The 60,948-nt window shown below is 41.0% G+C and overlaps 1 protein-coding gene across 1 annotated transcript; it reads left to right on the top strand.

The window, feature by feature from the left end:
* Positions 1–14,156: 14,156 nt before the first annotated feature.
* Positions 14,157–38,276, top strand: LOC311035857 (uncharacterized protein C14orf132). The gene is made up of 2 exons (XM_084044321.1): positions 14,157–14,275; positions 38,001–38,276. Exons 1-2 carry the CDS (start codon positions 14,249–14,251, stop codon positions 38,235–38,237), a joined length of 264 nt encoding a protein of 87 aa, XP_083900447.1. The 5' UTR covers positions 14,157–14,248; the 3' UTR covers positions 38,238–38,276.
* Positions 38,277–60,948: the final 22,672 nt, after the last annotated feature.

Genomic DNA, 60,948 nt, shown 5'->3' with positions numbered 1-60,948 from the left:
ATTAATTGTAAAGGCATTTCATTACCCTGTGAATTGTTTGTACATCTTAACTAACTAAATACATTTGTACACTCTCAAAGATACTAAAGGCTAAATTAACACATAGTATTTTACTCTGTGTATAATGATTCAGCAACTGTGTATAATGATTTAGCAAGATTGAGAAAAGTCAGAGTAATGCATAATTGAATCCCATGGCAACCAAGGCAATTGCTTTAACTTAATAAAAGCATATTTGCCAGAGTTGAGATGTTAATAAATGATAATATAAAAACAAATCAAAAACTGACTAATTTCAATGATACTGAGTGAGTGAACTGACAATTAATATTTGACACTAAATAGACTCTGTAATAGCTGCCCTAAATTCCCTAAATGACAGTTATAATATGGCAATGACATAAAATAAGACCTTTTGGAGTCCTTGATTTCAATGCTTCTGCTCATTAGATTCTACAGACAAAACCAGAGCAGACCATTAATCCATTACCAGGGTCTAGAATGTATGACCTTCTGGGAATGAGTGACTAATATATTGTGTCTTCTCTTCTTGTATGCATTCATAATTCATCCCCTTTAATTAGTGGGCTCCGAGCACACTCATGTTATGTTTGATTTGTATTCTTTATTATGACCACTTTGCATCTCAAACTATTCCCCCATACTTTGAGCGTGACACTTTAAAATGTTCAGCTTTTAAAGTTCTATAAAGGGATTTACGCACACACGCAGAGACAGACACAGACACAGACACACACACACACACACACACACACACACACACACACACACACACACACACACACACACACACACACACACACACACACACACACACACACACACACACACACCATTTACTCTAAGAGCTTACCAGCCGAGGTACTGTATACATTTAAATGTCAGTGGCAGTGATCACTGAGGTCAGTAACTCCAGTGGGTGACATTAGCTCCCCCATCTTCACTCACCTCACTGCTCCTAAATGTAAGCATGGGGTTGAGTGTGTGTGTGTGTGTGTGTGTGTGTGTGTGTGTGTGTGTGTGTGTGTGTGTGTGTGTGTGTGTGTGTGTGTGTGTGTGTGTGTGTGTGTGTGTGTGTGTGTGTGTGTTCAAGTCTGTGTCCCTGTGTGCGAACATACAGGGTTGATGACCTTTTCAGTGTGCTGTCATTTAATAAAGACTGACAGCCTTTTAGAGAACACTTACCATTCATCTGGACTACTAGATTAGGCCTTCCAGCTAGACTACACACTGATCAAATCATTGTCCCCAGCCAGTACCAGTACCAGCACAACACAAAATCAATATTTCAGTAACGAGGATTCCTATTTTAGGAATTATTCTGGCAAAAACATGCCCAAATCCTCTACTGTCCATATATATAAAAAGAACAAAACATGAAATTGAGATTTAGAAAAAACTGTTCAAACTATTTTTTTCAGAGGAAGTACATTTGGCTGTCGGAAGGAGACATGTAGGAAGTGTTTTACATGAGTCAAGCCCCACCACACACACACACACACACACACACACACACACACACACACACACACACACACACACACACACACACACACACACACACACACACACACACACACACACACACACACACACACACACACACACACACACACACACACACACACACACACACACACACACACACACACACCACAGGTTCACCAAGAGTGCTCGGCCACACTCATTTGGTGACACGTTTTATGCACCACTGCGGCAAACACGAGAAATGCATACCGGAAACAGGGCAGCGGGGATAAAAGCAAGCATACCGGTATCGGGCACACGCAACCACTCTGTTCATCTGTGGCAGTCTCTCATCCACCCAGCCTCATGTTCCTCATATTAAATATGAAGCAATTACACTGCTACTCAATCTTGCACACGAGGAGCTAAAAAAGGTTCTGCTCCCTTTCACCGGGGTTTCCGCCCTCTGGGAAAAAACTCCAACAACAGATCATGGGTGGATTTGGACATACATAGAGGTGTGTGTGTGTGTGTGGGGAGGGGGGGGCTCCTCTCAGAGAGGCATTATGTTGATACTAGTAAGAATTGATGAATGTTTAACCACTTAAGCCCTATACAGTATACTTTGTCGTAAGATGAATAGCAAAAATAGCCTATATACTGTAAAACCTCACAAAGCATTGCATTGTTAAGTGTTGTGGGCTTGGACATCTGCTCTTTTTGAAAAATTTGGAAATGATAAAAAATAAAAAGCCTATAATCATCATGACATTCCCAAAAATGTGGATGCCAGGTTGAAAGTCGTTAAAATGAATACATTAGCGGACTAGAATATATTTGCATGTAGATGAGATCACGATCCTGACATACAGATTCGTAATTGGCCTCTGAACATCATCACCAAACTATAATTCATTCATCCGTTTTGTTACGATGGAAACAATACTACAGTGACTGTCAAACTGATACCATAAATCACATCAGTCCTCATAGGAGGGATCATAGAGGAAAACAATATTCTCTGCCTCTATAGTTCCATACGCTACCATAGAGACCCCTTAAATTGTTGATAAATGTTTGAACATGCCCACTGTTGCAGGGTTTTTAATTACAGGTTAAACAGCAAAACCTCTGGCCCCTAGATGTCACCAGAAGAAAAATCTCTATCTTGTCACATACAGTAGGTAAGCACCCACACATATTGTACAGTAGACTGACACAATTGTCCTTCAAGAGGTTTTATGCAGATAAATAAAACATATACACATACAGTTTACCCGCTATAATAAACCAAGGCTAAGGGTGACATGCATTACCACACACCCCAAGAGCTCAGGAGGGCAGAGCCTTAATGTGAATTGCAACTGTTTATGTCAGTAACTGAATAGGACTTTAGAGGGGCATGCAAAAAGCAAGTGGAAATCCGCATTGGAAACTCTAAAATCCTGTTCAGATGTAGGTGTGTGATGAACATGTGCTGTACATCCTCTTGTAGTTGAAAATAGCTAGTGTGGTGCTGACTGCAGTGCACCTGCCGGGGGGCCTTTTACAAGTCTGTTCCCAGGGGCCCATTTTCTCATAATCCGCCCATGTGCTCAGCAAGGGCACTGGAACATGGGGACAATTTATTTATTCATCTTCCTCCTCAAGTAAATCATTATGCAAATTCCCCTTGAACAATGAACAATACAACAATACAACACTGCAAACCCGCACAGCCTGGGGAGGGTGTAGAAAACCTAATGCCTCTTCTGATACACATGGAGTTGCCAGCCACTTCTTTTCACCTGACAGTGAGGAGTTTTACCAGGAGGGCATAATGCTCTGCTCCCTACTGAACAGGCACCCCCTTGTATAGGAGTCGCTAGTGCAGTGACAAAGAACACAAACAGCTTCCCACCTGCGAACACAGCCAATTGTGTTCGTTGGAGCGCCCAGACAAGCCAGATACACTGTGGTGAAATCGTACCCCAGTTTCCACGGTGGCGGGTTATAACAACATGTGAAGAATTTAAGAATGCTTCGTGTTTTAATTGTTGCTATTTAACCGTCTATTCTACTGTAAGCCCTATATACTTTGTCATATGACAAAAATCGATTGTGCATTGATGCATTGTGAGGTTGTCGATCAAATTTTCCCAAAATAGGGATGCCATGGTTAATGATGCTAAAAGCTATATGAGATGCACATGCCAAAAAAAACATGGACTCCCTTGGACTTCAGTCAGGGTGTTTTATCTGAATTCCTCACCTTAAAATGTATTCGGAAATCAATTGAAATGTCGAAGACAAATGAAAATTGGATTGTCCATCTTTCTTTTCTTTTTTTCTTTTTACAATAATTGACGGACATCTTGGATTGATGCCACAACTAGGATTTCTTGTTCTGGTGACTTCAATGGTCAGTGAAGAAAATAAATCTGTTACAATTACTTTGACTTGTCCAAAATGAGCTAGTTTGCCTGGACTAATAGATGGTAAATGATAAAATGATGAAATTACTCCACCATGGTGGAAACAGAACCAAAATCGGAAACAGAACCAAAATCAGAGATGGGTTAAAGGTGGGTCCATGGAGAAATCAACAGAAAAACACAAACTAAGTCTTATGGCATTAACTACCAGACATTCACGCACACGCACACACACACGCAGAGCTTTTGTTGTCAGATTTCATTTTCCTGGTCCTAGTCCCAAACGATGACATGTCAGATCATGAAGAATTGTACTTAACCAGTTCTAGCATGCCATTTATGAAAGCTTTGACAAAAGTTTCACAGTGACCTACAAATTGGTTTGTGAGTGGGCGCCTCACCTGTCATCTCTCCCCTGCAAATGTTCCCTAGATGCCTTGTGACATTCTGTATAGCCCATCATTGCTTGCTGCAAAAGCCATAACCTAGCCTAATGCCTCTCCTATACGTGCCATGCACACAGACATGGCTTTGTTGGGAGTCAGCAGTCGGAATATGCGATCCAAGTAGGAAGAGGAGTGGATGTTGAGAACAGAAGTGAAAGGTGAGGTCATCTGCTGCTGGTGACGGCAGGGGATCGCAGATGCATGTTGGCAGTTACATGTTATGACTCCAAGAGATGGGCGCTGTTTATGGTTTATGCCAAGCAGTGAGTAAAGCCAAATCTGACGTGCTGCTTAGGACCTCCAGGGTGTCAACAGACAGGCAAAGCTATTTCCATTAACTCGCAAGGGGATTTCTGTGACCCCAAGGGATAAACTCTCCCTGTCTCTCTGCAGTGACCCATGACTTGTAGCAAGATGATGAGGCAAGCACAAACTGGCCCTGCTTTGATCAGGGCCTTAGAATTTCATTCAGACACTCACCATCCACTCACTGTGTGTGTGTGTGTGTGTGTGTGTGTGTGTGTGTGTGTGTGTGTGTGTGTGTGTGTGTGTGTGTGTGTGTGTGTGTATTGTAATTTACTAGAAGTTCGGGCCGCTACGCGGCCCGAACGTCTAGCGTGACGCGTCGTTCACTTTGCAGTGCCACCTTACAGGCACCTCACAGTGTGAGAGAGAGTTTTGTGCTCTCCTAAATCCACGGAAGGCTTTGAAAGTACCCACTTCAGAAAGAGGTGACGTGCATCACCTCTCCAATGACCAAAACCCACTATGGAAGCCGTCGAACTGGTGCGATCTGACGGCATCCTAGAATTTATAGGTAGGATGTGATGTCATGCGTGATGTCATGCTGTTTGTGTCCATATTCGGGGCGACCGTCTCAGCGTGATGTCAGATTACGTCACACTGGCCACATACAACGTTCGTACATACTGACAACCGACATGGCGCAGGATTCAAATTGTATAGACTAGCGTGACGCGTCGTTCACTTTGCAGTGCCACCTTACAGGCACCTCACAGTGTGAGAGAGAGTTTTGTGCTCTCCTAAACTTATCACTATGGAAGCCGTCGAAGCCGTCGAACTGGTGCGATCTGACGGCATCCTAGAATTTATAGGTAGGATGTGATGTCATGCTGTCACACTGGCGTGATGTGGCGTGATGTCAGATTACGTCACACTGGCCACATACAACGTTCGTACATACTGACAACCGACATGGCGCAGGATTCAAATTGTATATATACTAGACGTTCGGGCCGCGTAGTATATATATACAGTATAGGTAGATGTTCATTGCTGAATGGAGAGAAACACTGATTGTGACTTCCCAAATGCTAATTATTTGCAAGTAAAGGGTTCAATTTATCAATCTATTGCAAATTACAGAAAATGCTAACAATGAGTTTTGCCTCAATGCGATCGTGAAAAGCATTTTGACAGAGTAGTTCAGTGACAAAATTGTTTCACTGGTGTTCATCTAACTTTTGAATTAAACTATTCAAAAATTCTACATACCTCAAAAAGTATCCTAACTCTTCCCTGCATCCGATGCTGTGCAGATTCCCACCTATAAAGACAGAATAGGATATGCTTAGATTTCAAATATAAACATAATCAATAAGGAAGCAGACATGAGATTACACCTTGAGGGCCCAACACTGAGATGCAGCAGTGTCAAAATGAATACATACAAAACACTTTTTTTACATAACAAATACATTTTGCGTAAAAGAAGGACTTCTATGTTAGGGAGAAAGATAAAACGTGAAGTATAAGTAACATTATTGAATATGTAATTTTTAAGTGAGAATGGAAAATTGAATCTATGATTCAACTTCTCATGTATATGAAAGGCCCTAATTCTAAGTGAACATTTTCAGGCATCGCAACATCCTTCATTGAGCTTGTTGTTGTATGTCGGAGTGGAGTGAATCTCAAGGCATTGTGCGCTTATATCTACAATTTTCAGTACACATCACAGCACAAAACCAACCAAGAATAAATCAGCAATTAGTCCTCCTGTCCAGAGGAAACTGTGCAATGGTGTGACCGTGTGAAATGTGTTGACATCAATTAGGCGTGATTATGATCACTGAGTAGTCCACTGCTAAATGTAATATTTGTTTTTATATACACAAATCAATGCCCATTGCAAAACTGTTTGTAATATTTGGATGACTGTAAAGGATATATCTGCTTGATGTTTCTCAGTGTAAAACCTCATGGGGAAAGGTATTGTTCTAACATAATTATCACCAAAGCTGTATGTATGATGTGTCGTCAACACGTACAGCAGAATGCGTACAGCGGATAAGAAGGGAATGCGTATGGATGCACACACAGAAATACGTTCAGAGATTGTAAAAAATAAATAAATTAGAGAGTGTGATTCTTGTAATATACTTATTTCTTAGAGGTGACAATGTCTTGGACGAAAATGACTCAGTTTGCATGCTCCACTAGACATACTTATTCTGTGCTGGAGATGAAAGAATACACAATGTCATGGTCGCTTCTGTATGGAGTTAGAGATGGTGTTACTTGTTTTTCTATAAAACAATGTTTTATTTCTATGGCTTAGTATTGACTAATGGAATAGTATTGTCATAATAATCATACGTAGCTTGCAAGCATGAGTGGTTCACACATCATATGCACGCGCGCCACTATGGGTTATGTAACTCTGACGTGTCAGGCAGCTGACCAATTTGCCAGCTGATTTAAGCTCACCTCATTTTACTGTTGATCCTCTTGCTGTCACATACCACTGCACATTGGAACGGTACAGTATGTGCTTCTTTGCGCCCACCGCCAACCCTGTTCTACCGGCAGGCTCCATTTCCCCAGTGGGATTTGTTTTACCTGGGTGGAGGTACGTGGTACATCTCCCTGATCTTAACCACTTACACGCTATATACTTTTTTGACCGGGGTCCACCAGGGCTCTTATATTCGCCCTCCTTTTTTCCCCTCTAGACGAAATCTCTTAGCCTAAAATAGCTGATCTACAAGCCTGAGACACATTGTGGCATTGTAGATTTATTTTTTACTGAATCTACGCATATTTTAGCAGAATGTTCGCCTATTACGACATGGCCAGAATAGGGATGCTATGGTTCAAGTGGTTAAATGGCTGGAGTACAATTTAGCAGAGCCTAATGCCCAAATCAAACATAATATTCACACCTGGATTTACATTATATGAATCAAATGTTTTACAATCTATACAGTGAGATTATCTGACTGAATTAAATTAAAGGTATTCTATATAAGGTATAATCTGTGAAGCTGAACTTTTTTAGTATAAAACTTTCTTTTAACCCATCTGCATGGTAAAGTATGACAACGAACAAAATACAGTAACTAGCACATCTGCAGTGGTTGGAGGTGGTTTATCTCCGCTTCTATTGAGAAATTTGCACGCTGGTGGTATTGCCTGAAACTCAAAGCGTAATATCTCCTCACATGTTCCATCTTACATCAGTGGTAAACAATCCCGGAAAGCGGTTGAATCCCGGAAAGAGCATACATCTTAAGCATTGCAACTTTATCACTAAATGTGTCATATGAAATAATATTTAACGGTCACATGCCATGCTACCAATTATATTGAAGATAAAAGCTTACAGTATCTTATCCCTTGCTTGTTGCAGAATGACCTTGAACGATACCATATTGTTATCCATAAGGTTTATGTCACACAGTGTACAACGCAGTAAAAGAAATTGAACCACAAATGGATTTCTAATCTAAAAACAACAGCATTCTCTGTTAGATTTGATCAGCGAGATAAATAACGCATCGTCCTTGGGTGCATGCGATGGCAACACGGCCCTTGACCTGTGGGGTGTTGTGACTCTTGGCTAATAGCACTCATGACAACAGCATCCTGTAGGTCACAGCAACAAGGCAATCCCAGGAGTAAAGCATCTCACACACACACACACACACACACACACACACACACACACACACACACACACACACACACACACACACACACACACACACACACACACACACACACACACACACACGAAACTCAACTGAGTGTGAAATCAAGAATGCATTAGGAGCAACACAATCTGGTGTGAAGCAGTCAACAAATTGAAGACTGCCTATCCTGCCTGTCAGTCACATACTGTACAGCAAGATTGATCATAGCTACTGAAGACAGTATGAGTGTACACTACAAATAAACAATATTTTGTATATAATATAAGGTTTTGCTTTGTCAAATATGTGTATGTGATAATGTAAAAGCTACTTGTGAGATGAAATGGAGCTGCTTTGTGTGCGAGACAAATTTTGAAGACATTTGACATCAAGTGTACAGTACAAAGAAACGTCATCTCATTTCATTCATTTGAGTAGTATTAAATTACATCTACAAACGGTGCCCCTCAAATGTCTGTGAAAACCACAAACTCCAGCACACTAAATAAAATATACACATACTGTACAGTATCATACTTTCCTCAGAGAAGAAAGAAATACGATGGACCACATGACATGTGTCTTTGCCCTCCATTTGCTGCTGAAAGACAAACATCTACAAAGTTTCACACATTGGCGCAACAGTGTGGTGTGCCGTCCCATTCAGACAGTGTGTGTGTGTGTGTGTGTGTGTGTGTGTGTGTGTAGACTGCACGCACGCGCAAGCACGCAAGCGCACACGCACACACACACACCTCGTGGACATAAACTGTGCATTTTCATTCACACAACAGCTCATGCATCTGGTGCCAGTACTCTCTATCACATCTGACTGGCCAATAACAGCTGCAATCACAAAAACAAAGCCACTGGAGAGATAGCAATTTTGGCTGTAATAAAAGAGAGATATCTTCATTTAGCTGGACCAGATGTGGCCTGCAGGTACACAGAGAAGCTGCATTCTCTCTATTCACTGTTGTTGCTTAAAGGGACACTATGCCGTTCATGGTTATCATAGTCTATAGCAGGGATTCTCAAACTTTTTCAGCTCACAAAAAGGAGAAATTGTGGAAAGCAAGTACTGTATTTCTTAAGAAGTCTTACATAGTCATAGTCAGGTTTTGAGAAGAAAAAAAGAGAGAAGAGGAAAAAAGAAAAGAAAACTTAATTGTCTTAACCACTAAGTAACACATAGTGAAAAGAGAACCCATTTATCAGCTTAAATTGTATTTCAAGTCCAATGTTTTGACTTTTTTTCTTTCATCGCATCCAGTTTCACTTCCTGTATGATCCTGTATGTGTTCTCTCTCCTGATTGGATGAAATGAGTATCCTAACCTGAAAACGTATGTTCTGTTTACTAAAGAGCTTGAGAGGTGGGGAGACCCCTGTTACTGAACAAACTCTCTGAAGCAATAATTATTGATTACTATCAGAAGAGCCATTTAGCACTTATTTGAAAAAAAAATAATATATATATATCACTTACACAGCACCTCTAAATTGCTAAATTGGGATAATCGAACATAAATATCAAACTCAAAAGGAAATGCAGTCTGTACAGAAGCAGGGATAAAACATCATCCCCACTGCCAATACAAATGAATGACCAGAGGGGGGGATAATCAAAAGCAGAGGCATGGATTCCCCCCCCCCCCCCCCCCCCCCCGCGCAAATCAAACCCGGTTAGTCATAAAACAGACAGTACACTGAGAAAGAGATCACAGCCCATCAATTTCTAAATGTTGACTGAAGTTGACTGAATGTCTGTATCATGAACTCACAGAGGACTCACATGAGATGTAATGCAATGTAAGACTGTATCCTTGCATATTACCCATGCTATGGTCAAACATAAAGTGTATGTGATGCATTTCTATATCAGCCGAGCATTAATTATGAATTACCTGCCTTGTTGGCTATGCAGCTACAGTAACTAACACATACTGCATAGTGAGTACATGAAGTTGAGAAAACGGCTTACAGCACAGGTGTGTGTGATTACATGTGAGCATTGATATGGCTTTAGGTGCAGATGTGCTGCACACAGTATGCCTGTAGGCATATGTGGGCCCCATCTCCCCATATGCCAGATAAGGTGTGGGTTTGTTCTCATTAAATCCACCCTGTGTATGTATTACTATTTTGATTGATTAGGCTTATGTTTTCAACATCAGTAATGGTATTCATAGGTTCCTACCCACACAGCTGACACAGTCAAAATAACGCTCAACAAAAGTCATCCAAGATTACAGATGTTAAAGAGAGAATGACATGGACTTGGCCACCCAGGCCTTCAAACACTGTGTGTGTGTGTGTGTGTGTGTGTGTGTGTGTGTGTGTGTGTGTGTGTGTGTGTGTGTGTGTGCGTGCGTGCGTGCGTGCGTGCGTGCGTGCGTGCGTGCGTGCGTGCGTGCGTGCGTGCGTGCGTGCGTGCGTGCGTGCGTGCGTGCGTGCGTGCGTGCGTGCGTGCGTGCCAGACGAATCTGCCAGTAGTCTGGCCATGCCAGGCTACACTTTTACAGTCTTACTGTAGGTCCAAATTTACCTGCCTCCTGCACCTCACTTCAGATGCGTTACTACAGTAGAAACATGCATGTTATTTGTAAAACAGGCACACCAGCCCAGAAACACAATTTGCTTGTATTTTTTTTTTTTAAACAAAAAAATGAATAAATGCAGCAAGAGGAAGTGCAGGGAATACAGCAATAATCAAAACTAAAAGGCGCTAGGGAGTGTGTTCTACAATAAATGTGAGCTAAATGTACAAATGTGGAGACTTTTATGTATGCAGATCTGTCCCTCAGAGTTCAATTAAAACTCTGGATTTGACTGTGTGTAGTAGTAGGTAGCATCATTATTCCCGCCAATTACCATCACCACACCATCATAACATGGCATGGCAGTTTGACACACAAAGTACTTGTTTTTATGGCACAGTACTGCAGAGACCAAGCTGTATAGAAGAGGGTCTGTGTATCTGTCTGTCCGCAGGTAATCTCGGAAACACTATACGTATCAGCGCCAACTTTCTTCTACACACTGCCAGCAGGCCAAAGAAGTAAATCCCATATGTTAACCAAACATTAACCAAATATGGAGATGACTAACATTATGGATGACTGACATCATGTTGCTGATGTCAGAGTACTGTCAGAGTACTGGGAGGGAAGCCCAGTGGAATGCCAACAGCAATAATAAGCCAGGCTAAGTGTACAGTGGGGACAAAAAAGGAGATGGTAAATCAAATCCTATAATATAAAAAGGAAACCTGTCATTCAGTCACTCATAACCTGTTTGTTCTGCAGGGTTCTCCTCAGTGGCTTGAGCAATTGATCTGAACTTGCACACGGGCATTGATCATTAGCATATGCACACAACCACAACGCCTTTTTTTCACTTTCCCAAAATGAAAGCTGTTTATTGGCGTTTCTGTGTAATGACTGGAGATCGGCAGTTCTGTCCTGTCGCCATGGTTACAGCCCTGCAAGCTATGGGATGATCATCTCTAGCCACTGGCTATACACTGCCAGTCTGCCACACAGACAGAACGCTGGAACACACCCCACGCTGCACACTTATACAGGACTTTCATTAAGGGCCCGCGTCCACTCCACACACACTGCGTTTTATGAGCAGGACGGCGCTTTGGATATCATCTTCAGGCCACTAGCACGTAGATTGACACATGCAATGTTCGAATCCAGGTTGTTATTACTGTAGCACACATAGCTTAGCTCAAACAGCTTAAACATCAACTTCTCATGGTTATGGGTGGCAACGATTCCACGTTGGGTCGTATATGACCGGGTTGTCACACACACACACACACACACACACACACACACACCGGTCACACCTGGGGTCCGCGGACCCCTGAAGCATTCACCTGGGGTCTGCGACGACCTGCCTCACGGCTGCGGAGAAAAACTTCTCTCTGTGAGTGGAGCTGCACCGTGTGTGGGTGTGAGTGTGTGTGTGTGTGTGTGTGTGTGTGTGTGTGTGTGTGTGTGTGTGTGTGTGTGTGTGTGTTGTCGGTCGGAGCTAGGCAGACATCGAGTCATAGGAACACACACCTTGCCCATACATAACTCAAAGTCTACACGTGAGGAAGGCTTGACGCCGAAACGCATCTGTGTATGTTGTCCGTGCATCCATGAATTAAAAGTACCAGAAGGACTTCAGAGTGCTGGCTATTATTTTCTTACTGTGAATCTTCGTGGGTCATGCACCCAGCAAACTGCATTATACACAGACTGAGTGCGCTTGTTTTTGTTTTCTATAACTCAAAGTCTGCAAATACTTTGAGTGCGCACATCCCCGGGTATGGACTAGTTTAACACTGAATGATGGGTTCTTCCTGAACCCTGTTGTGGGCAAGGATGTAAGGATCGGTCGGTCGGTGCTTTTGTATTATGAGTAAAAGATTCAACATAATTGTTATAATAGTACTGTATGTCTGTCTTGACTGTTTCTGATAAACTTGACGCTTATACTTACAACAATATCATAAAAACCTGCTCAAAGTACTCTTTAAGGACCACACAACACACAACAAGCTTAAAGCATCAAGACACCCAAAAGCTTTCTCCCTCAAAAACTGCTAACCATTGTTGGGAGGAAAGTGGAGGGCAGTGGCAAAGAAATCCTACCCACTGATGGATTGTATGTTGTGTGCTCAGCAAAAAAACATAGGCATGGAGGAGGATAACAGCAAAATTGCTGATCTGGAAGAGCTGTCTCCTCTCCTCCGTGACAGAAATCACCAGAACCCACCAAAAAACATGGGATCCGTTTTTTGTTATTAACATAAGCCTCCAACTGTTGTTATTGTTTGTCCTCCGAATTCCAATCTATGACACATTCCTTAACCCCTAACCATAACAACCCAACCCTCTACCGTTATGAATTGTACCTCTTACTCCTATTCATTTGAATTAATGTAATAAATAGATCGAAAGTAGCCTATAATGTGTCAAAAAAAGCAACTTTTGCCACGCTTAATATGTTCCATATATTCTTAGAAAAGCTTATTGGTTCAACAGAATTTAAAAAGAAAAGAAAGGGAATTCTTTATAAATCATAAAACATGTACAGCAGTTTACCTTGATTCAGATCCTACATTACATGTCTAGCTTACAAGATATAGGCACTAATGGAATGTTGAAGCAAACTATTATATTTTGTGTGAGTGAGTGAGTGAGTGAGTGAGTGAGTGAGTGAGTGAGTGAGTGAGTGTGTGTGTGTGTGTGTGTGTGTGTGTGTGTGTGTGTGTGTGTGTGTGTGTGTGTGTGTGTGTGTGTGTGTGTGTGTGTGTGTGTGTGTGTGTGTGTGTGTGTGTGTGTGTGTGTGTGTGTGTGTGTGTTTGTGTGTGTGTGTGTGTGTGTGTGTGTGTGTGTGTGTGTGTGTGTGTGTGAGGGAGAAAGAGAAAAAAGATAGACTGACTGACTTCTCGCTCGTCCTGCATAGTCTGTGTGTGTGTGTGTGTGTGTGTGTGTGTGTGTGTGTGTGTGTGTGTGTGTGTGTGTGTGTGTGTGTGTGTGTGTGTGTGTGTGTGTGTGTGTGTGTGTGTGTGTGTGTGTGTGTGTGTGTGTGAGAGAGAGAGAGAGAGAGAGAGAGAGAGAGAGAGAGAGAGAGAGAGAGAGAGAGAGAGACAGACACTGACTTACTTCTCGCTGGTCCATAATGTGTTGTGCATGGTAACTGTACCAGAGCATCCCTCTCGCTCTCCTCTGCTGACTTGTGTCATATCTCTGTCTGCTTCGCTGTGTGGAAACACCGCACAGCCTCCGGTTCTTCAACATGTTCCTCCTTACTTAAAGTCGGTCCGAACTTGGGGGGGAAAAAATAAACAAAAACAGCTGGGGTGCCAAAACGAACGCAAATGCTTTTTGGGGAATGAGATAAAAAACATTCACCCACAATTACATCTTTCCCGGGTGCCTTGGTTTGAACGAAGCAACAGTATGGATCTGTCATTCATGGCTGCGCAGGTAAGCGAGATTATTTTTCAATCAAGACGAGCTTATTTGAACTTTTTTGCCCATTTAAACCCGAGGGCGTGGCACGTCAACAAGTTCCTGTTGTTGAGACCATCTGTTGTCTGACCAGCTGACATCAATCGTTTTAATTACGGGTTGTTATGTGATCTTTCTGTTTCATTGACAACCGCTTTCTAGGTTGTCTACTACTTTTACAACTTACTGTCTATCATTTTACTACAGCTGGTGACCTTTTACGCGCCATGGCACGCGCAGTGCGATTGAGCGCGATGTTATTTTGACTGATGGATAGGTGGGCACTAGGGACATCTGGGCACCTCGATGTAAAATTGGCTATTTTGTCAAAAATGTTTTTAAAAAAAATATATAGATAGATTTGAAAAATGGTCTTAAGTAAAGTATTGTATAAATTATGTGAACATGCACAGTAAATCATTATCAGACTTCATTGTATCCTTCAACTTCTTGTTAATGCCCCAAAAATGACTGGATATACAGGTTTTGTAGCACTTTAGCATTTGTAGAAATATTAGACCTTAATTGTCGAATGTTTAAGCATGTTCTAATCATGTATACTTTACTTTACACATTCCCCCCCCCTAAATATTAATTATTTTTTAACATTTGGGGAAAATGGCCAATTCATTTTGACATTCTACAGTATTATATGAGGTGTTTATTTTATTTTTTTATTTTTTGTCAGAAAGTAGGTTATTTCTTAAATAGAATGAGAAAAACAGATGATTTACATGTAACATTGTTTTTAACAGCACGTTGAAATTCATTTTCTATAATATTAACATTGATTTAATATTTTCTGACCAACACTTTGTTGTGCATACTGTATTTGTTCCATAATTCAAATGTTCTACTAGTGATGGATATTATCAATATTACTGACCATTTAAAGTTTTGGATTTGTCATACATACCTCTGTTATATGGGTATTATTAAAAACAACAACAACAGCTGTGTCTTTGGAAGAAGCATGTTGCATTTGGGAGCAAATATTTTGTTCTTTTATATCCCTGAATGCTTCTTGCTAGGCTAGAGGTATTGGCTAGAGGTGGCTTTTGGGCAACATGTGCATGCACCCTTCAGTTTATGGCCTGTTATGTACTGTAGTGCCATCCAGCTCATCCTCTGCCATCTGTGTACTTATGACATTTTCCAAGCTCCAAGGTAGAACCATTTAGAAGCCAGACTGAGTTTCAAGCTCCAGCTTGACCTGTTTTTCAATTGCCTAGTTACAGTCTGCATGTGTGCACGGAAATAAGGCAAGTTAGGCAACATCATCTATAGTGATTTAAGAAGTGTATATTATGTATGTGGTTATTTCAAGCTATGTTAAAAAGAGGTAATTAATTAAAAGAGTTAAATTGCTCCAAATTAATTTTACTCTAAATGGGGCAGTGCTCAGCTTATTCATTGTAGAGAGAGTTCAAAGCAGACATTCACTTGCTGAAGAGAACCAGTGTTTCACTGTTGGCTACTGAACTCTTCACCTGGATAATTTAAGAGGTGCTGTGTGTGCAGGAGGGTGTGACATTTATTAAGTTCCCTTTAGTAAAATTTCACCGGTTGGGCAGGGATTCAACCCTGCTCCAATTTGGGTTCTCTTGCCACTTTACGACGTTGACATTACGATTGTCTCTTGTTCCACTAAAATTCCTTTTCACATTTGTAGGATATTCACATGGCTGCCTTCACCTCATGAATTTAATACCTTCACAAAAGTGGAGCCTAATTTAAAATAAGTTAGATTAATTTCAGAGCTCCTGAGTCACCCTATAATAACCGCTGTGAAGAAAGTCAGGCAAAAGTCCCTGGAGTCTTGAAGATTTACTTTACAGTGGGTGTTTCAATGTCCATCCATCTCAGTGTTGCTCTGCCGCCTGCAAACCACTGGACCTTCGCCATCACTTTGTCTCTAAAATATGACAGATAACACCATAACTTTTTTTTTTGATACGGCCAACTTGTATAGTTATAGTCAGAGACGTGTTTCTCTGTACTGTAGAATAAACAATGGATAAAGGGAAGACAATGCTGTCCTTTGAGTTAAGGGAACAGATAAAATGTAAGAAATAGGCAAATCAATACCTGAATTCATTGACAGAATTAGGCATCTTGAAGGGAACAATTCAGTTTTGGTTCTTCACCCCGCAAGACAAAAGATTCAGAGAATGCCATTTTACAGAATGCCCAAATAGTTGCTGTGCTGTTAACTTGGCCTGGTTCTTTCACTGTCGTCATTCATTCCTTTCCTGTTGTTGAGACAGTTTTGTTTAATAGAAAGGCAAAGTAGCTAAATAGATCTAACAATGTGAGCTTTTGTGTCTCCTGAATGATTTGCATATGGCAGCGATGCCTCACTGGTTACAAATGAAAAGTGCATACTTCATTAGTTCGAAAGAGGCGTCCTCAAGCATTACGAAACATGGATTAATAGGTGGGAATCACAATGCAGCTGTTGAATATTAAGTTGAGAGCAATGAGGCACTTTCTGTTGTCTCCAAAGTGACAACATTGAAATGTTATATTAGAGTTTCCCCTATCTGAAGCCTTACATCAGTCACCAGTGATTGATCTAGCTAATGTCTTGGGTCAGAAGTCTATGCAGAGTTAATGTTTTAAGTGTTAACCACCTAAACTCTATAGGGCATCGCAGTTGCGGCCACTTCCGGGTTCCACTGCAAAACTCAATGCATTTTTCCCATTGACTTTTCCAAAAATATTTATATCAATTAATTTAAGCCTAGAATCAAGCTATCCAGGCTCCCAGTGAATCATGACCATTAAACGTTTTTTTCTGTGATTTCTTTTTATTTTATATTTAATTATATGATATTCTATATTTAATAAATACCCTTTGTTTTGCCGTTTTCATTTTTTTTTCACAGAATCAAATGTTTTATGGTCATGATTCACTGGGAGCCTGGATAGCTTGATTCTAGGCTTAAATTAATTGATATAAATATTTTTGGAAAAGTCAATGGGAAAAATGCATTGAGTATTTTGCAGTGGCACCAGGAAGTGGGCGGGAACTGCGATACCCTATAAATGTAGTTGACTGGCGACCCCAGGGGTCTATGGTCCACTCTTTTTTCTCTCTTCACCAAACCTCTGCCAAAAATAGCAAATCTATAGAAGCGCACAGTGCTTTGCAATGCATTGCGATCTGCTATTTTCGCCAAATGTTCACCCCATAATAGTTATATGTGGTGAGACAGGGCTCCAGGCTTATCCTGGTTCTGTTCGCCAGTCTGAGCCATGCTTCAATTGACAGATCTGTCACATAGAGCAGCATCCCCCTAAAGGCCCTGTCTATCCAGGACTGCAACCGGCCTCGCCCTATTCCTCATCTTTGCTGACTGTCCAGTGGGGGACACTGTCAAATATACACACGCACGCACGCACGCACGCACGCACGCACAAACGCACGCACGCACGCACGCACGCACGCACGCACGCACGCACGCACACACACACACACACACACACACACACACACACACACACACACACACACACACACACACACACACACACACACACACACACACACACACACACACACACACACACTTGCATAGTCAGCACTCAATGCACTCAAATAAGAAAGAAACACGAAACAGGTATGCTTTAGCATTCATATCACTGAGGCCTTGGTATATGTACTGTACCTCACCACACCAGGACAAAGAATGAGGTTTAGGGGTTAGTTCCAATGTTGAAAGCACTGTTGATTTTGACAGAACATTTTTGAATACAATTCCATTTAGTTTTAGTCATTTCATTGAAGATTATAGTCGACTAAATCTACAGTTGATTTAGTCGACTAAAATGCATTTTGGCAGCGCCTTGATGGCATCGTAATGGCTGATTTTACTCTTGGTTGCATGCTGAAAATAGCCGATCTACAAGCTCACAACGTGTCGCGCTGCGACGCGTTGTGAGCTTGTAGATCGGCTATTTTCAGACCGCAACCAAGCATAAAATGACTTGTCTTTTAGTTCTACTGGATCTCTTCTCCACTGGTCCCTCCCTAATATTTTAGTGTAGTTTTTATTTGTTGACGAAATTGTCAATATATTTAGTCTTAGTTTTAGTCATCACAGATTAGTTTTTATTTGTTTTTTATTTAGTTTTCATCAATGAAAAAAGGTAGTCGACGAATATCTTTCGTCATAGTTTTAGTCGACGAAATCAACACTGATTCAAAGGCATGGTGTTTATTTGTGGTTTACTTAGGATTTATTGTTCTGGTTTTGGTCACTGGAGCATCCATCGCTTTCTTCTCTTCTTAAGATTTTCATCTGTCTCCTTTAAGAGAACAGCCAATGGAAGGAACGAAGACGGGATCGAGGAAGTGGTTGACTATGATAGTGGTGTATTACAGTAACAGTATATCCCCACCATATCATTCTGAGGTGTGTCAAATAGTGTTTGCTATCGGAATTATTGTATTACAGTTCACACATCTCACATCCACCTCCCCATTATTTGCCTAGTACATATTCAAACTCTCAGACAATATAAAAGACCTGGAATAGTTCCAATTTCATACCTCCTTCCTTCCATCCTTGACAAAGGAAAGGGTATGACAGATAAGCAACATGAGACCTGGGAAAGACGTCTGCAATGAACAAAAGACAATGGTTGGAGATGCATTAACTGTAAGAGAGCAAGATTGCTTTTGCATATAAGCCCCTAGTAAAATGAGTAGATAAGAAAATGAAAGTTCAACAGTTCACAGACCCCATTATTTTCCTATTAAACATGCTTTAAAAATGGCAGGAACCACTAGTCCATTTATCTGGCCAATGCTCATTCTCAGTTCCATACCAGCTAAATGGCATTACATAATCACATTATCTCGATGCACATTCTTCATGCCGAGATTGACTGTCTTTACTCTTTTTTATAAAGCTGCTGGTCTTATTTAAAGGGTGTAATAATGGCACTCCAGTCTTTTCATCTATAAGTGTCATGGAGTTCATGTCCCCTCTGGTGTTTTGAGTGCTTTCGAAGCAGTTGCTTTCATATGTCAGATACTAAGTATCTTTTTCATAGTTTTGAGAAGAACAAAAAACAGCCTAAAGCAGACCAGAGTGTGCAATAAGCACACTCTGGTAAATTAGGTGCGTCTGTAAATCAATATGAAATGATCAATTCTATGTGATCCAGTTGCTATCTTTCACTGCTGTCTATGAAGTGCCTATTGCAGATCACTTTTATGAGGAAATTCAAGTGATCACATAACCATGTGCGTGCGTGCGTGCGTGCGTGCGTGCGTGAGAGGTTGCATGGATTGCTACCATACACACCACATACATGTACATGCATGTCACAATGTGAGTCATTTCACAATTTCATGAATGGGCACTTTTCATGCAAATGTTTAATATTGGCCTGCATGAAACCTTTACCAGATCAGTCAATGCCAAGTAATAGATGCTGTTTACAAGGAAGGAAGAATGAAAGCCTCTTGATAAACCCCAGCATCCATATTCTGGGGGAAACATTAGTCAAAAATAGCCAATCTGTTACTTTGCGATTGGCTATTTTTGGCGAAGAGATTTGGAAGTACCGAAGCAGTCCAAGTAAAGAGCCAACTAAGGTCCAGTTTACTAAGTCTAGAGGATTTAAGTGGTTAAATATGTCTCCATTGATTAATAGATGGGTTTCACTGCAGGGGTAGAAGAAAGGTTAGCCTCTTCACAACAGGGGCTCTTCAAGGTTTGCTCTCCTTGGAAAGATGCACCTTATAGAGAAGAAGAACATGGAGACACAGACACAGACAATAGAGCATTATGTGATTTAGTGAACCTTATAACCTTATCCTCTTCATAGTCGAAATGTGTTTTATTCAAACATATTACATACTACTATACTATATACTATATATATATATATATATATGTATATATATGTATATATATATATATATATATATATATATATATATATATATATATATATATATATATATATATATATATATATATATATATATATACATATACATTTATTTTTATTTTTATACTAGTGATGGAATTTTCCATGTAGGTGCAATTTCATAATCTCCCTTCCAGTTGATAATTGGGTCAAAATAACCTGATTACAGTACTTATTTGCAAGCTCTCACATAGCCTTTCAGTGACTACATGTGCCCTATGGATGGAGGCATTATCTCTCTTTAAGATACCATTAGATATAGAAATGCCTCACCTTAGAACAAAAGTGATCTTTCAGAAAAGTTGCATTTCTATTGGCATAATTGGCTACTTTATGTTCTAAGAGGTTATGCAGTATGGATGGACCGGGAATAGCCAGATCAAAGCTTAACAGAGCTGCAAGATACCCGCTTTCGAGCTACTTCCTATCGGTTATTTGCTGATGTGCTTTCATTGCTTTGGCAATTATGAGTAGCTTAGTGTTTACCAGCTGTCAATGATTGTAGGGCTATAATGGCAATCACAGGAGTTGGTCATAATAATGAGATGACAGCCAGTTTAGCTACGGTATTTCCTCTCAAAGTGTGGAATCATTATCTGCTCTATGCTAGCAATCAAGTATAACCATATAATTAGGTGTGTCTGTATTTTTGACACAGATCACTCTTGCTGCAGGGGTCAAGGAGAGCCTTGCATCTAAGTTCTAGTGGAAGAGGGTTGCCATGACTAACCCGATTGATGCCAATATCGTTCGTTACAACATATTTGCTTTGCAGTCAACAACATCTTCCAGTTATTTTCACCTGCGAGTGAGTGATTGCATATTGAATCAAAGTCCCAGAGAGAGGGAAGACAGATTTAATGGGCTGTGACAGGGAAGAACGAAGTAATAACATCAGTTCTCCTGATAGGCTCCCAAACCACCTCACCACATGATGCATCTCATATTACTGTACCTCTGATATTCAGCATTTATAAATAATGCATTGATCCATGCTGAGAAAGTTTTGGTGCAGCTTTTTAATTTGCATTACTTGAGATATTATTCTTGGCATAACTGTGATGCTGATGAATATTAGACATTTTGCACTTATTATTGCACTTCCAACATTGCCTTTGGCCATCTTGGAGATGACTTATGCAAAGCAAATAATGGTGAATGTTAGACGCAAATCAAGACGCAGTGATGAAATATAATTGCTATATGTCAAATATGATGACAGCTCTTCTGATCATTGCTGTAACTTATTGTAAACATTACAATGTGCCATTTCTGAAATTGCCAGTATATAATTAAAGGACAACATAAGTGAACACGGTTGTATACAGTTTAGCTACAACCCCTGCAAACCGCTTGACGGAATTTCTTGCATGCTGTCAGTAGGCCAAGGAAGTAACTCAAGTAACCCATTCTTCCCCACAAATGATTTATATTTATCTTTTAAATATGTAACTTTTAAAAACATAGTTGCAGTCACAGGAATTTGAATCAGGCTCAAATATGGACATGAGAGATCAGGTCACAGTACTGGCGTCATTGATGACTGACGTCATAGACTGGCCACATGATATTATTAGACCCTGTCTTGTTTTCATATTCGAAAAGCTAATAAGCCTATAGAAAAATATTAGTACCAGGAGCACAAGAGAAGGTTTGGATTTTGAACTTACTGTAGTCTTTGACCTTGGGTTTGTTCAGGAAAGCTACACTATAGCTTGAAGCAGACGATAAGAGAAATTTAAGTATTTCTCTTTCTTTCTGTCTCTTACTACTCCTTTCCATTGCAAAGGGGCTGAATATCTAATCATTTATTTGTCATCTACTCTCTGTGCAAGAGTTGTTGTTGCCGGAAGTCAAGCGTGAACACCCTGCCTTCAATACAGGAGTTCAGGATAGTGTTTGAAGCTATGAGTAGCAGCAATATACACTATCTTTGCAATCTGGAGCAATTTGCTGGCCATGGCTAAACCATAATGTCTTTATCTTGGATTATGTAGTAAGCTTCTTTTTAAGTTTGGTACAGTATGGCAGTCTGATTGTCCACATGTTGTGAATCAGTCTGGTGATAACAGGTTCCTGATTGACAGTTTCCAATTTTTCCTGCCAGTGTGCTCTACAAAACGCGAATCACTTCCCTCACCTCTGTTCGACTCTCACATCTGATGAAATCTGTACGCTGAAAGCATTTTCTGTTGTTTGGGATAGGATTTATAGCGCCTATTTGGATGATATTAGTATATGTAATTCTGACAGGGACTACTTTTCCATAATGCAAAACATTTTATATGCCAAAGAAATATCTTAAATGTTCATAGTTGGTGTCGATACATATGCAAATACATTTCCATGCTTTGTTGGTTAGCACACGATTATATTAGTTTACCTATTCTGTGATGATGATATGGGTGAGTATCTCCCATTCATTTTATTTAAAAGATTCACAGGAATTTGTTCTATAGTAAAGCTTGGAGCCTGTATGATAATGTTGCATTGAACTCCTTCCATCGTCTGGTCCCTGCACAATGTGCACCATGTTGGCAAAGCACATTTATCTCGCTCTCTGGCTAGTTTCCATTACAATTCATCTAAATGTTTTCACCTGATTTCTCTCTCTATCCCTTCCCCCATTCTCTCTCTCTCTCTCTCTCTCTCTCTCTGTCTCTCTCTCTCTCTCTCTCTCTCTCTCTCTCTCTCTCTCTCTCTCTCTCTCTCTCTCTCACACAATCTCTCACACAATGTTTTGTTGGTCTCTTGTCACTGTTCCACCCTTGAGCTATTTATAGAGAAGTGAAGCGGTGAAACAATATGTTAGCTTATGAGTTTTTCATCACGTTTTCTTTCTTTTTTTCTTTTGAACATTGAAATACAATATTGAATTGCAGGTCTGCAGGAAGCGTGCTGAGCTTCTACAACCTGCAGTGTGACAATGCAACATGATCACAACACTGTGGCATGCAATATGCATGGTGGTGGTACATATTCGTTGTACTGTCTGATGGCTGTCTTGCATTCACAGGGTGTTTTGCTGTAAGACACACTTGTACACATGATGAAACAACGGTCATGTAATTACCATACCAACTGTTTGTTCCTCTGTAAATGAATGGGTCGATCATTGACCAATCTCACTTGTGTTTTAAGTTATCTTACTGCTACACATGCAAACCATCTTAGATTGTGAGAAACGGTGTGTCACACAATGAAATCAATTCATTGAGTGAGTGATTCATGGACAGAATAGCCAGTATAAAAAAACTATACAAAACAAAACAACAATAAGCACCGTCTTCAAAGCAATTGAAGACTGTGCAAGAGAGTATACAGTACACTGTATTTGTATCTGTGAGAATGATATAATTTACATTTTATGATCACAATGCATACTATACACATGCCACTTCAACACACACACACACACACACACACACACACACACACACACACACACACACACACACACACACACACACACACACACACACACACACACACACACACACACACACACACACACACACACACACACACACACACACACACACTTCACACTTGTGGATATATACCCTCATTATATGTCCAGGAACAAGGGCAGGTAGAGTCAAGCACAACTCATCAATGGTTAGCCTATACTGTACACTCCCTGCTTCTCAAAGAAGCCATGCTACTGCAAGAACTGTAAATAGGTCAACATGCAGTAGAACACCCATGATAAATTCATGGCACCCATAGGAGGAATGCATAACCATTCATAAATGTTGATGTCAATCTACAGCATTATAGCTAGACCACTATATGCGAGGACAGAATAATTTCATTTAACAGTGGTTGTGGTGTTACGCTGGTGGCAAGTTAATGCACTGTGTGGAGCCATTTAGAGTGAACACATCACGCCTCAAACCAAAACCTGTATCTTCATCACCCAGCAGGTGGTGAGGAACATTTTCACAGTCAGCAACTTCCTGTTATCATCGTCCCCCCCACATTTATTTGCTCACAGTGTGTTGTTGTAAACATGTTGCATCAATAAATCTGTTTGACAGATAAGATACAGTACATCACAGTGAAACAGAGTGGGTTCGACATAAAATGCAACATAAAAGAGTGAGAGGGAGACCATTTCAGAAGAGGTTTTCTTGTGCTATTGTTATTAAAAGCAGGTCTGACATTTAACAAAGACCAGTCTTTCATTTTGATGAGTTTCCAGAATTAATTTGAAAACGCATTCAGAAGCCAAAGTCATTCAGCACTCGCTCTTTGAAGCGTTGTGTAGTCGAGGTGGGTACAATAATTAGATGTCAGGGCAATTATACCACAGAGGAAAAGAACAATGGAAGAGATTTTAAAGTTTTGATTAACCAACATAAAAACACTGATAACAGCTCTAGACAGTTGAAAAGTGTTTTTTTGGGGGGGGGTTTGCTTGGTTATGTCTAGCCATTTTGAAAGGATTATTTTTTGTCTTTTCTCTAGCTCAACTGAAAACCTCATCGCTATAGTAATTTGCTTTGTGTATTTTGCTAATTACATTTGTCTGCACCAAGCAAAAACAGCAAACATCTAATAACATTTCCACACAGATGCTGGTGCATCTTTGTTTCTGTGTGAATGCAGTTGCACACACTGTACAGTAGATGTACTATCTGTGCAAGTGAGCTACAGATACATTTCTTCCGTCTGTCTATCTGCTCTGAATAGCTGTTGCTGCCTTTCAGTCCCATCCCCCAACAGAGTGGCTTTAAAGTAGATATCATGCGATGGGAGCTCTGTAGAGCAATTTGGCTCTTTTGATAACATACATGACTGAGGCAGGATAGTATGGGAAGAGCCACAGATGAGTGGTTCTATATGTGGGTTTTGTTTACCCCCGGGGGTCTTTGGGGGGTTCCAGGGAGCCCCCCCCCCTGCTAAATGACTGATATTGATTATTGATATTGATATTGAACAAAATAATAGATCAGGGTCCCAGAGATAAAGATTGTGTCAAATGGGTGTCTGTGTCCTAGCTAGTGCATATCAAACTGGTTGTCCTTCAAATCAAAAAGTTTGAGAATCAGTGCCATATAATTACCATGATGGACATCCTTTCATTAGATGGTTTCTATCTATATAAGATACAAGATGATGATACTTTCTCTTATGGTTGTGCCACTGAAACGAAACCCCTTAAGTGATACACAGTTCATTTTCAAAATCCTTTTCCCCCCCACCCTGCTAATGTCTGACACTGCCTAGAAAGTAATCTTCTGTTCAATTCATCGCTGAACTTGCCTTTCCTGGCTTTGCTATGGGTTGGCTCCAAGCCCCCAGAGCCACGCTAGAACAGTGTAGCGGCCATCACCTGGTGGTCAAATCTGGGATTGCAATACTTCCGCATTTAAAACGCCACTGTGCATGCTTCTACCATTTGACACCCTAGTGCGCCTGGTAGGTGCTCAAGACTTCCGTATTTGGACAACCAAATTTGGTGCCCAAATGCGCAAGTAGAGCGTTCCTCCGGGTGCTTCAAACGCCAGTGAGCAACTTTCATTGAAATGAATAGCTGGGGACAGGGCAGTCCGCCCTCTAGATATATTATAACTATGGTTGGCTCCCACAGTGTCAGTTTGCTTGCCTTTAGTTCCGGGTGCCTGATGCAGTGCCCTGCCAGCCTCATCCTTCTCTCTCTGACTTTGTCTGTGACCCGTGGTAGGTCCCCGTAGAGGACCACATTTCTGATGTGGTCCGTCCATGTGACACCTAGTGCCATTCGTAGCATTCATTTTTGTACAGTGAGGGTCCATGTCTCAGCCCCATACAGCAGTACTGACTCCACTGTAGCTATGAACAGCTCCCTCTTTAGGTCTTCTCCCATGTCTGATTTCCACATTCTCCTCATCCCATGCAGGGTATTCCAGGCAAGAACCCTCCGGACCTTCGGGTCCTGTTCTGTTGAAGCAGTCCAGGCCCTAAGATATTTGAAGTCCTCGACTGCCTCAAGCACATCCCGTCGGCAGTGGCAATGGTTTTGTCCTTCGTGTTTCCCCCGGTGGATGGTGTCAAAAGCCGTTTGGAAGTCAATGAAGGTGATCACCACTGATTTCTTTCTGCTCCCTTACTCCCTCCAGTATCCACCTCAGTGCCAGTATCTGCCAGTCTGCTGTTCGCTTCGGGTGGAAGCCGTTTTGAGTTTCTCAGTAGAGGGTCTAAGATGGGTCTAAGACGATTGAGGATCATCCGGTTGTCTTGGCAACTTGTGAGCTCAGCTGATGTCCCGTTACTTGTCCATCTTGGTGAGTTCGCCTGACTTTGGTACTGGAATGATGATCATTGTGCGCCACAGCTTTGGCAGCTCGCCAGACGTGTGTGCTTGGTTGATAAAATCCAACACCACCTCATCTATGGGCACATACTTAAGAACCTCTGGTGTCACTATATCCTCCCCACAGCACTTGCCGCACTTGATAGTAGCCATGGCCCTCTGGTACTCATCCATGGTGAATGATCTGGTATGGGAAGGTCATGGAAGACGGGAGCTGTCGGACCATCCTCTTCCTCGGTTGAGTTCTTTGAAGTGTTGGTACAGTACCATGTTTCAACTCGTTCCTCTGCACTTTCTCCCCGGATCTTGGAAGTCTGAGATGAGCTTCTGCCAGAAATATAATTGATGAGCTTTCAGCTCTTGCCATGATTCTGATTAACCTGTGCCTCTTCAATGTCCCTGATCTTTTGGGTCAGCTCCTGTTGATCCAGTGTTGCATACACTTGGTATAGCTCCTCCTTCTTCCGCTTATTCTCCTCCCTCAGACCCTCTTGTTTTCGGTCAGCAACAAAGTCCCTGTGTGCTGCTCTCAACTCCTCCCTGGCTTTGGTGATTCTAGGGTCTAGGCACCTCTCCTTCCTCCTTGCTTTTACTCATAATACCATTATAATTTATAAAGAAATGCTTGTTTCTTGCAATGATAATCTCAACTGTGTATGTTTGTACAAGTTTTTAAATTTGTATTTATGTTTTAATAGCTTTTGATATAGCGTGGGAGAGACTATGACGTGGGAGTGACAGCTGGTGGTAAATGAAGACTTCTAACCTGATTTATGTCACACCGTAGCATTACAACACATTGTGAGCTTGTACATCAGCTATTTTCAGTGCACTACAGTGTAGTGATATACCGTATATTTGGCTGTGCATCATGTAGTGACTACACGATGGACAGCCAAATATACAGTATATCACGCGTCAACGTGTGTGTTTGTGAAAGTAACCATTTTTTAATGGATGGACGGTAATGATGACCCACACGCAAAATACCAGTCTTTAAAAAAAGAAAAGAAAAACAGATAGAAGTTGATATTAAGGTTTCAATGAAATAGAACATTTAATTTCCTAATTGGGTGGACATGGGAATGGTCTTAACTTTTCATGATCATAGACGGACTCAATGATTATGTACAAATGACAGCAGTGTGAAGGATGTACAGTACACACATGAATAGGACAGAGCGCCACCATGAGTCACATGACTACAGTGGCCCTGAGGAGAAGCAATTCATCATCCTCATCCCTTTGATAGTTGCAGACATTCTTTTATCTATCGGACGTCTTATTGCCCTCTGCTTTGCAGCTTACAAATGATCAAAGTAGTTTGGTGTTTTTCTGCTTGCTCTGTGCTTAACGTGGGTTTGAGAGATGGGGCTGAGTTCTTACTTGAGTGGACATTCAATTAAGGGCTTCCACCTCCGCCCTGAAATGTCTCCATACTGCAGAGTGAAGGAGCAGGCCGTATGGATGTTGGGAGCTGTAGGGGTGGCTGACACCAGCAATAGATAAATGAAGTGAGCCTCGGGTGATTTTCTTCTTATCCATCCTCTCCTCTTATTGCACATGACATGGGGAAAGCTTTCTAAATGACACACACACAGTCGCATACAGTATTATGAACATATCCCTCTCCTCTACAAGTTTCCAGTTCCTTTTTGCAGACACATTTTCAAGCATCTATAGCGTCAATTCCGGTCCCAGTAAACATAGCAGAATCACCGCAAACAACAGTATTGGTATAGGAGACGGTTGCTAGGTGCTCATACTGTACATGTATGTGGGTTGGGTAAAACAATCGGACGTCATGCCCTCCAGTATCTAATCCATGTGCAATCCTGGGTTCCAGAATGGAATGCAGGTCTCTATCAGTCACTCTCTGGTTTGTCAAGAGAAATCATTGTTTGTTGCGAAGATAGTATGAGAGCAAAGATCTGATTGAGTGCCAATCACTTTACAATCACAGACACATTATACTGTAATCACAGATGCACACACAGAGAATGATTATGATGAGGCTGGGCGATATTTTTCATCCACAAAGTAATGATAGACCTGTTAGCAATCATCTACTATGCTTGTGGGGGCTCTATTAGAATGTGATTTGATTGTTAATGTCTTGTCTGCCGTTAATTTCTTCTGGTAATTAACGTCAGGCACTATAGGAAAACAAATTGAACAAGTCTGAATTGTACGCCTTTATCATTGTTCTTCAATACAAAAGAGTATGAACAAGTCATGATTTTATCTCAGCTCTCTCAGTAAATCTCAGTAAAAGAGATGTTTTAATTATTAACTTTTGAATGAATGCTTTCAGGAATGACATGTTGTTGCCCACCATACCATGCAGGATGCCTCCAGGACTTACCACGTACTGTATGCTTAACCAAGGCAAACTGTAAATAGTTATGACCTTTGGAAGCTTTACAGTAATCATGAAAGAGATGTCATTATGATGACATCGGGTACGTTTTAATCAAAAATTCACATGATGGGAAATGCATAAGTAAGGACCACAAAAAAAAGGAAAGTGTGCAATATTGCACTGCAAGCAATAGCCTCAAAGGCTTTAGTGTGATGTGTTTGTGGGTGTAAACTGTACTTTGAAACATATGCTGCACATTTAATCCAGTTTATGCATAATTAAAATATGTGCTCCCCTGAATAATAAATGAATCTATGTTGAGGAGGAAAAGCTTTTTTTCTGAAACTTTGGAAAGCTATCTTATGATAATGATACATTTACAAGTACTGTAGTTCCTCAGATTTCTAACTGATAAAAGATAGTTTATAAAACAAGTTTAGAAATTGTGGCAAAAATAAACTATATTTATACCAGCATATACACTAAACATAAACCCACTATCTATAATTAGACATAAAGGGATCACATATGGCCCCATGTCAAAGACTCTGTAGTATATAGATTTTGAAGGCTTAATTGTTTCGGAAGTTTAGGAAATCTTCTGCCTAACCTATGAGTGGAAATGAGGTTATTTCACATACTGAGGAATGTCAGATTATAACAGTTGGCACAACTTTAAGTTAATTCCATGGAGCAGAAATCAGAGCTAGAATTCAAATGCTTATGATTATCTGACATGACACAGGTTTTCTAGATGATTTAAGCTGGCTTGACTGAGTTCCTGTAGTGAGAGTTAGATGACACTTTACCGAACGTGGTAGGCCTGCTCAGTACTTGATAGATGTCAGTGGAGGAGTACTGTGTGGGGTGGGAGCGCACTACTGTATGTCACCAGCCGGCACGCTCTGTCACACAGCTCTTTTTGTGTTAACCTTTTAGCCTTAATGTCTGACTGTACCACGTGCTGTTTACATTTCTGACTAATAAAGTATTCAGTCAATCAATCAATTAGCTGTGTACAGACAGACAGACAGACAGACAGACAGACAGACAGACAGACAGACAGACAGACAGAGTGGCGAATGCACAATCTCAGAGATAAATATGGAGAGCGCCATCTTCCATACTGTAGGTAAGGGGTTCCCAAAGTGGTCACAGGACACTGACGGTGGGGTCGCTAAATTATTTTGGGTCATTAAAAATATTTTACAAAAAAAAAAAAAAAAAATTAAATAAATGAAATACAATCTAAAAATGATCACAAATAGTACATTTTACCCATCTCATTAGGTACTGTACAGTAAATGTGATTGATTGAATTATATATGAACAAGATTATTAACAGTACAAGTAGTAGGCCTACAGTCAAAACTCATACTAAAAGTATAACACAATTTACATGTAAAAAAAATATGTTTTTTAACCCAGGGTTAGGTGGGGTCGCGAGTCATGGCCGCATTATTTTGGGGTCGCAGGCTGAAAGGTTTGGGAACCCATGCTGTAGGTTGTGCCCTATTGCATCACAACAAACCATTTCATACAGCGAGAAGTTTAATCATCATTGCATCAGCAGGAATAAGATGTACAGTATCTGAAGAAATCACTACCAACAACTGGCTGAGAACTGTCTCGGTTGGAAACACACTGTGTTTTCATATTGCACCAGGTGAAATATAGGGCCATAGAATTCAAAGAGCTGTTTTACTCTCCGAGTAGGCTGATTAAAACATCACAAATATAGTCTATCACAAATGTATTACCAGTATGAAAATGTGCTCCTGCCGAATGTTGAGAAAAAAAAGTATATTGTCTAATAGCTATTATAAAAAAATGTCAAGACCAGACAAAACGAGGCAGAACAACAAAAACATAATACTCTTGGAAATTGCTTTCAAAGGAAGCCATATAATACCAGCCCATGTAAGGTACTGTATATCCTGTAAGATTGGTCTCTTCTTAAATATATTGTGGAGTAGAGGGGTGAATTGCAGAAAGATTAAAGATTAAATCCTAAACACCTCTCATCCCCTAATTTGCCATCCCCTTTCTGCTTCTTTGTGGTTTGCGTTGCTGACTGTGATGCAAGACGTTTTACTGCTAAGTGCTATGTGCCTTTTTTCTACGTTGATAAAGTGTGTTGTGCAGCACAGGGAGTCATCGACCATCAAACAACAGAGTCAGGATTCAAACGAGACGTCAAGACTGGCCCAGAGCTGTCTCACTTGGTCTCTTTATTTCTTCTTATGTCTTCATCTCACTCCGCCATGATATCACTAAAACTCACACACACGTGCACATTACTTATCACTGTCTATGTCTTTCAGTCTCTCATACACTTTATTCACTCAAACAGCAGGAGAGAGACACTCTCTCGATTATGATCTGACCTGAGAGATCCTCTGGCAGTTAAACTCATCTGGCAAGAATCAAAATTAACCTTTGGTTGGCCACGATTTTGAATCATCACATAGCAGATGGGTAGCCTTAGGTCAGGGGAAAGTGGGTATTTTTGTCACAGCATTTTTGCACATAGCCTACATGAAATGTGTCCTCTGCATTGAACCCATCCTAATTATTAGTAGCAGTGGCCGTTATTAATACAGCGCCCAGGGAGCAGTAATGGGGGAGGGCGGACTGGGGACCTTCTGATTCCCAGATGGCCTCCCAGCTATGGTCAGGTTTTTTGTTATCACATTATCCCTAACTTTTACCTTTTTTCACTACAAATGCTTAGTACACTTTGTTAGTACATTAAATTACACCGTATAACATCCAGGCATGAGGGTACAGTCACACTGAACTTTGATTCTGCCTATGAGGCGCATTCTGCCAGTGCTTTTCAATGGGAATGGAGTGGTTTGTTGCCCTTGCGCAGCTTTCCGTGTGTTGCAGACACCTTGCGTGTATGCGTTTTATGCACCAGGGCGTCTCCAATAGATCAAAAGTCTATTTAAAGCAGATAAATGCTCGAGACAGTTGCTGCTTCCCCCTCTGTCCAATCGGATGAGCCGAAGACGGACCGGACTGGCAACATCAAGACAAAAGCCACTGCAAGCTAATTCGTTTTTTAGGCTGCTCTGGCTGCATAAAACAGGTGGTCGTGCACAACCTGAGTTTATCAGCCTGCAGCCATATAGTTTGGTGTGACCGTACCCTAATGGTGGAAATGCAAGTTTTAAGATACACATTGTTGAAGTTTAAAAAAAGAATAATCCCCTGTGCTGAAGAAATCCTATTGAGCCGATAGACTCACTCAGGTTTCTAAGTGAGGATCACTTGGGTTACACTTGTTCTATTGAGTTATAAGATTTACTTGAAAATGCTGCTGGGCTGCTGAGGGAGGAAAAATCAATGAACGTGTTGGCTGTAAATCTGGGCGGCAGAAACCAGACTGGAGACTGGAGGTCTTACCTGTTCTCTCCGGGTGAGCAAGCCTCTGTAAAACTGCTGGAATTCTCCTGTCAGATTTATAGCAAGACTAGGTCAATATGCTATGTAAGGCAGAGGCTAGTCTATTGTTCTGATATACTGACCTCAATTGTGCGGAACGAGCACAGTAGCTACTTTGTCTTTTTGCCTGACTGGAGAGTGGTCAAATTACCCTTAAACATCTAGGGGGATCCAGATAGCTTAAATGTTTATTTGCTAGTAATATTACTTGGCTGTGTCTATTAGTACTGTAATATTATTTACTGTAGTGTCCTGTTCAATAGTGATCTGAATCGCAAACATGCTGTAGAGAGAACTAAAAGTTGATGTAATATATTTTTCTCTTTGTGGGAGGCGAATAGGCGATCCTAGAGATTGAGATTCATGCAACATTTTGATGAACAGTTGATGAAAGATGTGAGCTGAATCATCTGTGCAACTTTTTATGCTCCTTGAAAAGTTAAGTGAACATGTTTTGGGGAACTTGGTATCCTTTGATATGTGAAACCCCACTGGTTGAATATAAGGTTTACATGGTGATATGCACCACATTACTCTCAAGTACGTTGAAGCAGACGTTTTTTTATCCACTTTATTTTCTCAGTCTTAAGTGCTTCTGTGGGTAGCGATGTGTTTTGTATGTGTTTTCCCCTCACGGTTCAATCCAATTCATTTTGGACTTGTTTGTTTGTTTGTTTGGGAGGTATTTCACAGAGCACTTACTGGTGGCAACATTACCATAGGAGGCAATTACAGCCCATTCTATTTCACAGTTACTGTAATCATCAGCTTTAGCTGGCATGGTGCCAGATACAGCTGGGATAATAAATCAAAAACATGAAAGCAGAGCAGGTGGCATCGTACAGTGGCATAAACTTCGCTTCACTATTTTCCCAGTTTCACCATATTTTGTGAGGTAGCCTATTGGTGTAGCACATTACTCAAGACCAAGTAGGCATGAAGAATGTCCTAAAAATGGTTCAGGCTCTCGCTTTTAAATTGGAAGAAGAAACATCCATCCATCTTCAACCACTTATCTGGTCGCAGGAGCAACAGTTCCAGCAGAGAGTTCCAGACTTCACTTTGCCGGGCAACATTATCCACTTAATCCTGGGGGATCCCTAGGCATTCCAAGGCCAGCGTGGAGATGTGATCTTCACCATCTGGTCCTTGGTCTGCTCGGGGGCCTCCTTCCAGTGGGTCCTGCCCAGAGGACCTCCCTGTAGGGAGACACTAATCAGTAGGAGGCATCCGTACTAGATGCCCAAACCACCTTAAAGGGATATTTCACTTCCAAAAAAACTTTTGGTGATTGTATCGTCTACTCAGGCTTTTGTGAGCCCCGCAGACAGTTTTTAAGTTGCTTGATTCAATATTTAGACATTAGATATTCATTTTATCAGACACGCCCCCTTCCTATACAAACCCATTGTAACTTCAAACTCCATTTTCAACATGTTAGATTAATCAAAAATACCCGTCCTTGGTTCACCCGTCTCCTACCGCCCGCCTAATACGCGAGGGGGACGTTTTTTTTTCAATTACTTTTTTCTTTTTTTTTTAATATTCTTTTGGGAAAATGAAAAAAATAAAATACAATAAAAAAATAAAATAAAATAAATGAAAAAAAATCTCGGAAAAACACGCCCCCCTCGTGTATTAGGAGGGCAGGGTGAGTCACCAGAACCAAGGACGGGTGTTTTTGATGAATCTAACATGTTAAAAATGGAGTTTGAAGTTACAATGGGTTTGTATAGGAAGGGGGCGTCTGATAAAATGAAAATGAAATATCTAAATACTGAATCGAACAACTTAAAAACTGTCTGGGGGGTTCACAAAGGCTTGAGTAGATGATAAAATCACCAAAAGTTTTTCTGAAAGTGAAATATCCCTTTAAGCAGGCTCCTTTCCAATTGAAGGAGCAGCAGCTCTACTCTGAGTCTCTCCCGGTTGACTGAACTCATTTCGTCCGCTTGTATTTGTGATCTTATTCTTTTGGACATGACACTTCATGAACATAGGTGAGAGTAGGAACGAAGAATAAACATTGGCCACTAATACACACAGTGAGATGTATTATGTGATGTGAGCAGCAAGCTCTGTGGACCTTACTCTCTCAGAATTAAACTATCACTGATCGGTGAAGTTGAAGCCACAGTAAGGTTTCCAGGAAACTTTGATAAGTTGTATAGCTTTATTATAACCCACTCATCCATGCATGTCTGCAGCCAGGCATTGGTCTCCTGACGGTAATGCTTGAGATGAGGCAATGAGCAATGAGGCCATCATTGCCTGCTTAAGTGCTCAGACGCCTTGGAATGCCCCACCTCAGGGTTTCTGTTTCCTTCCATCCCATTAATGCTTAACCGCTCACTGGGATAACCTCATGTGCCCCAGCACATGGGAGCTGTATACTTGGATGAGTGGTTAGAGAGGTGAGTCCAATTATGGTATTATAATATAGGCTACAGCAATGTAAGGGAAATGCATATTTAATTGATATCTAATATTAAGTTGGATTATGCATGTAAAAAAAAGAAAGTGTAGCCAAGAACAATCTTTGAAGAACGAGGATGTCTGTAGGATGTCTTGCCATTTCTCGCCACAGGGGACCAATGAATTGGGAGCAGCAGAATGCTTTTTAAAGATGGCAGCGTTGAATGGTCAGTTGTTTGTTCTAAAAGCCCTGACACACCAAGTGGACGTTTCCTGGCTATTACAGATTTCAGGAGATCAGATTGGGAGACAAATCTGAAAAGTTGTTGCTCCTGCACACACTTATCATCCACCCAGAGCAAGATAGCACTATAGGGCAGCACTATTATCGTAGCTATTTGTCTGACACCGACGTAATTTTCTTTCAGTAAATACCAAATGTTCTTGCACCCATTTAGAGCCCCCGGGGGTGTCGTATAATGAGTTGTGGTCTGGCACAATGGTACAGTATCTTAATCTTACACACAGAGTTATCTTACACACAGGTAACAGTCAAAAAGCGATTGCGCTTTAGACCTGCTCTGAGCACAGTCCCCCAGCGCAACATTTCCCTGCTATTTAGTGAGCAAATTAGATAGTAGGATGACCTATATATGTGGGTTCACAATTGCATACTGCTTCCAATCAAAACTCCATCTGAAATCAATAATAGATAAGGCAGATAAACCATTTTCACTCACTTGATTTTTCATTAGAAGAAAATCACTAATAAGAATGAATGTGTTGTGAATAATAATAACAAGTATGTATCCGTCAGTCTTTGGAGACCAGAGTGCAGAGGAAAAAGAAGGGGGTAGAGAGATAGAGAGATGGAGAGAAAAGGTTCATGCAGTTTATTTCAATAAACAGATCATTTCAGCTTTTAAATATTTTCAAATAACTCTCGTCACCTAAGAATGTCATGAATCCATAGCTTGCTGGCACTCTTCATCTGTCTCTGCTCAAGTGACAGCAGTAACAGTCCTCAATCACCTATCCATTTTAGAGCTCGAAGCAAGACGCACAGGACACAACATCTCTGTTATGCTTGCTTTTACAGGTGGTTTAACTAGCAGAGAATAAGCGTGTAATTATTTAATATTAATAGTTAATATGTCAAGATATCACAGATTTTCCCCGTCTCCTATTAGTAATGCTGCTTGATGGTTGCACACTTTCACTTTTCCGTGGAGCTTTAGGTAACGTGCATTCTAACTAACCCACCACCACCACCACACACACACAAATTTGCACTTTACATCCTGCACCGTTCACCTTAGATTATCTAAATAGGCCCTTTTAAACATAGGGCCTTGCCTGTGGGGGGTCAATTAGATTGTGTGTAGCCTACCTACAGTATATTGCAGAGAGTGAAAAAGTCAAGGAGAGAGGATGTGAGCAAAGGAGCACGCAAGAGAGAGTTTCTGTGTATGAGAGAGTGCTTGACATCCCTCTGTGGTAATAAGAGAAAAAATATGCTGGGTTCTGAGTGTGGCGATGGGTTCTCAAACGCCCCTCAGCTGCCTACTCTCATACAGTGGACACACACACTCACATACTCAACCAACAAACAGGGATACGCACACACACAAGCACGCACGCATGCGCGTGCGCGCGCGCGCACACACACACACACACACACACACACACACACACACACACACACACACACACACACACACACACACACACACACACACACACACACACACTAGAGTATGGTGCATTTAGTTGTTTCTGCTCTGATGGCCAACCAAGGTTTGCATGACTCTAATTGTCCCAAGCAATAAATCACTTTCCCCTGCCACATGTGAAATATTCATTCCATGTTAATCAAGCCCTAGTTCCTGAACGAAAGCGCACGAACACTAACACTAACACATAACGGAAACATAGAGAGGGTGAGTGTAAGACCCTTCCACATGTGGGAAGCCTTGTAACCATATACTAAACATTGATGCCGCTCATTTCTTCTACTATGAATTGCCCTTGTGTATGAAATGTGCTACACAAATAAACGTTGCCTTTCTCTTCAGTAGGGCTTCAACATGCTAATGCATGACTATTAAAAGGAATGAAGGCATCTCAAGTAAAGGCATTTTTTTGTGTATAATTTGACGGTAACATTTGTCTTCACATTCCTCTTTATATGAAAGCCAGTGCTCTCAATCAAATAGTGACTGAGCGTTATAATAATGTGCCCTCTTGATTGAAAAAAAATGACTTAAAAGAGTAGCAATTGAGTTGACAAATGACACAAATTGCCTTACATTTTTGTGAGTAAATTCTTGCTGGTGCTCCTAACATTTTGAGTTGGGAGCACCAGTGCAAGCCCTGTAATAATAATAAGAATGTCTCTGTGTGTCTTTGGAGACCAGACCGGTGAGGAAAGAGGGAGGAAGAAAAAACCTTTGTGCAACACAACTTCTTTGTGCTGTGTGCCTCACTTTGCGCTCACGTTCTGTTTAACTACCACATTTGGAAACCCCTGATGCAATTGCTCCTATTGATGTTATCTGGCTCTGGATTGCCATCGTTGCCACCTCTTGAAACATTGCGGTGGTGGGCGTCGTCTACGACTTCACCTTTTGATAAGCACATGCACTCGCAGAGTTGTGAGAAGCGTACACCTTTATAGTGTAAAAAGGATACTGTACATATCCTTTTTCTGGATTGCAGGGAGGCATTGGGTACCATTTTTATAGTCTTTGGTATGACTGGAAATTGAACCCCTACCTCACTGGGCACCATCGAACATCTAAATAGGGCCCATGTCTATGTTTTTATCAACCATTGTTGTTATTTTTGCATGCTCTCTCTCTCTCCCTCTCTCTGTGTGTGTGTGTGTGTGTGTGTGTGTGTGTGTGTGTGTGTGTGTGTGTGTGTGTGTGTGTGTGTGTGTGTGTGTGTGTGTGTGTGTGTGTGTGTGTGTGTCTCTCTCTCTCTCTCTCTCTCTCTCTCTCTCTCTCTCTCTCTCTCTCTCTCTCTCTCTCTCTCTCTCTCACACTCTCTCTCTCTGTCACACACATGCACACAATCTCTCCATATGTTTCTTACTCAACTTTCTTACTCAAGTGCTGAAATTAATTTGTACTCTCTGCTCTACTTTCCTCCACCCTTCTCTCTCTCTCTCTCTCTCTCTCTCTCTCTCTCTCTCTCTCTCTCTCTCTTCTCTCCTCCACTCCTCCCAGATCCCGGTCATGACGGGAGCCTTCATGGACTCCTCCCCCAACGATGACTACAGCGGAGAACACTCACTCTTCAACTCGTCAGCCAGCGTCCATGCTGTCGCCTCCGCTGCATCGGTACAGGGCCAGCAGGACGAACAGCAATCCATGTCCAATGATGCTATTTGGCTCTGGATCGCTATCATTGCCACCATTGGAAACATTGTTGTGGTGGGCGTTGTCTACGCCTTCACCTTTTGATATGCACATGCACTCGCAAAGTTGTGAGAAACATGTACATACACCTATGTACTACTGTCCATATCCTTTTTCTGGATTTCTGGATACCCACCCTCCCACTGCACTGAGCGAGGCCCTCCTTTACAGAAAGACAAACATACATCACTCTGTTTCTTTGTCTTTCTGTCTCTCATGTTGTCTCTTATTTTACTTTTGGTTAACGTGGAGCCCTGATGATGAAAAAAGTTGATGGCTACTATACCCGGGCATTCGTTATTGCCCTCAGCATCCAACATTGGGCAATGATGCAATAACATAATTTTGTTTATCATATTGCCTTATTTATTTACAAAAACAACAGGAAAATAGCATTTGATCAACACTTCATTTGAGATGGTAAATGGCCTGCATTCATCATTTGAATCCGACGACTCAAATGTGCTTTACAATGTACTTCACATTCACCCATTCACACACGCCACAACGGCGGAACACTGTTTCACGTTACATGCTATGGCACAAGGAACTTTGCAAGGCACCAACCTGCTCGTCGGGAACAGTCAGGGGTGTCTTGCTCAAGGACACTTCTCGCAGCGACGAAGAGCGGAGGATTGAACCATGAACATTCTGACGGCCGCTCTACCTCCTGAGCCACTGCTCAGGAGATTACTGCTAACAAGGATCTGCCCCAACTAACTAAATGGTTGTCCCTCGGCGGAAGGAGACAACTGAACACATGGCTGACCATGCCCTTTTGCAGTCGTGACTACCTCCTTCCCAGGTGTTTCGCCCAGGTGGGCGTGGTTTTGAGGTTAGGTTAAGGCAGTGGTTCCCAAAGAGTGGGTTGCGGACCCATTTGTTGGTCGCAGACTCCCTTTTATGGGTTGTGACGTAAATATCGCAAACATCCCTTTTTTTTTACTTCTTATTTAAAATATATATATTTCAAAAGATTTTCATCAATCAGTTCATCAATCAAATTTTTCACAATTATTCATAAAAACATCTAAATTCCATTTGAAAAAAGCTTACAATGCGTTGCAATGCGAGCATGTTGTTAGCTAGTAGATCTGCTATTTTCACTCGTTTGGGTCACGGGAATTTGGGAACCACAGGGCATATTGTGAGGTGAGGTTAGGGTTAGGGTTACGTTGCATGGTTACATGCCCCAGGTGGGCATGTAACCACGCCCACCTGGACGAAACACCAAAGACAGAGCGAGTCCCTTATGCAGTCATTCTGTGAACCATTGAGGGTCGCTGCTTTTTGTGCCTGGATAAACTCCCTAAGGAAGATACAGCTTTAGCTTGCACTGATTGGTCAGCTGCCATATTATCCCAAGGGAATATCTGAGAGCTGACGAATAAACACAAGAATAGGCAATCGTTTTGGGTTGTGCTGTTAAGTGGTTGAACAGAACCACTGTAAGATCAACTCTAAGTCAGCTCTGTTGCCCAGAGAGTGAGACGTCATTTAAGAACTCATTTGTATGGTTCTGTTTTGGTCAGTGTACATACTGTTCTCAGATATTTTATTGACAGTAAATATAAATATAATATAATATATATATATATATTATGTGGACACTGGCTTTAATGAAATCCCTTCTCACACACACACACACACACACACACACACACACACACACACACACACACACGTGCGCGCGCACAAAACTTTTGCTCTGAACATAATTACCGTATACATCTGTTTCACCTGTACGCTGTGATTACATTGACATGGTTCAGCAACCAGGACTCAGAAGCAGAGATTATACAAAATATGATACGTACTGTTAGCGCAGTGTTTCTCAAACATTTTTTTGTCAAGGACCCTCAAATTAATATGCATTTCGCCAACTGAAAAGATTTAGTGTCAGGGACTCCTAAAAGCATTTAATTCCAGAGTGTATAACAGTATCCGTTTTTTGTTGGGGGGGGGGGTCCTGCATAATATTTAAAGACACATAAAACATTACTGTTAAGTTGTTAATTCTTTTATTTTGTTATCTACTGATATCACAAATAATCCATAGATAATTTTGCCTAAACGCAGAGAAACGGGATTGCTGCAGACCAGCAATATGTTGGACAACACTTGGTCCAGCATAGTGGCCCTCTATAAAGCAGCTAATGCCAGGGGTCTATAGGCGTGCTGTAAGATAAACCAGTAGAGTCTGGAAACCAGGCCATATGTGCCTCTGGTGCTGTGCAATGAAGTGGGTGTGGTGAGAGGGAATTTGACCATGGAACTCCACTAGCTTTTAGAGTCCATCTTAACTGTTTGTAAAAAATCCCACCCAGTGTGAAGTGGGCGGTGTGGTCACAGTGGTCATCACAGTGATGGAAGTGATTCACTTAAAAAAAAACATAAAAGTGTTTTTTTTAAGTCCATACTGCTATTCATAGGGAAACACATGTGTCATGTGTTTCGCTAGCCAATCACAGTCCTGAATTAGCAAAGTCAGCTAATCACATTACAGCTAGTGGTGATGACACTAGCTGTAATGTGATTGGCTGACTTTGCAAAAGTATAGATTTGCATTGACTGTGGAAGGGTTAGGGTTGTAGACTGCGTTGTAGACTATTGGCCAATCACGGTGCAGGATTGGTCAGTGTCCAAACCTCACTTATAGGGGGCGGTTACACCGCCCCAAAAAAAAAAAAAAAACGAAGAATTTGGTGAATCTAATTCTGTACACAAATCCTGGAAGGAGCAGAAGTCTGGCATTTTTATCTCTTGACAGGCCAGGAGGCAGAGATTATGTTTTCACTCCTGTCCATCCGTCTGTCTGTCTGTCTATGTGCAGGTAATTTAGGACAATTTCAGACTTTGCATGCAGACTTCCAGTAGACCAAGGAAGAGATTCCACCCTCCACTCATAGACCTGGACAGACAAAGATAAACACACAGGCAAGCTGAAACATAGCCTATAGAACACAGATGTGCTGTAATGCCTGATCTATATACATACAAACTACATATGCGCATTGGTCGATGACTTTAAACTTTAGACTTACTGTAAGACTTTATTGTCCTCAAGGGGAAATTTGTGAGGTGGCATTGTGTGCAATGGCGTTATTGTTTAGTTCTGCATGGTTGGTTGTGGGGACTGGAAGACCAATCAGTCTTTGATATACTTAGGCATTTGAAACTGTAAACCATTTCAACTGAATGATGCTAAATTAAAAAAAGGACCTCTGGCACAATATAAAGAGGTCAAGAAATGTAAAAGAAAACCAACCAGACAACACTTCTGTAGTATAAGATACCCCCCAGCATCACAGTTTCAGGCAAAAGAAAGAAAACAAGTCTCAATAGGCTCTGTCCACCGGTAAAGCATCCTGTAAAAGGAATGAAACTGCTTACTATATTGTACGGTTATTCCTTATTCACCTGGGGGAGGGGTAAAACAGGCTCACTAACTGTATAAACAGACCAGTATCCAGGGCAAAGTGTAAAAGTTTTTGATCCACAGCAAGGCTTTCTTTGGTAGAAATTATGTTTAATACCCCTGGGCACAGTAAAGAATAGCACAGCAGTGTATCCAATGCTGAATGAGATCTTAGCTGAGAAAATAACGTTTTTACACTTCAGGAAGGACTGCCGTTGATCTTGTGTAGCTTTTGAGAAATCCATGACAGAAGCTTATTTTGTCCCTTACTATGCACAGCTCCGACTTCCCTGGTGAGGTTTCTCAAATGCTCTTTTTTCCTGGAATCTTAGGAACCCCAGTCTTGGCTGAACTTCCCAATTGCCAGTCTAGATCTGCGCCTGCATAAATGTGTAAATCCCAGTCTTCGTATACAGTATTCAACCAGCTTGGCTATTGAGCTTGTCAATCTCCAAGACCTGGGCCAGAGGGCAGTCAAAGTTCTTTCTCCCTGTCTTCTAGTATGTCTAGAGACCTGGGTAAGAACACTTCCTTTTCAACTGCAGATGCTGCAGAAACTACTGAGTCTTCTGGGGTTTTAGAAGTATGTCCAGCCTTAGAATTACAGCAGCACAGTACTACATTAGACCTGAAGCTCTTCCTCAGACATAAGCCCTCCAGCTGCGTATTCGGTCATCTCGATCCTCCGTAGGTCTGGCTAGCTCGCCAGATGTATGGAGTCCTGTAGTTGTTGAGTTATATACTTGTATCTTTTTCAATGATTCAGCATTTCACTTGTAGGTAAAATGAGTACTAGGACTAGTAACTAGTGACTCAAGTAATGAATATCATGGATGTCAATAGTTTACGGAAGTCCCAGTATCAAATGTTCTTGTGTGTTAGGGTTATGAAAATTAGGGTATGAAATTGGTTCTTTAAATCCACTTAGTTACTGTGGATTGTTCATTTCCATGGCCATCAATCCCACTTCTAATCGGGAATACTTCAAAACTCGCTTTGAGACATCAGCAAGGTATTGTCCCTGTGGGTATCATTTGTATCTCTAATTTTGTGCATGCTGTAACACACACATCATTATTATTATTTTTACAGAGCACACTCACTACTCTGAGACAAATATTGTAGCTGGTAACCTTTCAGTTTTACAAACCATGTTAGAGACTTTAATGTTCCTGGCTCACTTGTGATTTCTCCTCATTCTGAGAATGGGGGCGAGTAGAATACAAAGTAATAGAATTCAATCCAAATATGTCTTAAAATTAATGAATTGATATAAAAGTAAAAACGACATATAATCATCTGTCAATAGCAGTTTTATTTTGTATACTTATTCTGGTCTTTCTTTACAGAAAGAGAAAGAAAGAACTTGGCAGAAATGAGATTCCATAGGGAAACAATTAAATCTATTTTAGTGTTTTAAGTTTTTTCATTATGACTCTAGGAGAATGGTAGCAGATTGTTAGGGTTGAATGCTGTAAGATGTATATTTTGGTATGTGGTTGGGCCATACATGTGAAAAGTATAGATGCATACTGTATGTACATAATGTTAGTTCACACTACACATCAAAATCATTTTAATTTAACTTATGAGAGTGTCAAATTTTACCCATAAATGAATGCTGATGATTTTATTGGGTATGCTTCTGTTTTCTCCCTCCATACTACTGTATAACCATATAAGAACGTATTAGGACTTAATTGTGATAATCCAGTCCCTGAACATACTGTACTTATATAACACAGAGAGAAGGTCTTTTCAAGCCGGTCTGTAAATGTATTTTTTAATGTAAGAGTGTTAAGAAATGCTGTTAATCACATACACAATGTTATTTTTTGTAAGATTATGTTGCCATTAAACTGTCTCTATTACTAAATTACTATTGTTTCCTTTTCTGTTGCCGCATGAAAGTAGCAGTAATTTACACAAAAATGACAGTGTATTAGAAAAGCACAAACAAACAACAAGACAAAAACCTAAGACTGGAAACTTTGATAACTTAAGGAAAACTTTGCCTGGAGTTTAAATTGTACTCAGTGTTTAGTCATGTGAGAAGGTGGTTGTTGTTTTTGGCTCTGTGTTTTCTCTGTACCAAGCTCCTGGCTATACTCCTGCTGAAGCTAGCCCAACTGGCATTCAGTACTTCACCAGTCGATGCTGAAGCATCAGGCGAAATTGATGCTGTGCTTGGATGGCAACATCAGTCATTTTGACAGAGGCACATGTTGTTTATGCACCACCTGGACTGGATTCCATCTTCTAAGTCTTGAACTATTTCTCTCCCTTTCAGTCTCTTTCTCCCTATCATTTGCCCATTCTTAAGGCATGGTGAGATTAATCATTTACAATGGTGACATGAGGCTCAACTGATGCTGAGGTGGTTCTATCTGACTCTAGTGGTAGTGTCACTGAACCAGCCCATGTATTGCCTTTTTTTGAAGAAGAGAGTTCCCCTTGGGAAGAAGAGATGCTGCTGCTCTTGTAGATTTGAAATGTGCATTTGCCACAGTGGAATGTATTACCCCTTGCCCAAGGTACTTGCATTCCATGACTATTTTAACAGGCTTACTTTTTGTTGTGTTTATGATAACAGGGGGCTTAATAGCTCATTTTTTAATTAATTTAATACAATTAAAGATTATATAAGTATGGCTACAGTTTGTGGTTGAGGTTGCTGTTGCTAATCCGTCAAACTCTGCTCCACAGTAGAGCATTGAGGTGAGAGCATTAAGAGATCACCTTAACAATACCACGCATCTGCCTTCACCAATCCTGTCCTCGCCTGAATTACTGTGCCTTTCCCTGCTTTAAAAAACAGCTTGCCTCACTTTTGCCACAGGCTTTTCAGACATCAGCGGAGATGCAGATGGAAGTGAAGTCAGCCGTGAATGATCTTCGAACAACCTTTACATCACTGCTGCTGCTGCTGCTGCTGCTGCCTGCACTAGATCTGCATCTACTTTATTCACAAAAACGCCCCAGAGATCTAGTTACAGCACAGCCACCTACTGTACTCCCACAGACAAAACCTCAAAAGCTCAGAGGCGCCAAGAAGAAGCCCAATGAAGTGGATAACCATTGACCTCGCCTTGGCTAATCTATGCAAATGGATGGTAATTATTGGGCTTTCAGGGTTTGGTTTGAGGGAAATCCACAGTGGCTATGACTCCACTTATAGGGTGTATGCATGTGGAGACTGTCCTTGCCCGTTAATAATTGATAGTGTGGTTAATTTAAACGTGGGATAAGATTAATCAGTCTGAAGGTATTGTGGAGAGGACAGCGATGAATGAGGAAGAGTGGGGGAGTTGAGAGGAGCAAAGGAGATTGGAGAAAAGCAGAGGAGTGGAAAAATGAAAGGAGAAGAGAGGTCTTGCTATTCGCCAGGAATTGGTTCTGAGCCTCCGGGGTGCAACACTCCAGCTCTGTCCAGTCGTGAGTGACAGCTCAGTGATGAGGTGCTGGTTATGGTAATGTATGCCAAGCACCTCGGACACATCTTGTTAGCCTGTCAGTTCAGAGGCACACACTCAGCAGGGCATCTATACTTATCCCATTAAGACCTGAGGCCGATTCTACAAATGCCTTCTAAATCAGCCGTTCTCAAACTGCACTTTCAAGATTTCTCAACAATGTTGAAAAATAGGAGATGTATTGATGTATTTATGTCTGCTATTTTTGAATAGCCAACGCTAAAATCTAAAGTGACACATGCTTTCCCGGTTTTAATGGGTTATTCCCCACTTGCTGTACAAGTGGCATAACATAGTCCATACATTATCATCCATATGACGCGTCCACCGCGACAACTTCTTCATGTTTGTCAAGTCCCCAGCAGCTCCAAGCGGAGAGGTATGGAAAGCTGAATGCAATGTGAGGATTTCGATTACTGTGTGGAGTGTGCAAGTGTTAACGGTGGTGGTTGCGGCGGTGGCACACAGGCACACTGAGAGTACAATATGTGGGAGTGTGTGTGGGGGAGAGAGTGACAGGGGACTGCTCCCAGATGATCATTAGGAGCCTTTATTCACAACTGTCATCTCCGGATCCCAGCTTCTGTCCGCCCACCCTTGTCACTGATAACACACAATCTTCTCTGGCACAAACTCGTTCTCCAACAAACACCCAAGCAGCATACTGTATGGTATGGTGTATACTGTTGGTATTTGTATATTAACAGGCAGCACTGTTGTCCAATATGTTTTATAATTTAACCATTTTTAGCCCCTGTATCCATAATAATAGACCTCCATTTAATCAATACCTCTCTTGTATTTGCATTACCATTTACATGAATAACATCAAATCATTGATTAAATTAGGTCTTCCATATGGACAGCATGCATTATTTTAAAACATTTTTGTGGAACAAATGGCACAAAAGGCAGAATACCAAGGGCACATGAAAGCTCTTTGTCTGATTCTCATGCGAGGACCATTCACAACCATATCTGAATAATCAATATTTTGTAATTACCAGCCATGTGCTGTTTTCACCTTGTGAGTCTGTGTGTGGTGTTATGTCTGTGGTCAGATATTGTTAATGCGTTAGTGTCATAGTTGTTCAAGATACAGTCACAAAACTTTACAGGTGTGTATTTGAGATCACAATGAAGGATGAGTTTGAATACATGTGTGATCAGAAGAAGAGGCTCAACAGTTTCTAGCTGTTATCATTACCATTAGCATAACAAGCAGTAATTGTAGTGCTTATTACGGGGCCAGAGCTCAGCTCTGGACCTGTTTTATTATTCGCTTTATTCTGTTTCTTCTGCCACTTTTCACAGTTCTGGCTGAACCGTGCTGTCGCTTTTTACGAAACTCGGCCATATGGTAGATGGTCATGAAAAACTATAAAGAAATAATTCTCACAATCTTTCGTCCAAAGGTGGCGCTATAGCACTCAATTGAAAATGGCAGCTTTGACCAGGTACAACTCATGCCCTGTTTGACCTAGAGCCATGAAACTTCATATGCTGAACAACTTTCACCCTCTGACTTTTGACCTCTGACCTTTAGATCTCCCACCATTTTGAATGATATGAAAAACAGTCATTGGCTCTTAACTTCTGCATTTTTTCACTTATGGAAAATCCGCTACAAACGTTTTGTCGGCAGAGGTTCAAAGTTCATGTGTAAAGAGTTTTGTGCAGATTACTTAAAAATCCCAGGAGGAGATAGATTTGAACTATTACAGTTTTATGAAAATTATTCATCTGCCCCTAACACATACATGCAGACTCACATTTCTTTGAAACGTTACAGAAATGTTGAGGGTCATTCCAAATATCACTGAAACCAATCTTACTCCAATTGGCCAAAGGGGGGCGCTATAGCAATTTTTGGAAAATGCAAACTTTAAACAGGCATAAGTCATGCCTCGTTTGGCCGAAAGTCGTGAAACTTGCTTACACTTGTGCCTTGACACATGAGGAACACATGTATCACTTTGACCAGCAATCTCCGCCCTTAGATTTTCCGCAATTTTGAGCAGTTTAAAAAACACTTAAACCCAGGATTTTTCAGCTATTTGCGTGAAACTGTATCATCTGTGTGACCTCTTTTTTCAGAGATTCTCGTCTGTTGGTCCAATGGCTTCCCGCTTAATAAAGTCGCCGGTCCAAGCCTCACTTGGTGCAGACTTCATTTAAAGTGCATTGCAAACAACAAGACTGTATCAATGAATACATGTGCAATTATTAAAGATAACATGAAATGCTTATTTGAGAGGGTGTGTTTTCAATGTATGACATACTTCATTGTGAAAATAGCTGATCTACAATCTCACAACTTTTCAGATAGCAACGAGAGTATGTTTTTTCAATGTATAACATACTTCATTGTGAAAATAGCCGATCTACAATCTCACAACTTTTCATGTTTTGTGAGCTTGTAGATCGGCTACTTTCACTAGTTTTGGTTCTGAGGAGATGTACAATTTCTTCATTGGTAAATGGTTTGTAAACGACTGATCTTAGTGTTAGTGAAACAGGGGCTTGGTTCATGACAGAAGGCAAGAGTTTATGATCTTCAACAGACAACATCAGCCTGGACAAAGCTATAGCACTACAGGTAGTGTTGCAGCCTATTAGTACAAAGGTTGAGAGTTCGAATCCTGTTAATGGCAATAGGTTGAGATGTCCAATCAAACCATTCTGTTTCCATCTCTCTCTCTCATCAATCTATTCCGTTTCCATGTCTCTCTCTCTCTCTCTCTTCAATCTATTCCGTTTCCATGGCTCTGTCGCTCTCTCTTTCTCTCTCTCTCTCTCTCTTCAATCTATTCCGTTTCCATGTCTCTCTCTCTCTCTCTCTCTCTCTCTCTCTCCAATCTATTCTGTTTCTCTCTCTCTCTCTCTCTCTCTCTCTCTCTCTCTCTCTCTCTCCAGTTTCCATGTCTCTCTCTCTCTCTCTCTCTCTCTCTCTCTCTCTCTCTCTCTCTCTCTCTCTCCCTCTCTCTTTGGCCCCGTATTATTGCTGCTTGCAGCTATATTTTGTCTTTTGACTTCGACTGAATCGTCTTTCTCTCAGTCGTTATTTATTACTCGACATGTGTGCTTGCTTAACTTGTCAGATGGTCCCTAGAGGGTACCGTTTTCATCCTGTAAATAACCTTTTCATCCACATGGCACCACCTGAATAACAGTGTTACTTTATAGCAGGGGTCTTCAACAGCGGGTCCGGGACCCCTAGAAGAAGAGTTACAGAAGAAGTTTAATCTGAAACACAATTTTATACAATATAGAGGGAGTCCCTGCTTCATCTCTCTCTCAGCTAGGGGGTCCTTGGCCTGAAAACGTTGAAGACCCCTGCTTTATAGCTGTCACGGTGCGGGGCAGAGAATTGTAGGACCCAAGCGCAGACAGTGACGCGGAGACAGAACGGATCAGATGCAGGGGTTTTATTAACTAAACAAGGCAAGGCTAGGTAACCGACAGAACACTGTGACAACAAGAATGAATCAACCAATTGGACCCAGCGGACAGCCAGCAGATGGCTTTGGTGAAGTACTCTTCATGCCTGCTAGCCTTTGCCTGTTCACCAACCTGCTCTCCAGCCTGTCGATGGCCAGCCTACTCATCAGCCTGCACCCCTTGGGTTTGTAGGCCTCCAGCCTCTCTGCTCCGAGCCTGCCTCTGTTGACCCTGTGTTCCCTGAGCCAGCCTTTGCTGAGACAGCTGCTTCCCTATGCTGGGTCTCGCTTGGCTATCGTCAGGGGGAACCGGGCGAGGGGGCATATTCGTCCTGGCCTTCGACACCGCCCACGCTCCTCCACTGCCCAGCATCCAGGAGCCTCCACTGCCCAGCATCCCGGAGCCTCCACGGTCCAACTCCTGCTTCGCCCCGGGTCAGCAGCGACGAACGGCGGGCGGCCTGCCGAGACGTCCGAACCTGGACGTGCTCCGCCAGTATCCAGGTGCGGTGTCCGGTCCTTCTGTGCTGGTTCGCGGTCTCGGCAGGGCCGCTCGTGACCCGTTTTCCGGTCGCCACTGTCCGGGGCCTCTACTCATCTGCCTTGGTTCCCTGCCCCCCCCCGGCTCTTCGCCTGCCGTCCGGGCCTCCCCGGCCGCTTTCCGGCTGGTTCCCGGCGGCTGTCCTGCCTCGAGCTCCTCTTCTCTGCCCCGGTTCCTTGCCTGCCATTCCGGATTTCCCCTGCCGCTGTCCGGCCGGACCCGGGTGGCCGTCCCGGCCTCGACCCGCGCCTCTTCTTCCTGCCCTGCCTGCGCCCTCTGCGCCGACGCCCTCCGCGCAGAGCCCTGGCAGCGCTCCGCCCCCCCCCCCCGGAGGTTCTGGCCAGTTTCTCTGCCCCCCCGTTTCTGTTCTGGGACGCCTGGAAGTCGTCCCGTGGAGGGGAGGTACTGTCACTGTCCGCTCCTCGGACCGTGGACTGTGACTTTATTGGTTAGCCTGTGTCTGACCTTATATGGTTTTGGACCCTTAACCCCTAACCCTAACCCCTGTTCTCCTTGTACTCTTATTCTGTAGTGTTGTCTTGGTGTTTCCTGTCTGCCCTAGTTGTTGCTTCCTGTCTTGTCTCACCAGTATGTCTTTGCAATTGTAGTTCACCTGTGTCTTGTTCTGTTATAGCCAATCATGTGTTAATTGTCCTTTGTTCTCACCTGTGCCTAGTTAGTCCCTGTCTATGTATATGCCCCTCTGTTTCCAGTCTGTGTTGATTCATTAATGTTGTGACTGTGCTCTGTCTGTTACCCTTATATTCCCTGTTTAAGTAATAAATCCCCCTGCATCTGATTCGTTCTGTCTCTGCTCACTGTCTGCGCTTGGGTCCTACACTTCTCTGCCCCGCACCGTGACAATAGCACCTTACAATCATGTCATATTATGCTACGTAACTGCGTCTTTCCCCCAAAGATACAGCATATCACGGGGAAAACTTGAGAGAATGACCCCCCGAAATAATCATATTTGAACTGTGGACCCCCCAAAATAATAATATTTGAACTGGGGACCCCCCACCCTGACATGCACTTGGAATGTAGGAGTTGAGGCATTCAATTTATTTTGACTTGGTTCCACAGATAAACATTGTGAAAATAGCTGATCTACAAACTCACAACGCCTCACAAAGCGAGGCGTTGTGAGCTTGTAGATCGGCTGTTTTTTTTTGCCTCTTTCTTATATTATTTGACACTTTGGCCAATGTTTGACCAGTTTTTATAGTATAGTTTGTTGATTACTTTTGATGCAGTAATTGTGTTTTTCTTTTCTTTCTTACTCTTTTTGTAGGTTTTAAAAATGTCTTAAAAATCCTTAAATTGTCACTTCACCGTCATCTGGGGACCCCCCCGCCCCCCCCCACCCCCCCCCCCCCCCCCTCCCTCCAAAAAAAATAAAAAATCATGTGGGGACCCCGACCTACAGGTTGAGAACCACTGCCCTAAAAAGTAGGGAGGGCGGGGCTATTTGAGTCCTTTAAATGTGGGCCCCTCCCCCTCTCACACAATGTGTTTAGAAGGAAAAAAGACTCTTATAGTGAAATAAACAACACCTTATGTAACATTACTCCACATTGACATTGAGTAGAGTTATCAGTGTTCACAACAAGCTGTTAAAACACATTGTGACCAAACTGTGGAAACAATCTCCATCCAAATGAAACGGGTGAGTTTTCTACAGGTGTGTTAGCTACTTAGCTTAGCTAATTAACTGCTTAGCATTAAGGAATTGATGAAATTGCGTGTAATTTCACTTTTATTTGATTTGGTAAAAAAGAAACAACTAATGAGGATGAAGCATTGTTGTGTGAAGTGAATATGAACCGTGTTTGTTTTAGTCCTGAAACATGAATGGATGAACTTCAACCTGGTGTTTGAACTTTCTCAATTTGCGGTCCCTACATCTATATAAACGTTCAGATTCTAAATATAAATTGCTTACTTTATGGCCGCGGTTATTATCATTATGTACGGGTCCTCAGATGTAGCTGTATATTCCGTATTTTTCAATTAAAAGCATTGTAATCCGATCGGTGGCCATTTTCTCCGTCTTTTCGCCATATGCTTTAAACTACGCCACCCTATCGGTTGGGAGGTGTATTGCACTCTGATACATTATAACTATGAGGAAGATGGCTGCCGATCGGATTAAAATGCTTTTTATTGAACAATACGGAAAATACGGGCACTTCTAAGGGCCCGTATAGAATTGTAACATCTGTGGCCATGAGGTAAAAACTTCATATTTGAAATGTGAACGTTTATGTAGATGTACGGACCGTAAATAGAGAAAGTGCAAACACCAGGCTGAAGTTAATCCATGACGGTCGTGATGCTGACGCTATGCAGGCCTAGTCAGTGGTGTAACTAAGTACATGTACTCAAGTACTGTACTTGAGTATAATTCTGAGGAACTTTTACTTAAGGAGTTCCAATTTTCAATACTTTTACTTCTACTCCACTACATTTCAGAGAAATATTGTACTTTTACTCCACTCCACTGCTATTTTCAAAATATTTGTATACATTTTGAAAACTTAAAAAGAGACATTTCTGCATAATGAGTACTTATACTTTGGTACTTTGAGTATATTGTCGATGCCAATACTTTTGTACTTGGACCCAAGTATGTTTTTAATATAGTACTTTTACTTGTATTTCTGCATTGTGGTATTGATACTTTTACTTAAAACATGTGAGTACTTTTTCCATCACTGAAAGTTGGTGTCTGTGTGTATGTCTGTCTGTTTAGTTGTAGATCAGGGGTGATGTAACTTTAATGATGTAGAGGGCCACTGTATTTACACACTCACTCCAGAGGGCCACATTGCTGTGCCATTGTCACACAAAACTAGCAAAAACAGCCGATCTACAAGCTCAAAACGCGTCGCAGTGCGATGCGTTTTGAGCTTGTAGATCTGCTATTTTTGAATTGGAATCCTGATTTGATTTTGTGCTATTTTTTTATTGGAATCCTGAAAAGTAACATTTTTATTTAATTTCCAATGCATTTAGTTATACTTATGTTAACTATGAACTTAAATGCAAATATATATTGGACATAAAAAAGAACATAGAATTTTAATACTAGTCATTAAGCTATAAATATAGACTGAAGTAATCAAAGCGGCTCATGTTTGCGTGTTTCGAATTGTAACGGCTGAAATAAATATATCAGTATTCTGATATTAACCTGTGGGCCGCATTAAGTGAAGGTGAGGACTGCATGTGGCCCCCGGGCCGCCAGTTCCCCATCTATGATCTACAACATACATTAATATCGGAATACTGATATATTATTCATTTCAGCTGTTACAATTCCAAACATGCAAACATGACCCGCTTTAATGACTTCAGTCTATATTAGTACCTTATTGACTTTGTTTTTGTCCAATGTATTTGTATTTAAGTTCATAAAGTTAACATAAGTACAACTAAATGCATTTGAAATTAAATAAAAGTTACTTTTCAGGATTCCAATTACAAAATACCCAAACTAATTTCAGGAAATAGCAGATCCACAAGCTCAAAACGTATCACGATGCGACGTGTTTTGAGCTTGTAGATCAGTTATTTTTGCTACTTTTGTGTGACATACTAGAATGCCGAAGTACAGCATTAATTTACAAAAAGATATGGAGAGAAGAGGTTACCAGTATGTCATGTTTCTAATGTTTGCAGACCAATAGTATAGTTGTATATTTGGTTGTGCAAGCCCGCCAAGGTTCTTTGGTCTGTAAAAATGCTTTACATAGCCGTGGTGATCTTTTTTTGTTCCACATAAAATAAGTAATACATTGATCTAGCATATTGAAATAGGATTTTGGTATGCAAACTGGAATAGACTGGAATAAGTGAATGCATTTTGGGAGCAAGTTCATTTTTATGGAGTTTATATTATACGCCCCGAAAGGGATAGAGGTAATGGAGACCAGTGTTCAAAGTCCTGCTTGTTTTGTTTTTTTTAGAAGCACAGCAAAGTTAGCTTTAAAAAGGTCTTCATGGTGGCGGGTGACTACTATGTCAAGCTATGTACATTGAGTTGACAGTGAACCAATTTAAATGGTAGGTCAGACATATTTGGTTTGGAGTGACTTGAGTGAAGTGTTAACATAAGGGATATTTCACTTTCAAACATGTTTGGGGTCATTTTAACGTCTACTTGTGTTTCACCCCAGATAGTTTTTAAGTTGCTTGATTCAGTATTTAGACATTTGATATGCATTTAATCAGACACGCCCCCTTCCTATACAAACCCATTGTTCTGGGACATTCTGCATGAGTACTTTCACTTTTTTACTTTTGATGCCATTACTTTTGTACTTTTACTCAAGTAAATGTAGAATTCCGTACTTTTACTTGTAACAGAATATTTCTATATTGCAATATTGATACTTTTACTTAAGTAAAAAATGTGAGTACTTTTTCCACCACTGGTCTATATCAAGGGTTCCCAAACTTTACAGTTTATTTACTTTTTTGGACGTTAAAATGAGCTCAAACAAGTTTATAAGTGAAATATCCCTTTACGGTTATTTGTCATTTGCAATTTGTTTTATTACGAAGCCTGAAAGACAAACAGAAATTACATTTGAATCCATATGCAGTGGTGGAAAAAATGTTAAAATGTTTTACTTACGTAAAAGTATCAATACTGCAATAAAGAAATAGTAAAAGGACTGAAAATTGGAAATACTCCAGTAAAGTAAAAATACCTCACAACTGTATTTAAGTACAGTACTTGAGTAAATGTACTTAGTTACTTTACACGACTGTCCATATCTTCCAATGCCAAAAACACAACTAAATGGTTAATCACATGTATTTGTATGACAGGCGTCAACTTAAATGTTTTAATTGTCACAGCCCTAGGCATAGCCTAAGCCGGTCTTAAAGGGATAGTTCACCCAAAAATAACTTATTTTCTAACGATTAGTCACCCCTGAAGACCTGAATTTGTGGATATTTTGTTGTTTTGTCTCATTCCTAAGCCAATAATTTGATGACCGGTAGCGGTTCCGGTGGAGACACAAAGAGTCTCCTTTGTTTCTCCTACCGGAACCGCTGCCTACCGGTCCGCTGGTCATCAAATTATTGTCTTAGGAATTTGACAAAAAAAAAAAAAAATCCATGAATTCAAGTCTCCATGGTGTGACTAATTGATAGAAAAAAAATGTTTTTGGGTGAACTATCCCTTTAATGGATTAATGTGCTGCCTGCTATTGCCACTGCTATGCTGTGTAGGGCAGGCTATGTCTAGGGCTGTGTCACCGTTACAAAACTTAAAGAGGTGGTGCCATGGTTTTGCACTTTTTCTGTTTTTCATGTGTCTGAGGTTGATAAAACTTCATTAAGGCCCCCGCTGGTGGTTTTATGGTGTTTCATGTCTTCTCTGACTATTTGGAGTTCTTTTCCTGAGGCTGAAACCTTGATAGTCAAACGTGCCAATCCAAAAACAGGGGCATAGTGACATCACAGAGCCCCCAAAAAACATACCCTCCCCCTCATTATCATAACACAACAGGTGTGGGCATGAGAAGGAGGAGGGACTAGGACAGGTGGGTGGTGCTAAGGTGGTGGAGGAGGTGCTAAGGTGAGAACCAGGCATACTTAATGAACTGGAGGCATGTCCACATAAAAACTTTTTTTTTAACAATTTCTGTACACTTTTTTTTTTGGAAAAAAATCCTTACATAATAATAATACCTTATGATCAGGTTTTAGGGTTGAAAAATATCATGGCACTCCATCTTTAAATAATACACATAATTGTGATTAACCATTAATTGTGTTTTTGGCATTGAACATTGGAACATAATACAATGCCTTTCAGGCACACTGTGTATGAGGATACAGTATACGTATACTAGGCTGTGTATGAGGATACAGTATACGTATACTAGGCTGTGTATGAGGATACAGTATACGTATACTAGGCTGTGTATGAGGATACAGTATACGTATCCTATATGTGGCTCTCGGTCACTTGAATAAATCTTTGTTTCTTTGTTTGTTTCTTTCAGATACTCAAGAGTATCTGAAATCTGTTTCCCCAAACTCTCCAAACACGTTGTGTTCCTTTGCGTCGTATACCACACACACCGATTTGGCATCACAGCTGGTGTGATCCCTTTGCAGGAAATGAACTGAAATCCGGTAAGCTACAACTGCTTCACAAATCAGAATTCCAAAGTAATTATCACATACGTGGTAGACTAATCCCCCTTCATAGATGATAATCTTTCATAGATCATAATGCAATTATTTTGTAATAAGCATTATAATGGTTAATAGGATGGATCACTCGTGCTCAACTTGGGGTCCAGGGGTCCTTGAGGGGATTCCAGGGCCCCCAGCTAAATGATTGATAGTTAGAAACCAAATGAACGCTTGCATTTGGGTCCATTTGTACCCTTTCAGAGTTAAATTAACACTGAGGATTTTACAGCGCACTGTATATTTGGGTCCCAGAGATAGCAATCGTATCAAACTGGCGGTCCTTGAAATTAAAAAGGTTGAGAATCATTGGTAGAGATTCATAGGATTATTATTCTAAATAGAGCTATACTGGGTGGAATTTCTTTGGCTGTTAGGTTGCTAAAGATATTGAGATATTGTTTTAAAACATGTTTTTGCAAACTGAGCAAGTTTGGAACAAGCTTCAGGCATACCACATCACAAATCTAAATGTATCTTGTGATATGTCTTTACTGGCTCTGAAATAATAATAATAACAATAATAAACTTTAATTATAAAGCTTTTGTTTTAGTTACAAAGTGCTTTACAATAGCAAGATCATACAGACATACAGTAGGGAACAAAATACTGTTGAGTAAAAATCGAATCATAAAATAAACATCATTAAAACAAATACCATGAAATAAAATCTATTTAAATTGTAATTGCCGGGGCTCTCTGTTTGCTTGTCTTAAAAACAACTTGGCTTGAACTTTGCAGATTAATTGGGGGTGAAGACAGGGCTTCTTTTTTCTCAACTTTGTCAAGGGTCAAGTTAACAGTGCAAAAACTTCCCTCTGAGTGTATTTCTACTTTAGTCATTATGGTTATGGAAATAAGCTATTACGACTGAAAGTTCTGATAGAAAAAAGGTATTGGCTTTATATTTTGTCAATAAGTTGGGCCGTGGCTCCATTCAGCAGCTGATGTGGGAGTTTAACAATGTACTGAAAACAGCCAGTCCAAGGAAACAAGCAACTAAACTTAGCTGCAGTAGAACCAGCAAATATTATTGAGGAATGTAACATGGCAGCCTTTCTTTTCCTAGCAGAGCACCAACCCCTCCTGTCAAGCGACTTCTCATGCTCTAGATGTGGTTTGAGCAGTCATGTGATGCAGATAGAAGCTGAACTGAGGAGGTTGTTTTTCAGCACTATAATTGTGATACAAGAGGTAGACAATTCAAAAGACGTCCATTCAGAGTAACTGTGAAGTCATTAATCACTTTCAACCTGGCATCCCTTTACTGAGCATGTCCTTAGGTGAAAATGGTCAAAATTGTACAATGAAGTTAAAACATTGTTTCTCAGTGTCGAGTTCGGGGACTACAAGAGGGTCCAAATGGACCCTTACAGGTCTGTAACTCTGAGAGAGTACAAAATGGTTACATTTGTACACACAGAGTTACAGACCTGTAAGGATCCATTCGGACCCCCTGCTGGGCCCCAGATCAGACATTGAGAAACAGTGGAATTAAATACTGTAGGGCTTAAGTGGTTTAAGTGACAGTACTGGTGAATGGAAACATCCTGGATGGCATGCATGTGGGGTGCACGTTGTTTAAAATGTTATCCTTATCTGGAACTGATGAGTTTGATGTTGCTTGCCACTCCTATAGCTGGATGATAGCCTTAGCCTAATAAATCATACTCTAGAGCAGTGGTTTACAGTAGGTTCTGGGACGTTCATGGGTCCTTGGGGGATGAGGAGTTCAATTTCAATTAAATTTTACTTTTATTCAATCGACTTGAAATTATTACAATAGAAAACATTTATGGGTGACTATTCAAGTGTGTAACAATACGTTTAATATCACCACTATGACATTTAAAAACATCTTAAACCAAAATATTTCATTGATTTTTCCTGTCACTTGAAAAAGTCAAGGGTGATTATGTCCTTAAAATGTAACCTCTGTCTGTTTGGTTGATTGCAACGGCAGCCATGTCAATATTTGTCATTTTGTGTCTTACCAATAATGTTTATTTATTGTATATTTTTCCTGTTGCTAATGATAATCTTTTTTTTGTTCTGTGTATTTTCAACCACACCTCTGCTAATTTAGACTCATGGTAATTATGATTAATTGAGTGCATCCTTTCACCTGTCCATAAGCACTAATGATTTGCAGCTCTGCTTGACTCCCTGACAAAACGTTTCTTTCTTTTTTTTAAAAATCTGTTTGACCGTGAACATGCTCATTTTGGCCATTTTAATTGCAGCTCTGGCAGAGAGTGCCTTGTTTTGTTTTGCTTTTCTTTGTCTGTGATTGTGTCCTTTCTTTAACGTTCATGCATTGACATTTGAAGCATGAACTGTATGTGTGAACACTTTCTATGCCTTAAAGGAAGTTTTGACTCACAAAATGCTAAGCATTCTTTTCTATTGAAATGGAATTGACAAAAAGATTTTTCAAAGATGGAAGATGCGGATATGGGGAAAATGTGTTCCAAAGAATCATCGCCTATTATACTCTCTACTGATTGGTGAGTCAATAATTCTATCATATTATTGATGGGTTCAAGGGTTTTCTGGCTGCTGTGCCACAAGAACACATATTCTCGTAAAGTAAATACTAAAAAGTTTGAATAAAAAAAACCTGGAATAGGGCTCTCCTCAGAGCACAGGTCTTTGCCAGGCTGGGATCAAGCACCGAAAATAGCAGATTACAATGCTTTGTCCACGACATGTTGTGACCTTGCAGCTATTTTCGAGCAATGCCATAGTACACAAAGTATAAATCTGGCATAATTGTGCTCACTGCTCACTTTTCTTTTGGAATACATTTGTAAGGAGTTGTTTCCCTTAAAATGGTTTTCTTTCTTTGAGTATTCTCATGGCAGACCCTTGAACAGTGTTTGTGCCAAGTTTGGTGTGAAGTGGAGAAACAAAGCACCTGGGGCCCCTGGTTTGACTTTTGTCATGGCAGACCAGGGGCAATGTGTGGCCCCCAGGTTTGTACAAAAACTGTTGTGGTATATTAGCCCGTATGGCTTATAGTTATGAACAGTATGCAAGTAAAATCATATAGAAATTATACTAAAGTAACAAGAATCAGTTTCTAGACGTGACTTCCGGCGGCATGTTGTGAGCACGCCAAACGCCAAACCACGCCGCTTCTATATGTAACTTAAACTTACAATCTGTGTGGTCCAAACACCCAATTCAAGTTATAAACAAGATCATTATCTATGCCGTGTAAACTCCGTAGTGGAATGGAGTCAATGGACTCTGAAGCGCTTGGGAAAATGATCAGAGACATTGTACGGGACGAAATCACAAGTGCAATCTCAAGGGTAACCAGACATTTCGCCCTAAATCCATTTCGCCCGTGTTTTTGAGCGGACATTTCGCCCACCCCCAGACATTTCGCCCAGACATTTCGCCCGACATTCATTATAAATATATAATCAATCAGTTGTGCAAGATTCATTATAAATGGCTTTATTTAAGAGGGGAATTCATCCGCGGACTACTTTTTTTCGCCGATAAAGTATAGTTTTGGACCATGACGGAGGCGCGCCGACTCAGCAGACCTTGAGGCTGAGGAGTTGCGCCCGAGCGCCTCCAGGCGCGAGTGCCCGCAACGACCAGCCGATGGTCCTGCTAGTCGACCACGCGCCGTCCGAGTTATGTACCGATAGGGACAGAATCGTAAATATTTTTCGTGGGGACTGCGTTTGCCCCACTGACTGAGTCTCTCTCTCTCTCTCTCTCTCACACACACACACGGACGGGACGGGACGGGACGGGACGGGACGGGACGGGACCAGACCACAGCAACGGAGGCGATGGAGTTCTATGAGTACCAGGTGAAACCCACGCTAAATAACCCAACTGAACAATCCGGCCAGGGACCTAATTAAACGAATCCACACAGCTAACTGGGTATGACAGACACACCTAAAATGTAATGTTTAACTTTCTTTTAATTTCTTTTTGTATTGATGTTCCCCCTTGAAACTGCATTTAGCAGGCCATTGTTCCACAATTACTCAGCAAACGAATACTTGTATTTTATCTAAATGTAATATGGATAATGTGGGGAATTATTCAATTAATTAATGAAGCGGTGCGGAAAAGCGTTTTCCGCTCTCACTACTTAGACGTGTTGCACCTCCGCATAGATGAGGCGGAGTTATAAGAGTCAATGCAGAACAATCATTTATCTTTGTAATCTATTTTTTGTTCTTAAAATAGCAGCATATTTGTCCTATTCGGGGTTAGGAAGGGGGGAGGGCAGGTTGAACAGTGAATGGATTGGGGATTTACTTTTTCATTGTTTTTTTACTCTGAGCTGGTTCCTGTTTAGCAATTTAATTTCTTTCTCATATTCACTTCGTTTTGTTCTTTTTTCCATTATGATTACTGTTGCGCTCTTACATACTTTGAATATAACCTGTTTAAATACTATAGGTAAGCCTATAGCATAAATACGAATAATGGTTAGATTGAATGTATTTTCGTGGAATGTTCAGGGCATCAACGATGTTAAAAAACGCCGCGGATGCTTGAACATTTTAAGAGAAAAGGCGGTAGATATTGCACTATTACAGGAAACACATTTGCTATACCAAGATATCTGTAAATTTAACTACGCTGACTTTAAGGTAGCAGCCTTTTCTGCAGCTAAAAACAGAACAAAAGGAGTGATTATTCTACTTCGGTCAAACCTTAAGATCAGCATCATTAAAAAGGGAAAAGACCAAGAGGGAAGAATTGCCTATGTAAAAACAGTTATTAATGGAGAAAAAATTGCATTTATTTCAGTGTACGCCCCCAATACTTATGATAGCTTATTTTTTACATCTCTGTGTTCTATCATTAACGAAATGAATGAATTCAAAATTGTTTTGGGAGCCGATTTTAATGCAGCCATTGAAGCCATAGACAGAACATCTAGGACCAATGTTAATTCACCAAGCACCCGCGCGGTGAAAAATTTGATGCACCATTATGCTCTTGTAGATATATGGCACAAGTATAATCCTCATAAAAAGGACTATACCTACTACTCCGGAAGACACCGTTCTTTCTCTAGAATTGACTTTGTGTTTGTTTCTTCTCAAATAACACACATGACCTCCAAGGCAGAAATAGTATATATGTCATTATCTGACCATCATGCTAACTTATGCACTATAATGCTCGATAAAAACCCAAATCGTGCAACCCGATGGAGGTTTAACACCTCTTTTGCAGAATTCCTCTTTTTGCGATCAGTTTAGATTAACTCCCTGGAAGAATTCCTACGTTTTAACAAAGACTCTGTTTCTGATGCCCGGATTCTGTGGGATGCCACGAAGGGATTCATAAGGAATAATTCAATATCGTTTGCATCAGCACAAAATAGAGCACGATTAAAAGAAATCACCGATCTGAAACAAACCTATGCTTTATTAATTCATCAGCAACATGCTAGATTCTCAGCCGAAAGAATTAAGGAAATATTAATGGTTAAAGTCCAGTTAAATGGAATCATTGCAAAGAGGACAGAGTTTTTAATTCACAGATCAAGACAATCTCATTATCTTGATGGAAGTAAACCAAGTTTCTTATTAGCTAGTAAACTGTGCAATAATGACCGTTTGGCAGATATACCTTCAATACAGGCAGAAGATGGCTCCCTTTTATACGACCCCT

The sequence above is a fragment of the Gymnoscopelus microlampas genome (genome assembly GCF_963454915.1).
Source record: "Gymnoscopelus microlampas genome assembly, chromosome: 20".
NCBI lineage: Eukaryota > Metazoa > Chordata > Actinopteri > Myctophiformes > Myctophidae > Gymnoscopelus > Gymnoscopelus microlampas.
The sequence above is the reverse complement of the archived record's forward strand: the minus strand, read 5'-3'. Positions and strand labels throughout refer to the sequence as shown.

Coding starts and splice junctions, on each gene's coding strand:
- LOC311035857 (XM_084044321.1), top strand. CDS start 14,249: ATGGATCTGTCATTCATGGCTGCGCAG. Junction 14,276..38,000: donor TGTCATTCATGGCTGCGCAG/GTAAGCGAGATT, acceptor CACTCCTCCCAG/ATCCCGGTCATGACGGGAGC.